General features: G+C 41.4%; 2 protein-coding genes and 9 non-coding genes across 11 annotated transcripts; 9 read left to right on the top strand and 2 right to left on the bottom strand.

Annotated features, from left to right (window-relative positions):
* Positions 1–17,116: 17,116 nt before the first annotated feature.
* trnav-aac (transfer RNA valine (anticodon AAC)) lies at positions 17,117–17,189 on the bottom strand. The gene has a single exon. It is a non-coding gene; the product is annotated as a tRNA-Val (tRNA).
* A 4,953-nt stretch (positions 17,190–22,142) lies between these two features.
* Positions 22,143–22,214, top strand: trnaw-cca (transfer RNA tryptophan (anticodon CCA)). Its single transcript has one exon. It is a non-coding gene; the product is annotated as a tRNA-Trp (tRNA).
* A 6,856-nt stretch (positions 22,215–29,070) lies between these two features.
* On the top strand, positions 29,071–29,143 carry trnav-cac (transfer RNA valine (anticodon CAC)). The gene has a single exon. It is a non-coding gene; the product is annotated as a tRNA-Val (tRNA).
* Positions 29,144–30,584: 1,441 nt separating this feature from the next.
* trnaf-gaa (transfer RNA phenylalanine (anticodon GAA)) lies at positions 30,585–30,657 on the top strand. Its single transcript has one exon. It is a non-coding gene; the product is annotated as a tRNA-Phe (tRNA).
* Positions 30,658–30,766: 109 nt separating this feature from the next.
* trnav-aac (transfer RNA valine (anticodon AAC)) lies at positions 30,767–30,839 on the top strand. The gene has a single exon. It is a non-coding gene; the product is annotated as a tRNA-Val (tRNA).
* A 2,498-nt stretch (positions 30,840–33,337) lies between these two features.
* LOC138243765 (U7 small nuclear RNA) lies at positions 33,338–33,393 on the top strand. The gene has a single exon (XR_011192383.1). It is a non-coding gene; the product is annotated as a U7 small nuclear RNA (small nuclear RNA).
* Positions 33,394–33,699: 306 nt separating this feature from the next.
* Positions 33,700–34,005, bottom strand: LOC138242849 (histone H4 type VIII-like). The gene has a single exon (XM_069198428.1). The coding sequence runs from the start codon at positions 34,003–34,005 to the stop codon at positions 33,700–33,702; it is 306 nt and encodes a 101-aa protein (XP_069054529.1).
* A 751-nt stretch (positions 34,006–34,756) lies between these two features.
* Positions 34,757–34,844, top strand: trnay-gua (transfer RNA tyrosine (anticodon GUA)). The gene is given in 2 exon segments: positions 34,757–34,793; positions 34,809–34,844. It is a non-coding gene; the product is annotated as a tRNA-Tyr (tRNA).
* Positions 34,845–37,955: 3,111 nt separating this feature from the next.
* trnal-uag (transfer RNA leucine (anticodon UAG)) lies at positions 37,956–38,037 on the top strand. The gene has a single exon. It is a non-coding gene; the product is annotated as a tRNA-Leu (tRNA).
* A 3,255-nt stretch (positions 38,038–41,292) lies between these two features.
* On the top strand, positions 41,293–41,365 carry trnak-uuu (transfer RNA lysine (anticodon UUU)). The gene has a single exon. It is a non-coding gene; the product is annotated as a tRNA-Lys (tRNA).
* A 12,329-nt stretch (positions 41,366–53,694) lies between these two features.
* LOC138242855 (zona pellucida sperm-binding protein 3-like) lies at positions 53,695–54,328 on the top strand. Its single transcript, XM_069198434.1, has 2 exons — positions 53,695–54,022; positions 54,124–54,328. The coding sequence occupies exons 1-2, from the start codon at positions 53,879–53,881 to the stop codon at positions 54,241–54,243; spliced, it is 264 nt and encodes an 87-aa protein (XP_069054535.1). The 5' UTR covers positions 53,695–53,878; the 3' UTR covers positions 54,244–54,328.
* The last annotated feature ends 6,620 nt before the right edge of the window (positions 54,329–60,948 follow it).

The following is a 60,948-nucleotide window of genomic DNA, read 5'->3' as shown; positions in this document are numbered from 1 at the left end:
CGACAGGGCTGTGTAGGGCTGTTTCGCCTGCCTGTTCACGCGAGCTGTCTTGTAGCCTACTGGTCTACGTGTGTGACTACCAACTGGCAGGTTGTGTGTTCGAATCCAGCTGGTGCTGGACTTTTCTTTTAACAAACATTTCTTTGAAAAAATAGAATAGCGATATTATGGACAATCAATTGACTTTTATATTTCAAAATATCGCAACATGATCGATTCTAAGTCATTTTTGACAACGGTCCCTGCTTCTGCTTCCTGCTGCTATTGTGTGTGTGTGTGCAACAGAGTAAATTTTTATAGAGAAATGGAGGCTGGACAGTATGCGTTACAATATAAACATTTATATTGATTTAAATCGTGTTCTGATTTAAATCGCAAACGCGTGTTTAATTATATGTGTTTTTTAATCATAATCAGGCTAATGCAACATAAATTGGTACAGTATCTTTGTCTTCTAAGTATCTTAATAAACTTTCAGCATAGCTTTCTACCCGTCAAGATTTATATTTCTTGGGATTTTGGGATCAAACGTGGAAGGATTAGATTATAATCGTTTTTATTTGTCAAATACGTGATTGTATTTATGAATGTTATGTGACACCTACAGTAGTTCACTGCTTTAAATACATCGAATTAAGAAAGTTATGTGTAGCACTTTAGATCTTTTTTCTGAACCAGGGAAAATCTGATCATGTTTCTCTATAACAATAATAAAAAACTTTATTTTACATATCGCCTTTAAAAGTGGCATCTCAAAGCAATACAGTAGATCGAAAAACAGTTAAAAGGGACCAAATTAAATACCAGACAATCGCAAACGCGTTTTCAATAAAATTATTTTATTCATTCAGCAGTTTGTGAGAGGGACATCCAGCAGAGAGAGACACACACACCGGTTTTCATTGACAAAATTGTTTTTTTTTTCAATTCCTCTTGTCTAACAGGAATGTTTTGTTTGTGGACAGACTGTTAGACTAGAGGAAAAGACCGCCTCCTCCTACGAAGCATTAATCGCGTATCTAAGGAAAATTGCAGTATACCTTTGTTCATGCACATCATTATACAGTATCTCAATTTGTATTTCGATAAAAAAATTGTTTGCCCAGCCACTACTGTTGTTATTGTTTTTATCCTGTAAAGCGTTTCCTTTTTCTGCGTTTTCCATTTCCTTTTTCTGATCACTCGCTTTCTGGATACACATCTCACCTGTCCTGTTCTTTGTTTTCCTGGTTTGCTGATTATGCCTGCTGCGGTCCACTCCTACCCTCACACCTAAAGAATACTATTTTAAATTTCTTGGCGCAGTTCATTAACCCTTGTATGTGCTGTCCGCGCCCAAAATGCAATTTAAAAAAAGTCAAAAACCGCGCTCAAAATGCAATTTAGAGCTTAATAAGATACACTCCACAGGCAAAATTAAAGACAAATTTAAAGACGATTAAAATCTGTAATCTTTCCACTTGTACTGTGAGTCATCGGAAAGTTTCTGCTTTGTGTAAGGATGGTGAGAAAGCTGTGCTCAATGTATTTAAGGGACTTAAAAGTAAAAGGAGATGCTTCATATTGCTTGACTAATTTTAAAAATTTTAAAAAAAGTTATAAATGCAGACGCTCCCTCGGTGCCGCGCCGGGTGTAAATATCAAAGTATACATTCCCAACAAGAATTGTACCCATCCGTCATGCAAAAAAAACACCTTGAATTGAATTGAATTGAGGGAGAGAGGGGGTAGCGGGACAGATACTGTAGACAGGACTCAAGGCAAATAAGATACTTATGGGTACGCAGGCATTCACGACAGCAACATACGAAACGTTTGCACGTACTGTATAGTTAAGTTATTACTTGGTTTTCAAAGTGCAATGAAATACAATATTGTTGTTGCTGCTGTTCTGGTTGTTTTTATCCCGTAAAGCGTTTTGAGAAGCCACCTTTAAAGGCGATATATACTGTAAAACCGTTGATTCTTATGGAATGTGTTCCGCAGGAGATTCAAATTTTTATTTATTTATTTTTTAATCGCGTATCTAAGGAAATCTCAGTATAACTTTGTTCATGAACAAACAGTGGCATGTTACATTATCATTAGTTTTTTTAACAAGGCTCGCCAGCTAATGTGAATCGAAACCTGTCTTGCTAGCTTTTAAAGTCGTGCATGTGTAAACTGTACTAGAGGGCATGCAAGTTACTCTGCCCCTTTCAGCTGCAGGGAGACCCTCTGCTGAAACACACAGCAGACAGAACGGGAGACTATTGCCTTTCATATCTGACACCAGTGAAGTAAAAGGGGTGTCTAAAGGGGTGATTTCAGGCCACATTTTAGTTACTTTATTTTGTTTACTTTTAACATTTCTGTAATTTACAGTAGATGTCACAATAGAAGCCTGAAGCCTATTATACTCAGTCTAGCCTTGGATCCTCTGAGTCCCATGACTCAGTCTTGTCTGCTTTCCTAGAATAAAACCAGTTAAGTCTTGTGTACTATGCAATTTATATTTTCAGATTCTATGCATTCCCTTAATGTTTAGAGTTTACTATATTCTCCAGACTCAAACACATAGCTCTGTCCCTTTAGGAGACTCTTTGCAGTACTGTGTCCCACTACCCCCATGAATTCTTTAGGTTGGGTCTAATATTTTCCAGTAATATACAGAATGGGATACAAAATGCTGTCAGGCAGGTAACAGAAAAGAGAAAAATATAAATATTTCCATTTTACAGACGTTCACACATTTATAACATTTTGGCTCAATAAAAAGCTAACCCAATAATTAAATGTGATAAAGTATAGTTTGGATGTTTATACATTCATGTTAATCGTATTCTTGATTTATTTCAATAAGTGTTCATGTTTCATTTGCTAACTTAGAGCATATTGTGCAATGAAGAATAAAATAACTGCATGACAAGTGACTTCCTTCTCTCAGTGGAAATTAAAAGGTAGCCTGATAAATTATAAGACAGTAAGAAAGGTTCCAATCAGGAGGAGACAATTCTTTCCATTTTTTTTTGTTTGATTGCTGGTAGCAAACTGATCTGAGGATCTACTCCAGCTCTTTCTCTTTTTATCATACAGTAAATTTTATTTTCTTGCTTTCTGAAACACAATATAACAAAAAATAACCTCACAAACTCAAAGAAAAAATCCTTGCTCCCCTCCTCCCAGTACTTGGCAGTACTTCCTCCCATGCTTTTAACTAAGGGCATCTAAAATACTGTCAAACAGCTACAATGGTATCTCTGTACAAGGCTTTGACTGTGTCAATCACAGCACCTACCCTTCCCTTACCAGCAACAACATGGATTCTAACACTCAGACATTAAAAAAAGTCAGGCCAAAAGAGAAAATACTGAGCTTTACAACATGCGGTACCAGTAACATTTTACCCACAGTAGACTCACCAACCAGATGTGTTTCAGTTTCTGTGATAAGCCTAGATTAATCATATCCTCTCCTCTAGTAGGAGCACCAAGTGTAAACATGTAACGTCCCTATTAAAAATAATGGCAAAACAGAAGTTCACTCTTTCTAGAACCTTCCTATGGACACTCCTAAAATGTATAAAATAGTGTCCACAGCATCTCATAATAGAGGCAAATGGGGAACTACAAACTCATTTCATACAATGCCATCCATGAGGGGTTAAATACACCCTGAGAGAAATTAATTTCTGGATAATTCAACGGCTGTGATTTCTGGAATATGTATTATCCCAAATATTTTCAAAAGAAATTGAATCATTTCAATGAATCTGTGCCATTCAAGTACCTGCTCCAGACAGTAACCACTGCTAAGGGTTTATATGAAGCTTGCATTAAAAGACTTTAAAAAAATGTCATGTTCCCATAAAAAAGTCATGCCTTGGAGTATAGACCCCCAAAGGAATGCCATAGACTCAAACTGCAAAATAAACACATACAGAAAGAAAGTATTTGTATTGTAATTGCAAATCCTGGTATGAGTAATTGGTATGACTTTCCTCATTACAAATCTCTTATTAGAATTTAAATTTCCATGAAAATGTCACTACTAAAGTTAGCTGGTACTGTTGGTATTGTAAGTGGCAAGTAGAGCTCATATTTTAGATTTTGTGTAGTTGCTAGCGTTGAACTGTGTGTTGGATGCACATGAATTGAAGGAATGGGCAAACATAGCTGATGCGGATCCACAGAGCCAGCATATTAAGATGTTTATAATTAGAGGCAATTTGTTTAAATAACTAGGTATGGATACTGATGTGCAAGAGAGGTGGAAAGGCTGTTTCCTTAAGTCAGCACCATAAAATGTTTTATTCTCAGTGAGATGTTGCCATTTCATAGTGGGTTTCTAACACTGTGTATAGTTCCATCCACACAGTGCCTTTACTTCCATCCATTTCTAATCTCTTTATCCAGTATTTTGGAGCCTATCCCAGTAAGCGACGGACACAAGGCAGAATACACCCTGGACATAGCGCCAGTCCATCACAGGACAGACAGACACAAACACACACACACCAGGGCCAGTTTAAATCTAACCTCAGAACCTTTCTTTTCAGAAGACTTAGTGTCTGTATCTGCTTCATTTTCTAATTTTGGTAGCACCTCTAACTGCTTGTCTTTCTTATATGCATTTATTTTGTAATCTGTGGTCCTTTTATCTGTTTTTACATCTACGGTATTGCTTTGAGATGCCACCTTTAATGGTGATATATCAAATAAAGTTTTTTATTATTGTTATAGGGAAACATGATCAGATTTTCCCCGGTTCAGAAAAAAAGATCTAAAGTATACTAGTTTGTCACTCTTCTCATTCCCTTTGCTAAATGACTTTTCATACTAATCTGATCAATCTAACTGCCAGTTTTCTGTGCTTTCTCTATCCTGCTAGATTTGCAATTATTCTGAAAATTTTCATCTTGAAATAACTCATGAAATAACTTCTAAATACCTTTTTCACTGTTAACATCTTGCAGCAACTCTGCGACAAAATATACACTCAGCTCAACCTGACAGTTCATCCTGCTACCAACATTAAATAAAACAAATCTTAAGATTTCTATATTTATGTCTTTATTTAGTGGTTTCATTAGTGACAAAGGCTAAACTTTCTTGGAAAAATGTATTTTATGTGTTGCGGAAAAAACTGACTTGCTTTAACAAAATATGTTTACAAATCCTTTCACCTGGCATTTTCGTAGTTAGAAATTATGGAACGCTCTGTTAAAAGCAAGGGAGTTTTTATGTCCGTTGCAGTTCTTTTGCAACATGAATATAATTATATCGTTATTAATTTCTTGAGATACGCGATTCCATATTATATTCCCTTTTAATCAAATTCTAAAAGTATGCTTATTGACTCCGGTATGGCGTTAGTTAAAGACTTCGATGCTTAAAATGTTTAGGGAGAAATGGAATACTGGTGTGTATGTTTTCTTTAAAGTACCGAGACCAGCCATATACTGTATGTTTAAGTTCCAAAATGAATATCGTTTATGGACTTCACACGCGTTGCAGTATGCTCCTATTCTTTTTATGCTCAGGCACTAAGATCTCCCTTCTGCTTTGTGTAAGGATGGTATCAAAAGCAATCTTAAGTGGTGAGAAAGCTGTGCTCAATGTATTTAAGGGACTTAAAAGTAAAAGGAGATGCTTCATATTGCTTGACTAATTTTAAAAACGAAGTTATAAATGCAGACGCTCTCTCGGTGCGCTGCTCTGGTGTGCCGGCTCTTACACAGTGCCTGTCTGCCGTAAGGTCAAAGTGTCCTGTAGGAAAAAAGTACTGTTAGGTAATTTCCCGACTGTCTTTGCAGAGGTTTGCAAAATATTAAATGTTAAATAATGTATAAATATTATATATAAACAAAATATTAAAATATTAAAAACTTTCACAACATAAAGCTCCTGAAACTGCCTGTGTGTCTGGCCCCACATTAAATGCAACTTCATGTCTGATGATGGGCCCTTTGTTTCTTGCAGTATCTGTATGCTCCATCCCAGAAAGTCTTTGTGGTCGACCCTATGGGGAGTGACAAGACAGAGACAGACTCCACTGCAGCGGCAAAAAGGTTCAGGTAAGAAATCAAGCATTGGTTTCGTGGTGAAACTCTGCATGGGCACACATACGTTTCACGTTCAAATTCAGCATGACAAATATTTCCTCATTTATCAATAACCTATTGTTTTGATTCACAGGGACTTTTTCAAGATGCGAAGGAACGTCCTAGGAAAAGAAGACTGGTTGAATATCAACTGGCAACCAAGCGTGATTGGTCACACCAGGCAAGCAGATGCCTCAAGCTGCAGGGTCTTTGTGATGCAGGTCAGCATAACCTTTCCACGCTGAAATTTAGGACTGTCCCAAAACTATTGTATGAGAGATTTTTAGGGATATAATTGTGACAAACTTTTGTCTGTTACATGGGCGCAGACATCATGAACAATTTCCAGGATATTCCAACATACATCGAGATGAACAGCAGCGCCAAAGAAATAAGAAAGTTGCGGGAAGACCTGTCAATCAGAAATCTTGAAGCCTCAGGTATTAAACCAATTGATCCTCATTGCCTACGTTTATTGGTGTATGTTTTTCTGAAGCATGTTCTGTCTGTATAACAAGTCTGAATGAAAAAAGATTATCAATTTATTTATATGTAGAACTCATTTGGGTATTCTTTTTGTACTAACACAGTGATGAAAAGTTAATTAAATCACACTTCGCACAGTTAAAATTCAATGACACTTTGGCCTTCGTTGTGGTTGACACACCAATTGTCTGAAAAAAGTGTGGGTCTTGATTGCCCATAGTGAAACAAGCTGGTTGAACACAGCTGTGTTATCATGTGCCCCCTTAAAGTAATAGCAACACACACTGACCCAAAAAAGGGTAACAGATGTTGACAGGTGTATTCTGAGACGTGACAATGTGTAGTGTAGTTCAAGAAGCACTAGAACACCAAATCAGGAAAGCGCATACGAAAAGGTTTCTATCAAACTGTCTTCAATTATGCAACAATGATCTGTAGATTACAACATTGGAAAAATCAATCTATTTGGCATGTTTATTATAGCTCCAGGACATGTGTCTGATGTGTGGAGAAACGCCGGTGCGGCAGCCAAACTGGGTAAGTGAACATCATCTCTATCTGTATGTGTAATGTACACACATACTAACAAAACATGCCAGTGAAATAATATAAGGTTTACTGTCTGTATAGATTCAGTGTGACAGTTGTGAAGACTGGTTCCATGAACTGTACATCTCAAAAGAAGAGTATGAAAGCGCAAAGAATGAAGTTACGTGGATATGTACATTTTGCCAACCCCAGTTTGGTGAGTATGCTCTGCATGCAAACTATCACTACGAAAGGGTTTTTTAAGCAGGACGTGTAGTGTTAGATTCAACAGAAACATAGGATGACATATTTCAATGAACGTTATAATTCTTTGTTATTGTTAGGAAGTTTGGATTGCATGGTTATTTTCTGGCATTAATGGTTCTATAAATTAGAGATAACTTCTCAAAAAACACACCAAAGAAGGCACACATAAAAGATTATTGATAATCTGTGCAATTTATTACATGACATAGGCATCTCGAAGATAGAATTACTGTGTGTCAGATTGATGATTAGATATGGATGCATCAAATCAATTACTAGGTTTCTTTCCAATAATATAGAAAGAGAGGCACGACCACGAACACCTTAAAGAGCTTGCCATTTAGCACAAAAACAATATAATGTCTTGCTATAAAAACACAAAGTAAGAAAAAAGGAGTTTGATTAAGAGAGATCTGGCAAATTCTGCAAATACCTAGATCTTGATTTGTGACCCCTTTACAGATGCAGCCATTAAAAGTGCGCGGTACAGACACGTACCACAGGTAATTGGCTGCGGTATCGCGTATCATGACGCAATATGACGCGGTACATGATTGGTTGACCGACAGGGGCACTCGTGGTCCTTTGGTCTGTCGTAGAAAGACTTACTGTAAACTTCTTTACTGTGCCCGTTGTAAATATTGAATTTTACCACTGAAGGGAAATCTTAGTAGCTGAGCATAAAAAGAATAGGAGCATACTGTAACGCGTGTGAAGGCCATAAACGATATTAATTTTGGAACATAAACATACAGTATATAGCTGGTCTTGGTACTTTAAAGAAAAAAATACACACCAGTATTCCATTTCTCCCTAAACATTTTAAGCTTCGAAGTCTTTAACTAACGTGATACCGGAGTCAACAAGCATACTTTTAGAATTTGATTAAAAGGGAATGTAATATGGAATCGCGTATCTAAAGAATTTAATAACGGTATGATTATATTCGTGTACTGCGACAGGGCTGTGTAGGGCTGTTTCGCCTGTCTGTTCATGCGAGCTGTCTTGTAGCCTACTGGTCTAGGTGTGTGACTACCAACTGGTAGGTTGTGTGTTTGAATCCAGCTGGTGCTGGATTTTTCTTTTAACAAACATTTCTTCGAAAAAATAGAATAGCGATATTATGGACAATCAATTGACTTTTATATTTCAAAATATCGCAACATGATCGATATTTGCGATATTTTGAACATATCTTTCCTTCTGACAGCAGTTCCTGCTTCTATTGTGTGTGTGTGTGCAACAGTAAATTTTTATAGAGAAATGGAGGCTGGACAGTATGCGTTACAATATAAACATTTATATTGATTTAAATCGTGTTCTGATTTAAATCGCAAACGCGTGTTTAATTATATGTGTTTTTTAATCATAATCAGGCTAATGCATTTCTACATTTTCTGTATGAACCAGCTTAGAGGTTCATACAGAAAGACAGCTTGTGTTTAAATTGAGTGTAAGGTAATTTATGCTTCTAAAGTCATGGTCAGCATTTATTATTGTACTGTGCTGTAAACTTTTTCTGTGCCTAGTCACATTATTTTATAGCGTTTTTATTGCGTTATTAAATCCGGTGGCGCTGTGTGTTAGTTTCCTGACTCCCATGTCACATGGTCTGTGATTGAATCCCATGGAACTATGACTTTTTAACAAACATTTCTTTGAAAAAATGAAACGTTTCCCTTGGTCAGAGATTAAATAAAACCTCACTCGCACCAAACAAATTTATATTTCTAAATATCACGACATGATCGAATTTAAGTCTTTTTAATAACAATGAATAGTCACCTATGCGTTACAAAATATACATTTATATTGATTTGAATCGCGTTTTGATTTAAATCTTAAACGCGTGTTTAAATATATGTGTTTAAAGGCGATATACTGTATAAAAGCACTGATTCCTATGGAGTGTGTCCCGCCGGGAATTCAAAAAAATTATTTTAAATAGGCTGATAAAGTTTAGACTACTGTAACTGTATTCTAGCCTGTATTACAACAGAACATTGGACAATGCAACGTAAATTGCAAAAATGCACTTGGAATCTGTCCAAGCCCTCCTACAAAAATTATTTAAACTGCGACACTGATCATTCATCTCTAAATAAACTTTATTTTATATATAGATTGCTCTCTGAAAATGTTTTTCCTTTGGTTGTCTGTTCATTACACAGCAGTATTCACAATAATATTTTAGGAAAAGTACACTGTCACCATTGCCTTGGATACTCACTATCCATGTCCGCCTTTTTTAACAAGAGAGGAACATACATTGTGACTTTGTACTTTTTTTAGATGCAACAGGGATAATCACTTGAACTGTGTAATGGTTCCAAGTCTAATTATAAAACTACGCTGTTTTGGATTACCTGCACCACACTTACCAACAATTTCCAATGGACACCAGTGTTAAAAAAGCTAATTATGGCTTCATAATTTTCAAAGTTGACCTGTAATGAAAAGAATGACAAGATTAGCACAACAGGCTGCCTCACATGGGTGATGTGCTACCTTTGAATTTTGATTTCTGACTATAAAAGTAGTTTCTTTAGAGCTTGTAGCTCTCCTTGTTTCTCTATTGATAAAACAATCATCAGTTAGTGAAAAACCATGTTTGCCCCTCACTAATGTAATCCATCGACATTTGTGTTTGATGTCCTTACCTTGGACAAACGTTGTCTAGCCATGAGCTCTCTATTCCCACTCATGATTACACCAGTTGTGTTGTTGTTCATTAGGAAAACCTTCTTCCCCAAGTCCATGGATTCTTTCACTACTTGAAAGTAACACTCAATGGTCTTATGGAAAAAGCAAACACAATTGAAGAAGGTGTGATTTCACGCACTCACACACATTTGATTACACAAAAGCTCAGAAACCTTAACAAATGCATGCAATCAAACACTTTCATCTTACCTCGCCTATGAGCCACTCATCTGGTTTCAGAGACACAAACTCCGAGTGTCTGAGAATATATGTGTCTGCACTGTGCATGGATGGCAAAACTGCAACCACTAATTCACTCGGATTGATGTTCCAAAGGGCGTGAACCAAGCCAAAAGCATACACAAGAGATCACAGGAGCTAACATAACGAAAATTGAGATTATACACCACTGTCAACAAGTATAACAAGTTAGAGAGAAATGACAAAGAACACCTACAGTAGTAGAAGATGACATTCATAAGCTCTGAAAAAGAAGTGAATGTCCACACAGAGAAATATTTGAAATTCAAATCCTACCTTCTTTCTGAAATCTGTTTTCTCTTTTATAAGTTTTGAGATGGGGCGTGCATCACAGTGTGGTGTGATCACTTCAGTCATGCCCATGGCAGCTTGCTTGGGTGACACTTTCCCTTCTTCTTTGTGCTGCCATTCTTTACATTCTGTGGTTCCTGCTTTCCCCTGCTGTACTTGCAGGCCATTGCTGTCATCTGGCGACTTTTCACTTGTTTCAATATTTCTATTGCTAACTTTTTTTTTCCTGTTTTCTCATTTTTTGGGGGATTGGAATTTTCTGTGTTGCGCTGTAGAATTTATTTTTTGTTTCTTTGCCTACACCTGGTGCTCTCTTTGCCCATTGTTCCTGTGCATGTTCATGACGTGTCTTAGTGGTAATCAATGGTGCCATCAAAACCTTTTTGGGGAGATCATTTTGGATTATATGTTCTCTGTACCACCCTAGAGGGATTTTCTCATTATCGTAATAATCTCTACTGGCCTCAGTTTCCTCCTGTGCTGAAGTATTGATTGCTTGACAATGCCAAACCAGGTCTCAACATGACAGTTAGTGGGTCTTGTTTGTGCTACCTCTGACATTGATATGTCTTTTTTGCTGTCTGAAGCATATCTTGTCAGGTAACCCAACAAAATTCCACTCCACAGTGGAAATAATGCCATGTATCTTTGCAACAGAAATCTAATTATGTCTTCACAGAAATAGGGGTTCACATTGTGTTGTGTCCCATAGTCATCATGTCCTTGAACTGATATGCTGTCTTCATAAATACCTTTGAACTCCACAGCGAAAGGAGAGCAGCCCAGGCTGCCTCTCATTTTTGGGTATAGTACCTCATCTGTGTCTTTGACTTCTGCTTCCTTTTCCATCTGGTCTGGTGTAGTTGTTTGAGAAATGTAAGCGTTAAGGAGGCAGACACTAGATTGGACTTCAGTTGTGAACCTCCTGCTTGAGAGTACAATACACATGTGTTTGAAAACATTTCTGGAGACACTCAAAGTTGTGCTGTTTTGCAGGATGGCAAAGGAAAATGTTGCAAAGTCTCGCAGTGCTTTGTCTGTTGTTTTTTTACTAATTGCTTGAGAGACAGCCTTTATGACCTGGGCAGAGCAAGGGTGCAGAACAGTGAACATCTGAAGTTCTGTGTACTTAAGTTTGCCTTGGCAGACTTTCATTGCACGATTTAAGTATGCATGGTATACTGGTGTCCCCATTGAAGGCAAAAAAACCACTATGAATCAGGGCCCAGCTGTAGTCAGTTTCTACATGCTGCACTCTCTTGGTAGTACATGATGAGATGTCAAACATGAATTTACGTAGCCAACGTTCTATACTGACAATGGTGTGGTCAGTTGTCAACATTTCAGACACTGGTAATGGAGGCTTTCTTTTCCACCTCCAGGTAACGTAAGACTGTATTACAAAATTATTTTGTTCTCCGATGGAATTTTTCTGACTACCCCTCCTGTCGCATCCAGGTAAAGGCTGACTTTCTCCTTCATCTTTAGATGGGCAATAAGAATTCACATACTCTGTTCTGTGTAAAGATAGGCAGCAAATGTGTCTAACTGCAAAATCTGTATATATCCTGAAAAATGGACAGTGTTGAAGTCGCATGCTTTCATATATTTTTGTGCCATATGTAATTCAATCACTGGATCATAGTGAATGCGTTTACTGTTCCTGAACTCTGATGAAATGACTTTCAGGACATTCTGTGTTAGTGGTTTAGATAAATTGCCTGCTGCAATTTCAGCAAGCGGAGTTCTGCTCAGGTTCCTGTAGTATACATTGCTGATTCTTTTTGTGAGGGCACTGGCAATCTTTCGACGATAAGGCTGACGTGCTTGTTGAAATTGTTTCCCTTTTACTGTGCTGTATTTGCCCTACTTTCACAACATCAATTGTGATGTCATCATTGCCCATTGGTTTGTGTCTTGTTGTCATTATGTATTTTACATTGCAGGACCTGAAGGTACAGACTGCTTTTATCATCAGAAAGTTTTTTTTTCTGCTGTTCTCTTTCCTGATGTATTGGTATTTGAAGGCTATTGGGCAGCAACGATTTATCTTCCTGAACTCGCTATATAACATCTGGGTCCATGGTCGTCTTCGTTTAGATGTACCTTTTAGAGGTGCTATTTTTCTCCATTGTTCAGCCTTTAGACATACTTTGAAAGTTTTAGGCAGAGACATAATCTTTCTTAATCCCCTTTTATCCTGAGGTGACGTCCCAGACGAGCTTGCCCCCTGGGAATATTCACTGTGCTCTTCAGGCTTTATTTCTGATTCTACACAGATTTTTTTTCTCCCTCTAACATGTCACCACTGTCTGTGCTGCCGTGTCCTGCCCATGCATCTTTTGTATCTTCTGATGAACTTCTGAGCTCTGTGTTGCCTTCCAAACTATGTCCCTCACTTTGACTTGAAATACTGACTATAGATTGTGTACTGTCATCTGGTTTGGAATCCCTACCAATACTCTCCTCTTTCTGCACCCTAAGCACTTGGGTTCTTACTTTTTTTCTATCTTCATGCCAAATCACTGATAACCATTTCTTGTTGCTGGGGCAATCCTCTCCAAGGACTCTGTTTGACAGTGTTGACCACATATTGTCATTCCAACTCATTTTTTTTTAGAGTTTAGAAAACCTCAGAAATTCGTTGATCATATTCCCTACTCCACCAGCCCTTGACCACAGGTCTGAGGGGTGCGTAGTGTGGTGCAGGTTCTTGTCCCATCCTGCTCTTGGTCCAGGTTGGAGGGTTGCACCGATTCTGAGTCTTGTTAGCTGGTATGGATTGGTTTGGGGGTGTTGATACCAGAGTGGTCCAGGAGGGGGGTGCAGGTGTCTCAAGGGCATTCTTGATTTTGTATGACTTCAGGTTGATTCTGTTGGTTCTGAGCGCCTTGGTTATATACGCTTGTGTGTATAGATGAAAAAGCTATTGAAGAGCACCTCATTCATCTCGGTGGAAGTTGCCATGTTCAAAAAATCCTAAAAAGAGAATTAAAGTTTCACAAAACAAAGCATGACTGTGAAAGGTCAGGAGGCCTGCCTTGTGTGCACAACACTTGATTACAGTAAAAAAATCATGAAGCCATGAAGAAGACCCACCTGTCCCAGTGTATTACCTGTAGTGTTATCTTCAGAAAATCATAAAAAATAAAGAAAGGGGCCACAGCCACAGCAAGGTTTTATGAGGTTCGGGGGCCTGTCTGGTGTGTAAAACACTTGGTTTCAGAAGTGTGGCTGTTGTATTTGAATTGCTATTGAGCCATGAAAAAGACCCACCTATCCCAGTGTATTACCTTTAGTGTTATCTTCGGAAAATCATAAAAAAATAAAGGGGCCACAACCCAAAACAAAGCTGGGAAAAGTCAGAGGACCTGCTTAGTGTGCAAAACACTTACATGCAACATTGTGGGTGCTGTGATTTAAATGCTATTGGTTTGTGAACAGAATACCCCTCTCCCAGTGCATTGTGCCACATTAAATAAAAGCACGAGAAAAAGAGATTCAGAACACAAAGCTGTGTCAGTGTTCTGTGTAAAAAGTCGGTATGAACATCATGGGAGCTGTTTTTAATAAGCCGCTGAGTAAAGAATATTTTAATCTTCCTGCTGTCAGTAGTATTGTCAATATAGTTGACACTTACCTGAATGAAAACAGGATATAAAGGAAGGGTTTCAGAAATCAAACAAAGCTTTATTCCTGTGCTTACAGTCTGGGTAATTGGAGACTGCGCTGTTCTGCTTCCTATGGTCATATTGACCGTATTGAACAGTATTTCTCACGTTGTGAATGTGTGCACACAGTGGTCCCCGGGTTCCAGTTCTTGTGTAATTACGCATCGATGAAAAACCGGAGGTTTAAAAAAAGATAATTAGCTCACTGATAGTTTGGTGTAGAGTGTAGCGGCAATGCTTGTTAATAAGACAGAATTAAGCGTTGGTATGCTGTCCTAAAGGAGGCCCCATCTCACCCTCCATCTCTGTGGTGCTGCCACAGAGAAAGTATTTATGCAGGCTGATTTAAGATGTTTTCTTTTGATAAGGAACAAGCTCCCAGACGGGGATGCGCTTAGCTAAGCCTGGCTATCATGATCAATGGTCATCCATTGGCGCCTATCAGTCTAGGGAGTGCCGAATGGACATCTGGACTGCATTCCTAAGTGTCAAGAGTAAGTGACTTATATCTCACCTTGACCAACCAATCAGGTACTGGCAGGGCGTGGTAATACCACGTGGGTCTCCAATGCCCGCCAAACTCTCAACCAATCAGCACACATCTGGGTCTTGATCAAAAAGGGAGCGCAAGCTCAGATCGGGACACGTGACAACTGCTGTTGTCTGCAAAAGGACTTGGACTTTGTTCTAAGCGCGAGGCCGAGGATCCCGTACGTACTCAGAATTCTACCAACGTGAATGCTCCGCTTGATCAACGGCAGCCTACAGTTGGACCCTCGTCGACAACCTGAATAGCTTATTCAGAAGCAGCGCTGGACCGGGAACGAACCAGCTTCTTCCCAGGCAAAAGAGTGACTTGTGAGGACTCGCGGTCACACTCTGTGCATAGAGACTTTATACTAGCCAGCCGGACTGCTGGTAGATCCCCTCGGAACAACAACTGCCCTGTGCGCCGCAGTCAGATTCCTCCGCCCATCCTACACCGAGCTGCACCTCGACTGGTTGGCCGGTAGCCAGGGGACGCCGACACAATGCCCATTGGACAACCGCTGGAACAGAGGCTGCAACAGAGCCTGTCAGCTGTTGGTGTTCGTGCCGGGAAATTCCAAATCCATACACAGTGGATAAGTAAACCCCATGTTCTACATTGCGTCTCGAGAATTCAATTGTACCTCAACACAGGTTGTTATCAATTTAATTCATGAGTAATGTATTTAATTCCGAGTAGAGTAACAGTGGGTAATAACACTGATTAGCGATTTGGTAACCGAACGATATATATTGACATATATTCTCTGTTGTGTATCTCTTTGTGTTTGCATCTCTTCGAGATTATATACCTTGTATATTGATAACCCTCACAGTAAGGTCTGCCGCTCGTATCCAGGCAGACTAGTATATGTTTGGTGCACAGTTTATATTAATAAATGTATTGAACCCGTGTGTGTGCGTTGTTAGTTGTTCTGACGATTGATTTTCTAAAAGCCCCAATGAGCAACCTCGTGATTACTGCTACAATTAATAATTGTCTCAGTAAACCCATCAAACCACTACAAGAGGCTGTGGAAATATCCACAAGTCGTGGTCTTTAAAATGCATTTGGTTTTAAGGCGTTCTGTGCTTCCATTGCGAAGATATGGACAAAAGAATATTTGAGTGTGGTCAAAAAAACGTCATAAAAACGAAAGAAGTGAAGGCTGAGAAAGCATTCACAATGTATTTTATACACAAAGCATGTGTTTTTGTAATTCTAAGAGATTTTGCGAAAGCCCTACAGGCGTGCCAAAATCGTTTTCTAACTTCAAGCTAACTTTACCCTGCTCACGTTTTGCACGTTCAAGTAGTTTTAATGCAGTTCCTTCATACACGGTGCTGATCTTTTGGAAAGCAGGAGGCAAAGCCGACACATTCTCATACCGGGAGTCAAACCCAGGCCGTCTGGGTGGAAACCAGGAATCCTAACCGTTAGACCATATGGGTGCGAACAACCGCACTGTTCCCGGCATCATGCAAGCAAACTACATAAATATGAGAAAACACGCAAGAGAGTTGTCACTCAGAGTGTCGAAGGGTCGATGTATACTGGGGCTCAGTTGAAATGCAACGTCAGGACTTTTCCGAATTATGTCACACGAAGAGAGCACAGCCTTTTCCGCCCTGCCACGTGTGTATCGGTAACTCGCCGTGATCGTATAGTGGTCAGTACTTTGCGTTGTGGCCGCAACAACCCTGGTTCGAATCCGGGCCACGGCAGAATAGGGGCGTCTGCTTTTACTACTCGCACGAATTAAGGCAAAAAAAAGCCACTCGATGTGAACGAACGGTGCTTTACAGAGGAGTACTGCCTGACTGGATCGTTGATGAATGACAGAGGCCACTCCGACCTCTTCTCGGTTTTCTTCAATGACTTACTAAGGATCTTCTGCACATTCGCCCATGCAGGGGAAGCCAGTTACACCAAAGCAAACGCAGGAAAGTGCATTTCAAGCAGAGACCAGGAGGGACTTGTTTACACCGAGAGTGGGCGGAGAATGGAACAATGCGCCCAGCCCTGTTGCTGGAGCCGATTCTTGATGAGATCTTGAGCTCACTAAGAGGCCCCCGCTGGATGCTAATCTTTCTGTTGTTTTTGCAGGTGATGCGCTGCTTTTGAGCCGACAGAGCTCGTCCTGGTCTGTCGGCACAGCCCAATTGCAAATGATCGGCTCCGCGTACAGAAGGAACGTGCGTTTGGTACAAGAGTGCACGAAGGCACCGGAAATACATTGGGAACAAATGACCGGTCACTCAAGACCTCTGTGAAGTATAGGAGCATGCAAAACGAGGCTGTTTCCACCCGGTCTCGAACCAGGGACCTTTCGCGTGTTAGGCGAACGTGATAGCCGCTACACTACGGAAACCTGCAGGGACTGCTGCTGGTGTCTCACTTGGGTTTCAGGCTGAGAAAGGGACGCGTCACTTTAGGCAGGGGGTGCTGGAGAGAGGAACAAAGGGCGCGATAAAACAAAATGCCGAAACCCAGGATCTTCTCCCTACTTTGCAGTGAGCAGTATTTTTTTCTTTTTCTTCCCTTGTATTTTCCTTGCTATCTTACTGTCCCTTTCCCCCCACGCAGAGATGGAAAACATGCCGAAACCCTGTTTCACCCTGTGTTTGTGCAACGTCAGTCTGTGCATGGAAAATAAATCATGCAACTGCAGTGGCGCAATCAGTCAGTGCGTGGTGCTTATACGGCAGCGCCCAGCGGAGTTATGCTGAGGTTTGAGCTTTACCTGGAGCAGTGTAGCCTGTGTCTTTAGCTACTGAAAGCAACTCTTGAGTTTAGGTGCTCTTAGGTATTTGCTGGAGATCAGGTCTAAATTAACATGAATGAAACAAGTAAAGGTTTACTCTGTACCAAACCCAAAGAAGGCTCCACTGCCCGAAACGTTGTTTAGCATGGGATAAACCTTTACTCGTTCCTTTGCAGCCCATGCATGCTGACACAGCTACTTACTTAAATTACCATCAGCTGTGGACCCTCAGCTGGCCTGTACACAGGTAGATGAGAGATATCTTCTTAGACGAGAAGAGCACGATGGAGTACCGAAAACTTGAAAAAGCTCTCGCAGTTAGATTATGTGTTTTTGTTGTTCCCCAGATATGTTTTTAATGTTCTTTTTAATTTTGTTTTGCAGTGAGCACTGTTTTTTCATTTTCTTCCCTTGTATTTTCCTTGCTATTTTACTGTCCCTTCCCCCCCAGGCAGAGACGGAAAACATGCCAAAACCGTGTTTCACCCTGTGTTTGTGCAACGTCAGCCTGCGCAGGTCTTTAGCTTTTGAAAGCAACCAGTTTAGATGCTGCTACGTATAGGTTGTCCTTAACACCTTATGTAGTGGGATTGTAGTCTTTTAGGTATTTGCTGGAGTTCCGGTCTAAATTAACATAAATGTAACAGGTAAAGGGTTTATTCCATGTCACACCCGAAGAAGGGTCCACGTCGTATTTCCTTCTCTTTTCAGCATGGAATAAACCTATACTTTTTCCTTTGCAGCCCACGCATGCTGACTCAGCTTCCTACTTAATTTCCCATCAGCTGTGGACCCCCTGCTGTATACAGATAAATGAGGTCTACTGGGACTAAGGGAGCACGATGGGGTACCGAAGACTTGAAAAAGCTCTCGCATTAGAATCTGTGTTTTTGTTGTTCCCCAGATTTGTTTGTAATGTTCTTTTTGTTTTGAAATTGTTCCGTTAAGTATTTTTTTTAAATTGTATTTTCTGTAGTAGTTAGACTACTACAGTGATTTACCTAGGTTCCCGGAAGGCTTCTCGCATTGTGGCTGTCGTGTTTTCGGGTTACATGTATTTTTTTTTCTATTGATAGGACCCCTATCATTACATTACTGTGGGACTAGTTAACTAAGTTCTTACATTGTACCTGAAATTACCACATAAACTACTACTCAATTATGTTTTTTTTTCTTTTTTTTTTAAGTCCAAGGACCTCAATGCGCTTTTTATGTTTGACATCTTCAAGGAAAATGGTGAAATCGCAGGTGGAAGAGGAAAATGATCCTTGAGTAGAGGAAAGACGACCATCTTGAGCACTAACTCATGTCAGGAGGCTAACTTCTGTGACCAGGTGATGGAGTGGTTAAGGCGATAGAGTGCTAATCTATTATACTCTGCACATGTGGGTTTGAATCCCATCGTTGTCGATTTTAAGTTTTGACAAATGTGCTTTTTTAAAGTGGGTGACCTCTCGTTTCATCTTTCACTCCTGTACTAGAGCAGTAATGTTTGTAGATCTGCATGAACTTGGTATAGTAGGCTGACAGCAGGAACACGTGGTCCACAAGCAGTGAGAGTATCAGAGGTGTCTGCAGTGTGTTGGTTTGTGAACAGCAATAAAATAACTTGCCGTGGAAGCATGTGTGCCTGCATTAATATAGATCCATCGAGCAGAAAAAGCAACACAAACACCGACTTAAAGTCAACGGTAAGTTTCCATAGCTGAAAACACAGCCATTGTGCTCCAGGTGAAGCTTGTGTTGCAGGATGTGGGTCATTGAGGCAGTCACGGGCTGGGATTGAGTGGGTTATGTTGATTAGTGTTACAGGATGTGGGTCATTGAGGCAGTAACAGGCTGGGGTTGATTAGGTTATGTTGATTTCCATAATGGTGTCAATGTTGCCTCTCACTCAAGGGAGGCGACTGCAGTTGTCCTAATGAATACCGCCTAGCAGGGACAATTAGGTATCGAGACTTGGAGGTGTGAGGAGTCGCTGAGCCAGTTTTAGCCAGACCAAGGGGTGAACTGATAAGGTCCCATGACACCTAGCTCGGCACACCCACACCCCTCAAACAACACAAGCTTCCTCCTGGAAAAATACTGGGCAAATCCGATTCTGTCAGGGACATTGGAAAACTCCCTGAAAGGGATTGGCTAAGGAGTGGGATACAAACACCTGAGACAGAACAAAGGGGGCTCCCGATTCCCACTGGACCCTGGACACGACACAGGCAGCACAAGGGAAGCTGCAGAGTGCAAGACCCCGGAGGTACTCTGCAGAGACTTCTAATACCTGGAGGCAAGGATCTACTGGTTCAGTAACTGACGACAACAAGAGACATTGGCATTGAAACAGAGGTACTGTACAGAGACATTTAACACCTGAAGGTGAGGAACAAGGAAACTGGCACAGCTAGCCGATTCAAACTGAGGGGAATGTAATACAGCCCGCAGAGGATTTCTATCATTATCTGAATGGAGACTGGGGAACAGGACTAGGCGATACCCGTCTCCTTCAAGTGGGCCATCAGAGACTACAGGTACTAAGTAGAAACGTTCGAGTAGCCTCTCTTCAGTATTTTACAGGAAAGATTGCTGCCCCTGGGAAGGACCTTTTGCTGCTGTGAATACAGTTTTCATTGTGTTTTTGGGTGACAGTGAATGTGAATGTAGTTGGAAAATAAAAAGGGCACTTATACAATACAAATGCTTGTCGCTGGTCTGTGTGAGCATTGGTGATTCTGGGAGATAAAAAGAACCTGTGGTAATGTAGAGGGGCCCTAGCACCCCGTTTGTATTGCTAGGTGGCATAGTCGGACATGAAGCAGGAACATTCCTCGCCCATAGGGTTCACCTTACTGTGACACAACCACATAGGGCTTGATTTAGTTTAATGCATGAATGCATTTCCTTTCTGCAACAACTTGTTTTTCAAAAAATTCATACAGCTTGTGAAAAATGAAATTTAATTCTTGGCTATCAGTGCAGAAGAAATCTTGCCGGTTGGCATGAAAATGCAAGCAATTGCATGTGAATGGAGAAAAGCCTCTCTCAACAGTCTCTGTGGTGCAATCAGTGAGCATGTTCAGCTGTTAACTGAAAGGTTGGTGGTTTGAACCCACCCAGGGATGATCTTGTTATTATTGTCGATGTAAACACTGTCTCTGCTAAAACCGAAACCTTAACCCTCTATATTTGCAGAAAATGCGAGTCTTTTGCTTGTGTCCAACAACAACACTTAAACAGTTGAGTGCCTGAGTCAATATCACTGGGGAAGTCCAATAGTGACCAACATCGCAACTCCCAGAAAACCATATTCACCCATGGAAAACTATCTTTGACTGGCGGGAGATATCATTTATACTCCTGTTGCGTCCTCTGCTTAAAGAGTTTAGAAATACAACGCGGAATTGTTTGAGAAGCATTGTTACGTTAGCACTGTGAAGTTGGATGTTGATATTTTGATATATTTACCTTGATTTTAACATAAATATAAACATAAATGCTGTACAATCTATGCTGTACAATCAAACACAGGTATATTTTGAGTCTTATGCTGATCGTCTTATGGATCCAAAAGAAAATTTTAAAGCTGATACATTTTGGATTGTAATTTGTATCTAGCTGCAACGTCCCTGGAAGAGAGATTTTATTAGTTGCATGCAATCAGTATCTTTCACTTTACGTATGGTAGTGGAAATAGTTTGAAAAATGTTTTCTAAAGAAGATTGTATTGCCAGGACCTGCCTTTAGCGCTCAGTAGGGATTACGCTGTTGATATAGATGGAGAAGAAATGTAAGATGAATTGATGATCTAAGATAAATTAGCCCTAACACGCCTCCTGTAACAGTGTTTGTATTCATAGCAAGTAATATTCTTTTTCAAACCCGAACGTTGCTTTTGCATTAAGTGTTATGTAACCATTAGCGGTTTCGGGAGCTTCTGAAGAGCGCACTTTTCCAAACTGAAGCCTATAAGAACATTATTCAAGATGCACCATGGCCCAGAATCGTGCATCGGGACAAGGATTAACATCAATTGAAAGTACTCCCAAATAAAAGATTTGACCGAAAAATTGAAAGAGTAGGCAAGTATTAAAACAACGCCATAACTGCTCGACTTACAGTCGCTTTCCTGGTTCAGGCTTTGTAAAATGACATGATCAGTGGAGTCATGCCGCGGTTGTGAGTTCAAGCCTCACCTGGAGCAGCCCGGTTTTCTGTCTTGACAGGTAAACAGTGTTTTGTGTTATTTGCTAAATGGAGAGAGGATTCTGTGTTAATTGTGCTCCTCCTGGGAGAGGTCAAGATGAGAAGTTAACGAGGCTGGTGGTAAATATCCTGTCCAGGAATACCGGGGCTGTAGGGGGTCAAATCTATAGATGTAGTAAATACATCAGTGGAGACGGTGTGTCTGCTCTCTGTGAGAGAGCCGGGCGGAAAGAATAATCTGTGGTCTGGGAAGAAGAGACCCTCGTTGGAAGAGTGGCGCTCCTCACAAGAGAGAATGAATACAATCGTTTTCAGGGACGCTGATTGTTCTCTTTGGGTGAATTAAAAGCCCTTGTGGCGAGTGACCTCGTGGTGCAACGGTAGGGTGTCTGACTCCAGATCAGAAGGTTGCGTGTTCAAATCACGTCGAGGTCAGCTGAGGAGTTTGCAGGTGCTGCTGGTGCCGACCCCGGAGATTACACCACGCAGTCGGGTTTTATCTGTACACCACATAGGTAATCTGAACAAAATAACAGCGCAGTACAGAACACCCAGTCAGGAGCTTATGCAGCGAATCATCTTGAACACGACAAGAGGAAAAACACACTGCATATCCGCAAAACATCACGTCTGGCTTTAGAGACAGTAACATCAGAGAATGGAAGTTTCAGACCTCTTTATTATTACAGGTTCAAGCAAACCTAAAAGTTAGGGAGTGTTTGGTCACATTTGTATGAAAAATTGTCTGAAGCCTGTAATTATAATTTGCCCTTTTTTTATTGTGGTTGAAACTCCCATGTACTAACACCTTACAGTATATTCATGTTTACTTAAATGACTAACGCTATTGGACATTAGCGTCCTTGTTTTGTAATGATTTGCTATTGCATGCAGGAAAAAAAGGAAACCAGACCCAACGTTTGCTTTCAGGTGCGGTTCATTTACATAACGGACATCTATTTCTGAGGAGCCTGATTTAAAATCACACAACACCGATAGAAGTTGAATCGACAATCTTATAAACCGAAATCAGACACGTTATCCATTAAACCATTTGCCCGTCACATAACTGAATTGCACATGGTGAGTTCAGCGCCGCTACTAGTAATACACCACCCCATCTAAAATTTCTAAGTGAGAAACGTTTTTTACATTTTTATCAGTTTTAAAAAATCTCACTTTTAAACAGAGAAAACGTTTATGTGTCGCTCTGAAATTCTGATTGATTTAGAATTCAAAGAAATTTGCGCTTCGGATTGTTTCGATGTAAACATAATCTCCGCTAAAAGCCCTCTTGAACTTTGCAGGAAATGTGCGTGTTTTAAACCATTTTCACGTGTGGAATTTTATCTTCAGCTGGCTGTAGTTAGAATGCCTTATACACCCGTTGTGTATCCTTAGCATAAATATTTTAAAATTATGACACAGAGTTGTTGGAGAGCTTGACAATCCTTGACAATCATTATTAAATGAGCACAGTACAAATGTACATTGATATTTTTGTTGTATGTCCCTTAATTTTAAAATATATAAACATAATTGTGCTGATATGGATGTTCATTTGAAGGATTTGAGGAATCTATAAAGGATCTGAGAACAACCAAAGAAACATTTGGGCATCTGCATATTTGTAAAGATTAAAGAGCACCGTAAGTGTGAAGTTTGCACACACAAGAGAAGAAATCAGTTTCAATGCACGTCATTAAACTGATGGTATGCTTATCAATCGTGCATAAAACGTGTATAGCAGAAGATGGCTTTGATCCATCGATCTTTGGGTTATGGGCCCGGCACGCTTCTGCTGTGCCACTCAGCTATGTTTAACACAACTGCTTTTGCACCTGAGATGAAAAGTTTCAACGGTAAACGCAGACGTCACTGAGCACTTGGTCTTTTGTAGTACAAATCATCACACGCTGCTCTACATGGGCGTGTCTTCAAGATCGTTGAGAACCAAAGCTTCTGCCTTCCTGGCTACTGATTCTTTCTTCGTTAATTCCCAAATCTTCAATGAGAATCAGTGAAACGAAAACCAAACACATGAACACACTCGCGTCCTAGCGTGAAAGAAAAATGATGGAAGCGTTTGAGAAATAACAAGAGTAGTCTGAACAGCTCCAGCCTATCAACTGCTCTACAAAGTGATCGCTATCTCCACACCCAGTTTATAACACTGAAAATGATTCAGGAAGCATAGCAAAGGTCTAAAACCAGTGGTTGAAAAGCATCTAGATACATAAAATGACAATTTCTCAAAAGTAAAATCTTCATCTTTTAAATATTGTCATCCATATATTTTCGTTTTTCTCTTTTTTACATAACACGCTTTCGAGAAATAAACTGTCTTGTAATGAAGGCTGCATTAGAAAATGTGTATCTAAATTAAAATCGGGTTTATTACTTCTGCGTTTTTCAGCTTTCTTAGCGCTTGGGTCTCGATTCAGATATTGCAATGAAAGCAACAGGGGAGTAAGTTTTCCTTTTCTAAATCAAAGGTGATCTGCTCACAAGGAAGTATAAAAACTTCAGCGTTTACGTTTTGAAGACCGCAAATTGTCGAAACAATATTGCTTCATAAGCTAATAAGTAACGTTTCTGAGCACGCATTGTATTACTAATGCTGTTATTAATTTAAAAAAAGCTTAAATTCACATTATGGAATTTGGACGGCTCAAAGTAGTCTATTCCTTGTACAACTTTACTTGCCCGCTGAGTAGAGTTAAAAGCAACGGCAGCAGAAGTAGCAGTAATAGCAACAACGTGGTTAGAGTGTCACAATACTATGAAAGAATTGCGGCTTCAGATCGTTTTGTTCTGTTGAAGCTGCCTACAGGCTCCGATTTGCTGACATTGGCTGTGATCTTTTTCATGAAATTCTTCACATATTTGAAATATTTAATTCGGGTTCGCCTAATGCACGGTGCAACCCGTACCTGCAGCAGAATGCTGTGGCACATGAAGCCGTTTTGTTTATCGGTTGTAAGGATTGAGGAGCGTATTACAAATCGAGCAAGCGAAAAGAAAATTAAACAGGAGTCAGGAGTTTTTGGATTGCTAATCCATTGTGCTCTGCTCATCTAGGTTCAAATTCCATTCTTGTCATGGTTAAGGCCTGAGACGTGTGTGTTTTTTCTAAACGGTGTTTGCATTTGTTTCCTCCTTTACTCCTGTAAACTCAGGTTTATTCCATGATGAAAAAAAGAAATAATAATAATAATTACATTATTTTGTATGGAATCCCATTTTCGCCAGTGAGGCTTCCATAGTACCCGGTGGGCTTTTTTAAAAAAAATATATTGAAACACCAGAAATACAAAAACGGAGACAGAATATGAAATAAGATACAGAAATAGACACTTCACATCCAGAGGAATTCACAATTATTAAATCTGAAACTTATAAAAAATAAACTCTTCTTTACCTCAGCTAGCAAGGCCTGGGTTCGAGCCAATACAGTGAGGCACGAAGCAGGGTGGGAGCGGCGAGGGCACAAGAATCCGTTACAGTAACAAAAGGACAGACAATGAAATATGGGCTATTTCAAAGTTGCAAATGTGAGATATAAAGTCAAAATTCTGAGTTTTTAGGTCGCAATTCTGAGATTCTAAGTCACAATTCTGAGATACCATAGTGCGTTTTTTTTTTTTACTCCCTGGCGGAAACACATTGTGGATGCTTTCTCAGCCTTTACTTTTTCGTTATTATGACATTTTTTTGACCAAGCACGAATATGCTTTTGTCCATATCTCCGCAATGGAAGCACAGAACGCCTTCAAACCAAAAGCATTTTAAAGACCACGACTTGTGGATATTTCCACAGCCTTTACATCAATCTATCGGTGAGCTAATTATCTTTTTTTAAACCTCCGGTTTTTCATCGATGCGTAATTACGCACGAACTGGAACCCGGGGGAACGCTGTGTGCACACGTTCACAAAGCGAGAAATACTGTTCAATACGGCTTCATGCGAAAAACCCGTATATGACCATAGGAAGCAGAACAGCGCAGTCTCCCATTACCCAGACTGTAAGCACGGGAATAAAGCTTTGTTTGATTTCTGAAACCCTTCCTTTACGCCCTGTTTTCATTCAGGTAAGGGTCAACTATATTGAAAATACTACTGACAGCAGGAAGATTAAAATATTCTTTACTCAGCAGCTTATTAAAAACAGCTCCCATGATGTTCAAACCGATTTTTTACACAGAACACTGACACAGCTTTGTGTTCTGAATCTCTTTTTCTCTTGCTTTTATTTAATGTGGCACAATGCACTGGTTCACAAACCAATAGCATTTAAACCACAGCACCCACAATGCTGCAGGTAAGTGTTTTGCACACTAAGCAGGTCATCTGACTATTTCCAGCTTTGTTTTGGGTTATGGAACCTTTATTTTTTTATGATTTTCTGAAGATAACACTACAGGTGGGATGGGTGGGTTGTCTTCATGGCTCAATAGCATTTCAAATACAGCACCCACTCTGCTGAAACCAAGTGTTTTACACACCAGACAGGCCCCCTGACCTCGTCCAACCTTGCTGTGGCTGTGGCCCCTTTCTTTAATTTTTTATGATTTTCTGAAGATTACACTACAGGTAATACACTGGGACAGGTGGGTCGTCTTCATGGCTCAATAGCATTTCAAATACAGCACCCACTCTGCTGAAACCAAGTGTTTTACACACCAGACAGGCCCCCGGACCTCGTCCAACCTTGCTGTGGCTGTGGCCCCTTTCTTTAATTTTTTAGGATTTTCTGAAGATTACACTACAGGTAATACACTGGGACAGGTGGGTCGTCTTCATGGCTCAATAGCATTTCAAATACAGCACCCACTCTGCTGAAACCAAGTGTTTTACACACCAGACAGGCCCCCGGACCTCGTACAACCTTGCTGTGGCTGTGGCCCCTTTCTTTAATTTTTTAGGATTTTCTGAAGATTACACTACAGGTAATACACTGGGACAGGTGGGTCATCTTCATGGCTCAATAGCATTTCAAATACAGCACCCACTCTGCTGAAACCAAGTGTTTTACACACCAGACAGGCCCCCGGACCTCGTCCAAACTTGCTGTGGCTGTGGCCCCTTTCTTTAATTTTTTATGAGTTTTTCAATATGGCACCATTAGACAGGCGGTACATGGGGATAGTACATCGTGCTCTTCACGAGTCAATAGCTCTTCAAGCACAACAGCCACAGTGCTGCAACCAGGTGTTTTACACACCAGACAGCTCCCCTAACCTTCGGTATGCAAAATATGAATTCCTTATGCAAGAAATTGTATATGGTCAATATAGCGATCATATCTTATCAGCAGATGGTAATCTCCAAGGAACAAGTAATAGGTTTATTCCACGCTGAAAAATGATCAAATGATTGATGAACCCAAGTGATTTGAAAGAAATGTTAAACAACTCAAAGCAAGGTTGTATAAGGTTAGGGGAAATGTCTGGTGTAAAACACCTGGTTACAGCACTGTGGCTGTTGTGCTTGAAGAGCTATTGACTCATGAATAGCACCCCCCAATCCCCATGTACCGCCTGTCTAATGGTGCCATATTGAAAAACTAAAATTCTTATTAAAAAAATAAATAAAGGGGCCACAACCACAGAAAGGTTGTATAAGGTTAGGGGACCTGTGTGGTGTGTAAAACACTTGGTTTCAGCAGTGTGGTTGTTGTATTTGAAATGCTATTGAGCCATGAAGACTACCCACCTATCGCACTGTGTTACCTGTAGTGTTATCTTCAGAAAATCATAAAAAAATAAAGAAAGGGGCCACAGCCACAGCAAGGTTGTATGAGGTTCTGGGGCCTGTTTGGTGTGTAAAACACTTGGTTTCAGCAGTGTGGGTGTTGTATTTGAAATGCTATTGAGCCATGAAGATGACCCACCTGTCCCAGTGTATTACCTGTAGTGTTATCTTCAGAAACTCATTACAAAATAAAGAAAGGGGCCACAGCCACAGCAAGGTTGTATGAGGTTCTGGGGCCTGTTTGGTGTGTAAAACACTTGGTTTCAGCAGTGTGGGTGTTGTATTTGAAATGCTATTGAGCCATGAAGATGACCCACCTGTCCCAGTGTATTACCTGTAGTGTTATCTTCAGAAACTCATTACAAAATAAAGAAAGGAGCCACAGCCACAGTAAGGTTGTACGAGGTTCTGGGGCCTGTCTGGTGTGTAAAACACTTGGTTTCAGCAGTGTGGGTGCTGTATTTGAAATGCTATTGAGCCATGAAGATGACCCACCTATCCCAGTGTATTACCTGTAGTGTTATCTTCAGAAAATCCTAAAAAATATAAAGAAAGGTTCCACAACCCAAAACAAAGCTGGGAAAAGTCAGAGGACCTGCTTAGTGTGCAAAACACTTGCTGCATTGTGGGTGCTATGGTTTAAATGCTATTGGTTTGTGAACAGAATACCCCTATCCCAGTGCATTGTGCCATATTAAATAAAAGCATGAGAAAAAGAGATTCAGAATGCAAAGCTGTGTCAGTGTTCTGTGTAAAAAATCGGTTTGAACATCATGGGAGCTGTTTTTAATAAGCTGCTGAGAAAATAATATTTTAATCTTCCTGCTGTCAGTAGTATTGTGAATATAGTTGACCCTTACCTGAATGAAAACAGGGCGTAAAGGAAGGGTTTCAGAAATCAAACAAAGCTTTATCCCCGTGTTTACAGTCTGGGTAATGGGAGACTGCGCTGTTCTGCTTCCTATGGTCATATAAGGCTTTTTCGCATGAAGCCGTATTGAACAGTATTTCTCGCGTTGTGAACGTGTGCACACAGCGGTCCCCCGGGTTCCAGTTCCTGCGTAATTACGCATCGATGAAAATCCGGAGGTTTAAAAAAAGATAATTAGCTCACTGATAGTTTGATGTAAAGGCTGTGGAAATATCCACAAGTCGTGGTCTTTAAAATGCATTTGGTTTGACGGCGTTCTGTGCTTCCATTGCGAAGATATGGACAAAAGAATATTCGTGCATGGTCAAAAAAATGTCATAAAATCGAAAAAGTAAAGGCTGAGAAAGCATCCACAATGTATTTTATACACAAAACAAGCATTCTCGCAACTCTAAGAGGTTTCGTGAAAGCGCTACAGGCGTGCCAAAATCGTTTTCGAACTTCGAGCTAACTTTACCCCGGTCTTTCCTGCTCCGTCCATGACAGGCGTGCTGGTCTCTGGAGAGAGAGCACGGTCCATCAGCGCACTCCAATAAAGGCACTGGAAGCAGCTGAATCGCATTGGCGAAGCTCAGCACTGGGCCGCTGGGCACGTCTTACCACCGTTTCCGTAGTGTAGTGGTTATCACGTTCGCCTCACACGCGAAAGGTCCCCGGTTCGAAACCGGGCGGGAACAGCCTTCTTTTGTCGCCACGCACAAAAGGGGATTGGGGATTCGCCTAGCGCTGTGATCGAACAGACCCACTCACCTCTTAGTGTGGCGGGATCTGCACAGTGCATGTCACAACGCATCCTGCTTTCACTTCAATGCGCGTCCTGACGTACCCCGGTCTCTCGCGTGACAGGTGGGCACAGGTGACAGGTCCTATACTAACGAGGAAGACATCGCTCTCTCCGACCCCCGGCATCGTGTCCCGACCCACCGTGCTGGAAGCTGACGCGTGCTGTGATTCCTTTACGGAGCAGAAATGACAACCGAGGAGCCGAGAGATCATTTCAGCATTTCGCGTCTGAACGGAAAACACAGATGACCAACTCGGAATGACTTGCCTTTGACGCTTATCAAAGCGTTCTTTGTGCATCGAACAGACCCACTCACCTCTTAGTGTGGCGGGATCTGCACAGTGCATGTCGCAGCGCTTCCTGCTTTCACATCAATGTGCTTCCTGATGTCGAGTCGTGTGCCGTGCGGAGGCTCTGAAAGCGAGAGCAATGAAAAGGTGCACGATGCTGTGAAAGAAAACAGAGAAGTGAAAGGCAGTCCTTTCTCTAAGGAGGTGAAAGAAAAGCTACTCCTTTTCAAAGCCTTCTTTGTGGATGACGACTGCGCCGCCTAGCAGATACAAATGGGTTGTACAACTTTGAACTAGCAAATGGAAGAGGGCTAAGCCCCCTCTCTTTTAGCCCAGGTTCGATCTGTCTCCCAGAATCACGAGGGCGCACGCACACACACACACCCGTGCCGTTGAAGTGCTCTGCTTCATTTCTAAGGGCAACTCAACATTCACTCCTACCCCGAGTGCAGAAAAGACAGCGTCCGCAGCAACAACAGCTCAGGTCTCTGCACTGGAGCTAAGCTGCCCTCATCTCCTCTGCTCTGCGGCTCCTGCGGAGTGGAGTCCTGCCTGGAGCCGCGTTTGCAGGCGGCAGCTCCCTGCGCCCTGTCTGTGCGTCGTGTCCAAGAGCTCCTGGGAGGAAGAGAGAGCCCTCCCACTCGGGGGCTTTTCCACGGTCTGTGTGAGGAGGGGCGGGTGTGTCCAGTAGCTTATCGAGCGGAAGCCTGGGGCGGCGGAGAGCTGTGATCGTGCAGACCTTGAGGTGTCACCTCTTTGTCTGCTTTCCCGCCCCCCCTCCGCCCAAGCTCTGCTCCAAAGTAGCCCGGCAACCCCTCATACCTGCACGTGTCACAACCTAAGGTCGTTCTGTTCTTGCTAATTGTTTCCTGCCCGTCGCAGGCAGGAGTCCATGCGAGGAAGATGCGCTGGACAGAGCTCAGAGGGCGCACCTGGGTGGCTTTCCTTCTGAGTGACGTTCCTGCAACACTCTCCCGCTACTCTTGGTGCGCTCATGCCGCATCACAGGAAGGCTGGAGCAGGTGGCTGTGGGCTTTGTGAACTGCCGAAATAGCTCAGTTGGGAGAGCGTTAGACTGAAGATCTGAAGGTCCCTGGTTCGATCCCGGGTTTCGGCATTTTGTTTCATCGCGCCCTTTGTTCCTCTCTCCAGCGCCCCCTGCCTAAAGTGACGCATCCCTTTCTCAGCCCGAAACGCAAGCGAGACACCAGCAGCGGTCCCTGCAGGTTTCCGTAGTGTAGCGGCTATCACGTTCGCCTAACACGCGAAAGTTCCCCGGTTCGAGACCGGGCGGAAACAGCCTCATTTTGCACGCTCCTGTACTTCACAGAGGTCTTGAGAGACCGGTCATTTGTTCCCAATGTATTTCCGGTGCCTTCGTGCACTCTTGTACCAAATGCACGTTCCTTCTGTACGCGGAGCCGATCATTTGCAATTGGGCTGTGCCGACAGACCAGGACGAGCTCTGTCGGCTCAAAACCAGCGCAGAACCTGCAAGAACAACAGAAAGATTAGCATCCAGCGGGGACCTCTTAGTGAGCCCAAGATCTCATCAAGAATCGGCTCCAGCAACAGGGCTGGGCGCATTGTTCCATTCTCCGACCACTGTCGGTGTAAACAAGTCCCTCCTGGTCTCTGCTTGAAATGCACTTTCCTGCATTTGCTTTGGTGTAACTGGCTTCCCCTGCATGGGTGAATGTGAAGAAGATCCTTAGTAAGTCATTGAAGAAAACCGAGAAGAGGTCGGTGTGGCCTCTGGCGTTCATCAACGATCCAGTCAGGCAGTACTCCTCTGCAAAGCGCCGTTCGTTCACATCGATTGGCTTTTTTTTGCCTTCATTCGTGCAAGTAGTAAAAGCAGACGCCCCTCTAGGGAGCCTGTCAGCACCCAGAGTTTTCCCCTTCTGTAAGCTCTCCATAGCCTCTCAGCTCTTCTACTGTCAAATCCTCCTCAAGTACTTCCCTATCTTCTTCACTCAAAATGTTTTCTAGCTTTGAGGTAAAAAAAATGAATTTCTTCATCCTTTACCTCTGTAGAGCTGTACAGTCTTGTGTAGAAGTGTCACGCCCTATGCAGCCAGAGGGCGGTCCTTCTCTGTCCTGTCCCTTGTTTCTGGTCTGCTGTCCTTCCTGTCCCTCTCTTTCCCTTTGGCTAAATATTTCCGGGTCTTGCACTCTGTCCTCGCTCAGCACTGACGTTTGGATGTCCTGAGACCCACCTAGCACCAGGGCGCCCCACGTCCGCTCCCTGAGGGCACAGGTTTCTATACGGCATTCCTGAACTCTTTGCACTAATGAGCCCGGGCCTTTTTCCCGTCTCGCCGCTACGCATATGGGTCTTTTTCCGCCCTCCTGAAACTCAACTGCATCGTCTACTGCAAGCTCTGTCGGGCGCTGCGGGAGCCCATCGGCCACAAGTACCAGTACTTTGTCAGGCTGTGGCTCTCCGTCCCAATGAGGCACTTGGTCCAGTGGTCAAACACTGGGCCCAAGGCAGAGATGCGACCGGAGTTCTACACCCACGCTGTCAAGTGGAGCAGGAGGTACGAGGCCACGAGACAGCCAGAGCTCTGCACCAACCACAGAGCCCTGTACAAAGAGGTGAGGGGGCATTTGGTCGCTGACGAAAGGCTGCAGGTTCCCAGGGAAAGGACACAGCCCAAAGAACTTAACAACCAACTGAAGGACCTCAACTGGATGGCTGTACACAAGAGACTGGCTACCAGAAAGGTCCTCTACAGACACTCCATCTCCGTGAATCCGCATTGCCCCCGGTACACGTGTTTTGTCGTGGAGACTCAGGAACACGTGTTCTGGAGCTGCCCCTTTGCCAAGGCGGTGTGGGGCAGAATGGACAACATTATGCAACTCCTGGGAACGGGTGCGGTGCTCAGTTACCAGTACATTCTGCTGGGGGCTGGCACCCACCGGACTGGACAAGGGGACACAGGACCTGCGGGGGCTGCTGTTGTCCCTCACAAAACAAGGACTGTGGAAGGCGAGGGACACTCTCATCCGGGACAACATAAAGTGGGGGGCGAGGGAGATGCAGGAGAGGATCCTGGTGGACCTCAGGAGGAGGATGAAGCGCCACGTCGCCAAATGGGGTTTCCCCACGGCGAGGGAGCACTGGAAAGGACTTTGGGCCCTATACAGGGATTAAAGGACAATAGCGAGTGGTAGGTTTGGAGGGACTCTCTTAATTGCACAAATCCGCCCCCACTTGCAATGATTGTTAACGGACAATCAATCTCCGTTCCGCCGTTGTTTTTTATTACATGGAGTGTTAATATGTGTGAGATGTTCCTTTTGAGATGTTTTTTTTGCAGAATAAAGTATATTTTGTAGAACAAAAAAAATCTTATGACAAGGTTTACAAGTTATCTGTTGAACTACATTCTCATAGGTGTGGTCACATTCCAGGTCATTTGTTTACGTTTTTTGTTTCTGGAGCAACTGTTAGATGAAATGTGCTAATATGTAACCTAACTCCAGTGTGAATAACTAGAAGAGGAGAGCAGCTCCATTCCAGACCAAGGGAGCTTTGAGATTGGCTGGGCCAGATCTCTCATTTGCATATCTGATTTGGAAATATAACACTAAACCCCTTCTTGCATGGATTTAACTTGCACCCAAGAGTCCCCTACTGTGTATTGCTACTTATTTTTTTATGATAAGTGGTGATTACCAGTTGACAGGTTTTATTTGTTGAATTATAAATGGTTTTGTATTATCATCCTGAATGGCCTGTACTCAAGGTTTGGTAGGGTATGTGCTTTCATTTCATTTACCAAATTGAATTTTTGCTCTTTTAGTATTTGTCTAGAAGGCTTTCTGAAGTCAGGAAGCCCATTTATTTGGTGAAAAAAGATTCTGTATTAATATTAATATTTATCATACAACATAAATAGAGTCTTTTATGAATAAAAAGATCTTGCACTTGGAAATCTTGATAAAGTTGTGTGCTTCCATGCACTCGAGCTGTTTTGATTCCTAATATTTGACTTTAGGTGTGGGAACGGGTCTTTTTTGCCATTTGATTTCCAATTGATCAGCACAGTATAGAAAATAGACCCATAAAGCAACCTCAGCAGTGACAAATGTCACTGGGTCACTTGGGTTTATATGTCGGGGTCCGGTAGTAAAGCTCCGCTCCTGTTTAGCCTCCGAAGCCGTACAGGGTACGCTGGCGCTTCAGCGCGTACACCAGGTCCATGGCGTCCATGACGGTCTTCCTCTTGGCGTGCTTGGCGTGCCCGGTGCAGGTGATGTTCTCCAGGAACACCTTCAGCACCCCGCGGGTCTCCTCGTAGTTCAGCCCGGAGATCCGCTTCACTCCCCCACGGCGAGCCAGGTGGCGGATGGCAGGCTTGGTGATTCCCTGGATGTTGTCGCGGAGAACCTTACGGTGACGCTTAGCGCCTCCTTTCCCGAGTCCCTTTCCGCCTTTGCCTCTTCCAGACATCTTCTAGTTATCAGCTGTGAACACGACACACACTGCTCATCTTTGATGTATAATAGACATCTTTCTTTGATGTCTATTATACATCAAAGAAAGATTTTTATAGGTGTAGAAACTAGTAAATAAAGCCAATGATTTGTTTTAGAAATGTATTCTTAAAATATACAATTATTCACACCTGAACAATATGTAGTTCAAATTATACATTATATACTGTACAATATTGTATTCAAATGTCTAATCATCATAAAAAACACAACTAGTAAACTTCAGTTACAAATTCTGGTAACATGGCAATATATATAGTAATGACAAACACAAACTAATTACATGAACACGCTAATATTTAACTCAAAACCACATTTCGATTCAAATAAAAATTTTTAAAATTTACAACTTCTTTATTTCCACGAAAATATTATTAATGTAACACAAACGCTACTTTCTAATAAAGACAGAAAGAAACTGTTTTGTGTCTACTGGTGATCCTCATCTCGATACTAATGAAACGTTTAATATGCTCCCTCGAGAAAAAAAAGGAATCAATTTCCGCCTGGAATGATTGATGACCCATCAAACATTTTGTAATATCCCTGGAAGTTTATACAGTAGAATCCTGGTTCGTGGCTTAAATTCAAGGTAAACAAGACTAAGGAAACGAGTTGGAAACTTGATGTCGAAGTGGGATTTAAATCACCCATTTCACATTTTACTTCATTGGGCAGTATGTGCCAGAGAGCAATACTGACGCATACCTTCGATAGCTCAGTTGGTAGAGCGGAGGACTGTAGTGGAGTCAGCAGGGAATCCTTAGGTCGCTGGTTTGATTCTAGCTCGAAGGAAGGTGCTTTTCGTGTACTTTAATCAAAGAGTCAAAAAAGCAAATCTGTTTTATTCAGACATTGATCAAAAGCTCAATAATCGAGGAAGCAAAGGCTCCTGTTCCGAATTCAGCCCACGTCTGATTGTCTTGTTTTGGCCAAGATCTGATCTTTGAATTAAGGGACTACACTATCTGCTTTGTAATTCAAAAATACATACAAATGTCAAGTTTTTTGTAGATATAAAGGTGTTCTCTGTTTTCAAAGGATAGTTACTTAATTGGCATAATGATTTGGTATTGATTTTGTATCGTTGTATTATAAAGTTTGTGCTTTCTGTGTTTTTATCGTATTGTGAACTTATTTTTTAAACAAATGCTTACAAAGGCAAACACGGCACACATCTGTTTATACCAGTGGTAAATTGTACATTTTTATTAAGTACAAGCTACTGTGCACTTCTGGGAGTATAACAGGTTCGATATAAAGTGGCAAAAATATAAAAGGGGAAAATACCCCAGACTGCATGTAAAGCCCTCGTTGTGACTGTTTTAGATAAAATGGCGTACTATGCACGAAATGTTGCAGAAACACAATCTGATATTTTGATACAGGTAGGCCAGTGCTTCCAAAGCATGCAGGTGTAGAACAGGACTTAATGCATTTTTATACAAAAATTTGTATTCTATATTCTGGTTGCTTGCAGATTAGAATGGCATATGTTTAGCAATAATATTATTTATGGTACCTGAAAGTTTCAGGTTGTTGCACAAAGCTAAGGTATACGTATACGCGATCTGACAACTGGAATCAATTTCCTGTCGTTAAACTCTGTTTATTTTTAAGTTGAGGCCCAAGATCCAAATCTTCAGTTCTGATTTTTTTAAGTGATATCTTTCCTTCCTGTCGTGGAAGTCACACGATGTGAGCAATTGTTTTTTTTACGTTGCGATCCAAAGAGCCTCAGACGCACAGTCTAACAATAACCAAACCAGAATGGATTCTGCTGGGAGCCGGGCTGAGCTCATTCTCACTCCCTGTGCTGAAAACAGAATTATTTCTTCCCCGAACATCGTCTACAGATCACTTGTGCGCTTTTAACCTTCTCACAGCTACGGGCGAGACTGACGCTCATGATATGAAGGCACCCGCTGGAACACATTCTCTAACTCTCACAATCGCGACAGACTTCGCTTTTTTTAAAAAAAGTAGATATAGCACTGAAAAAAGCATTAGCTTTATCAGTTTTTACATTAATCTATTTTGAATCAAAGTTTGATTTTTTTTATTGCATTTTACATTATAATTATAATAATCATTATTGCTTACACTTATATAGCGCTGTTCTGGATACTCCACTCAATGCCCTTTACAGGTAATGGGGACTCCCCTCCACCACCACCATTCTCCTGAATGATCACAGAGAGTCAGGACCTCGGTTTTACGTCTCAGCCGAAGGACGGCACCTGTTTACAGTTTAGTGTCCCCGTCATTGTACTGGGGTATTAGGACCCACATGGACCGCAGGGTGTGCGCCCAGCGACAAAAACCAGATGTGTGTCGGGCTCGGCTGCGAGCAGGACAATGACGTCACGGGGACAAAGTAGAGGAAATCAAAACGGTTCTATAAAAGACCTGTGTCAGCTGTTGGTTTTCACTCTGGACTCTAAATCCTCCGATCTGATTTTAAATCTCTCTAATACCTGAGCTGCAGCTTCTTCCGAGTATTTATTCGTATACTTATTGTAAGTGTATAGATGAAACCTTTCATATATTGTTCAGTTTAAATCAAAATGCTTTACTAATACAAGAGGGAAGTATAGTATGAAGGATGTGACAAATGTATGATTTCTTGGAACAAAACGGTTTTTATTTGCGTTCGAAATGAAGCGGACTTTTTGCGCGACACACAAACCCTTTGTCTTTTTAAGAGAGTGATTTTTAAACAGACAAAAATGTAGAAAACGTGTTTTTTTAGCCCTGCAATAGCAGGGTCAGTGACGTAATGAATAACGCGTCAGGCCTCGTGTCAGAAAATTATAGGTTCGACTGCCGTCTGGCTTGTTGAGTTTATACCACTTACATTCTTTTATATAAATGAACTGCACCTGAAAGCTATAGAAAACACTTTGGGTAAGTTGTCTGCAGCCTCATGCGAATTTCGACAACTTACCCAAAACACAGCTCCAGCTCTGAACTCAATTGCAATGAAAAACCATGCGTAACAAAACTGGAGAACAGCTGAACTTGTGCTCAGTTCGGTGATGAGGGTTCAGAACTGTCCTTGTTGTAATTAGCACGAACTGCACAGGCTCTGAATCAGACCATGTCAATTAGTCTGATCAGTGTAGGCACGTTAATGTAGAATTATTAATAGGTTTATTAGTTAGTTAGTTCAGGTTTACCCACCTGAACTAATGTAGAATTATTACTTGGTCTGTCTCTTGTTTGTATATAAATGAATGTCTCTGACAACTTAATGTTAGTTTTACGATGTAGGTCAGGCGTTGACATATGCACGAGTATACGAAATGTCTCACTCCTGATTCAACTCATGTTCTATAGGAGATTGGCGATTCCTCCTGTTTCTCGTACAACCATATCAGAACAGAAGACCGTGTCACCCAGCTGTGATTCAAGATCGACTCGCATCTTTATCCCTTTTTTGTTCGTGATCATTATTTTCTTTAGTTATGATCAATATTGAACTTTTTCGAAATGAAATGACAATAATCAAACATGCAGGCAGATTTTTGAAAAGTATTCGGAATTGACAGGGTGCCCCTTTGGAACAGTCGTCAAAATCTATGTTCAAATGAAGGATTTAAAGAAACTATGAAAAAAGCAACAGTAATAGCAGAGGATTTTGATTTTTGCTCTTCAAGTCAGTAGATCGACATAGAGTTGCGACATAGAGTTGCGCCCCTACAAACAGCACAAAGGATGAAACCCACCTCTTTTGTTATTGCTATGTTTGTGCCGGTGAAAGTAGCATTTGTGCTATTGAAAGCATCTCGGAAGATGAAGGTGCAGTCACTTCCACATGTCATGATATCATTAGATCCGACGACAAGAGCTGAAGCCCCCGGCATTTTCCAAGCCAGGAATGTGAGGAAGATGGACATGGAGGACGGTAGCGTGGCCGAGCGGTCTAAGGCGCTGGATTTAGGCTCCAGTCTCTCTGGGGGTGTGGGTTCAAATCCCACTGCTGCCAAATGTTAGTGTTTTAAGACCTGCAATACGATCAGTAAAAGCGCTTTTTGTTAGGCTGCGGGAGGTGTTTAGAGATAGACTTTCTAAAAGACAGGCTTAACATCAAGGCAGAAAAAATATTTTGTTTCCTCAACAGAAATTCTCTTTGGCACGTTCAGCTTTATGTAGGGAACAACATCTGCCGAGATCACTTTTGAGGCAGTGCACATGATAGTGTACCGGCAAGTAAATTTAATATTGGCTGTGGTGGTGAGCTGCTTTTGTCTGTGAAACTTTTAATTCTTCACGCCGAATCGTTGGCAGGGTTAATAGCTTATCTTTGAACAGAGCGCTCCATCAGAAATACTTTGTTCATGCTCAAAAGAGATCAGAGGATTAACTTCATGAATTCACATAGCATACCTTACAGGAAAAAAAAGGGGAATTAATTGTGCTTCCTGATGTTGTTCCTGTGGTTTCTTTGGATACAGAGGTGAATGTTCTTTGAAGTTCTGCTAGAGTATCCACTGGGTGGGCTTTATCAATCAGCTCGGAAAGGTCATCAGTGCTCTGTCTCCGGAAAATAATCAGCACTGTCGTTTTTTCCTGTGCTGTCTTTTAAAACATATAAGATCACGAGTTTACAGATTTCTCCAAATAACAATTATACATTTTAACCCAGCGGTTAGCATTCCTTCAATCCAATAGTTTTACTCCTGGTAAAAAGCAGCGAAATATATAGAGAGATGATATTCAAATATTTCAACATTCTTATTGGATTACCTGTATGGATATATCGCTCAGAATTCCTAATATGATTTTGAGTTCAGTTTTGCTTTACTACTTTCAGAGTATTTTATTGACCTTGCTGAAGCAGAGAAGTGACATAATCACAAATGCGACCTACCTGTGCTAATGTTTTTGGTTAATAATGATTAAAAAAAACAGCTCCTTGCATTAAGAGCAAGAGCAACCAACACGCTCGCTTGTTGTGTTTGGTATTTTCCGGGGTGCTCTTCCTCAGCTGCAAAGTTATTTGGTGAGCAAAGACCTCTGAGAAGGAGTCTGAATCCGTCAACAACACAGGAATTCTAAGATCGCACTGCCGTCTTGTGTACAGAGATCTGCCTTTTCCTTATAGAGTTTTTTGGTATATAAGAACACGTATCCTACCTTGAATGCTAGTTTCAAAAGATATGTTACCGGATCACAGATTTTCTTGAAAAGATTTGGGGATGCACCTACCAGGATTCAAACCCGGCTCAATTATTTAGAAGGCATCTATACCACCAACGCACTTCTGAGAAACACCGGCACATTTCCGCAATCCTCCCTCTCACCTACAAAGTTATGAAGAGACAGACGTCCAATGAAAACTAATTTGATTCACTCAAGGCTCCGCTCTTTTGTTGTGATGTCATTTTAATTAATGTTAGCTGTGATAAGGTGTTGTTTCTGTCTCTTAAAGTTTAAGTCTGCTCCTTTCTTCCTGGTTTAGAAATAACATGTTTAATGATTGTTTACAAACACCACTATCAATTATTTGTCCAGCTCTAACGCCTGTGTGCGTTGACAAGGTATCTCCAAAGGACATATTAAATAACATGATCCTTCCTGTTACCATTCCTGTGGTTGGAGCGTTGTTTCGCCCTTTTTCGCCCTTTTTATCACTCGAGTTGTACAAAACAAGTCGGTCCATGAAAATCATCTGTACTGCTGTTGTTCTATGCGTAGTTTAATCAAGGTAGTCGAGTGAGGAGGTAAAAAAGCACTCCCCGTCGATAAATCAATCATCGTCGCCCGTGTGACTGGATATAAAAATAACGGATTCATTTTAACCAATCTCTGGAAGCTTCGATGCAGTTATTTTTCCTTCCTTATTTCTTCATTCCTATCAATTTACTCTGTAGTAGAGGAAACACAAAAGTGGGAAACTGCAGGCATCCTTCGTTAGTGGTGGATTGTGTTCAGAGAGCATCAGCACATCTCAGTTCTGTTAATAAGTCTGTTGGGGATATACCCCAGTGGTAGAGCGCATGCTTCGCATGTATGAGGTCCCGGCATCTCCAGGTGCTTTATATTTCTGTGCTCACATTGCAATCTTCTGTTGAATGTGAACTCTTTGCTCATGTTCATAGAGAGCCAAGTTCACACAATTAAACTCGGGCACACTCGAAGTGCTACGGTGTTGCTCTGCTGTTTTAAATGTACCTCTAAAGCATTTAGTTCTGTTAACTACCAAATGATTTGAACTAATTTTATGTCATATTCAGGAAATCCAGAGGTCTTCAAACGTGTCGTGGCTGTTGAAGAAGACACCTTTTGAATCTCAACCGGGATTTCTTGAGAGATCATTCAGCGAGCGAGTCCTCCCTCTGGACTCCACACTGAGCTGAAAACTGCGCGAATTCCATTGTACAACCGAGAAAAAAACTGATGGACCAAACAACGACATCTGATGATTGCAAGAAATTCAAGAAACACAACAGTCCGAACACAGGTTTGAATCCCGAACGCTTAATTTAAAAGACAAAGCGAAGGATACGACCTGTAAACTCTCTTCATGTCTTACAGTTTATGATATAAAAAAAACCTTACTTTCATAATAATTTCTTGCTGCTGATAGACTATTTATTGAATTTTAACAAATTCACAATTACAAACATTTTGGGTTAAACAGTTACTGACATACTTTAACGAAGAGAAACGTTAGTGCCTTCCGGTGGGTTAGCCAATTTCTCAAAACAATATTTGTTAGTCTCTCGGGAGGCTGCGCAAGGTGTTTAGAGATATAATTTCTGAAAGGCAGGCTCCCTGAGCTTAACATCAAAGCAGAAAAAATGTTTTTTTCTCTACAGAAATGCTCTTTAAATTTCAGCATAGTTACAACTCCCTTTATAAAGGGTGTGCACACTTATAGAACCAAGGCATTGAAACGTTTTTTTTTAATTGTTGTTCCAAAAAATGTTCCATTTGTTTTCGTTCTTAATGTTGTTGATTTTAAGATCTTATTAAATGCGAAAAAATCTGACAGTGAAAAAAGGTCAAAATGCTATTGAAAAAATCAGTAATGTGAGGAAAGATGAATTGTGGGAGCCCCTTACCTCCCCATGTCATGCTGTATTTCTCACTCATTCTACTGGGAGTGGTGCCGTCGCTTCTGGATAAAGTCTGTCAGTTGACCTTCCAGACGGGTCAGGTACTGTATGACTGCGCTTCGGCACAAAAAGAGACATGTGACTTGCGAGGATCACAACAGTGTCATTCACCGTGTAGAGCCCGGGTAGCTCAGCCTGTAGAACATCAGACATTTAATCTGAGGGTCCAGGGTTCAAGTCCCTGTTCGGGCGTTTGTGTTTTCCTTAAGTGTATTGTGAATTTAATTATAAATCGTATTTTATCTTCCACTCTTCTAGCTGTACTGTCGATATTTTAAAAGTTAATCACTTGTATTTTCTTTAGTGTTTCCTTTCACAAACTGAAAATGTTCAAGACTATTTTGTCACAACACTCCATGTAGATAATCACAGGAAAAGAAAAGGAAACGCAGTGAGGAGCTCACACAGTGAGTACTCTTGAACACAACAAGGGGAAAGGCACACTGTGGAACATCACGTCCAAGTTTACAGTGACAGCTTCTATTTCCATTGATGAATGAGACAGATTCATAAGGAGATCCTCAGCACAATTAAGCGAACACATCGCTATTTTGGTCTGATGTAGACGCTCCATGTGTGTCAGCAGTACTATAAATTTTAAGTCTTATACACTTTCAGGGGCTGCATCTGTAGGGCTTCATCTAAGGAGACTGTTTTACTTTACCACACGGTTACATTCACCCACCCAATTTATTCTCAGAATACCCAATGGCTCAATAACCCTGTTTTCCCCTGGGAACCACCAGTGTACAGTCCCATTCCATTCAAAAATATAACAAATATATTAAATTAATATATTCAATGAATAAATATATTCAATGAACTGTGTAACAGAGCGCTGGAACTGTTTTTAGGGATGGCTGAGTGGTTAAGGTGTTGGACTTAAGCTCAATAAGCAAATGTCTATGTGGGTTCAATCCCTGCTCCTGTAATTTGCTTTTGAAGTGACAGAACACTTTGAAGATTTACACTCTATTAAAATATGTATTTACTAAATTTCAGTTCTCCTCACACCCTGGGATAACTGAACTCACACTATCACGTACTTAAGGCTTTACATGCATTAGCTGTGATACAGCTCCTAATAAAGACAGAATGAAACTGTATCAATAATAAATGATATGTTTTAAACAAACGTGTATTGATAAACTTCATTATTAATAAAAGTGGTGTGCCGGAAAGCAAATTAAATATTACAATGATATTCCAAGCAACTGATGTGTGCCGGAACCAAATGTCATCCACTGTGGGCTTTGTAAATTGTTTAAAAATTGTAAGTGAATTTGAGATAATTAACAATTTGTTGAATCCTGCAGTTACAGATTAAAATGTGAGAAGAATTTCTCTGGGTTTATCTCTGTCCGAGTGCCTGATGTGAATATGCTGAACGCAGTGTCTTTGATTTATGTACTCAAACAACCAAAGAATCCCATTCTTGTCATCCTATGGTTTGTCAAACGTGATTTTTTCAAAGTGGGTGCGATTTCGTTTAGTCTTTCGCTCTTGTACTAGAGCAGTAATGTTTCTAGACGTCCATGAGCATGGTATAGCAGGCTGACAGCAGGAACACGTGGCCCACAAGCAGTGACAGTATCAGAGGTGCCTGCAGTATGTTGGTTTGTGAGCAGCGATAAAATAAAATGCCGAGGAAGCAGGTGTGCCTGCATTAATAAAGCTCCATCGAGCGGAAAAAGTAACAGAAGAACCAACCTAAATCCAACAGAAAGTTTCTGCAGCTGAAATCACAGGCAAAACCACTGCAGGCTTGAACTCACAACCTCAGCATGACTTGACCATGTACTGCGATATAAGTACAATGCACTGACCAACTGTGCCACTGGAGCTGCACAATGGGCTTGTTACATGTCTTAGATGTATTTATTGGAAGGTTGCAGAAATCATAAATCACTGATTTCATTATCTGCATGTTTAATATCCAGGAGAGAGAACTCCTTCAGGTTCTACAGCTCATAAGTGCACTTTAAGAAATCTGCTTTTGTGAGATGGATCTCCGAGGTGCAGCTTTCTTCTTATTACTAAAGATACCTCTACATTGTAAACTATTTGAAGACCTAGAAAAAGGAACATGGTATTAGTTGAAATAAGCACTGAATGGGTTAAAACCCACGCTCTTTGAATTGCTAAAGCGATGCCTTGAGGAGAATAAATCAACATACTGTATTCACACAGGTCACTCGGCCACGGACAAGAACGATCAGCTACCACCACTATTATTATTATTATTATTCAACCATTTGGGGAACAATACAGTTGAACAATCCCACTGTTCTTATGGCAAGAAAAATAACATGAGACCACTGTAAGAGGACGAGTGTTGTAATTGTTTGAACAATTGATTTCTATTTTTCCCTTTTATGGGCGACCCTGTGGTATTTCTTTTTCTCTTCATTGTTGTGAAAGGGCTAGTTCTGCAGCGATATTTGCCGCAGAAATTTCTGCGCAACTCCGTATTAAATCTGTTCTCAACTGCAATGGACAGAAGACGACTCCAGTAGATAGCTGTGTAGTTCTGTAGGACCACACATGACACAGTGATAGTGCGGCTCTTAATGGACTGGTACACAGACCACATGAGAGGCAAGCAAAACGCTTTTAAAATTCCAAAGGCTCACCAAGTCAGAGGAACAGCAATGAACTGAAAAAAACTGTTACAGACGTCTATGTCAACCTCTTTAGAGCTATAAATGCCATTTGTTTAATTTATCTGTAGATTAACACTCCCAAGTAACAGCACTTTACAGTATATTAATGTTAATTCCGCTGGTGGACATTAGCTGGTGTTTTTTGTAACAATTTGTTTGCTCTGCTGTAAGGAATAATAATAATAACATCACTTTATTAACCCTTTACAATTTATTGCATTAGGAATGATCTTTTTGCATACCCCAGCTTGCTCTCCATGAGACAAACAGATAAGGAGAGAGCCTGGGGTCAGAGTACAGGATCTGCCATTGTATGGTGCCCTGGAGCAGTTGGGGTTAAGGGCCTTGCTCAGGAGCCCAGTGGAGTAGGATTCCTCTGCTGGCAAAGGGATTTGAACGAGCAACCTTCCAACCACAGGTGCAGATCCTTAGCCACAGAGCCACTGCTCCACCCCGAGTATGTAAAGTAAAGTATAGTAAAGAATATACAGTATATAAAGCACGCAAACTTAAATGTTCAAAGTTTTCAGGCTCTTTAGCATTTTCCTTCACATATGGAAAAAGTTCGATGTGTTCTTGTCACATTTCTCCAAGTAGATAATCTACACAAGAGCGCATGTAACAGTACAGGACATACAGTGAGGAATTCGCGCAGCTTTCAGCTCAGTGCAGAGTCCAGAGGGAGGAATCGGTCGCTGAATGATTTCTCAGGAAATCTCGGTTGAGATTCAACAGGTGCTTCTTCAACAGCTATGACAAGTTGGAAGACTCATTGAAGTCTGAAGAGATCAGCCTCTGTGACAGAGTGTCCAGTGACACTAACTAACTGTCCTACTGTTCTCTGCTAATGTAGAGGGTGAATGTTGATTTAGGTGAATGTAAAGTTTCTTTCTTGTAAAATATTTGCGAGCGTATTTTTGCTGCTGAAAATTAATCTTGTGTATTTGAATGAATTCTGATATTGTCACCTAATTCTATACATTGTTTCATCAGACTAGAACATTTAGAGGAGCTCAATTGCATTAATTAATTGCATAGTGATATTATTTCTTGCCGTTTAAATACTTCAGTCAAGACTGTAGAGAAGTTGCTCCTGTTTTCACCATTATAAGAACTGTGATGCACCAGTATTATTTACTCTCATAAAAGTATTGTAATTGTATTGTTCTGTTCCGTTACAGCCTTGAGTGACACAAATCTTCTCCTTTACTGCACTACACTTCTCCAGAGGCCAGTTCAGCACACAAGGATCCTCAGTCAAACAAACACTGCAATCATTTGATAAATGCCATTTCTCATCCTTTCTCTTAGTGTTGGTGCTACTATTGTATGCAAAGGAGGCGACTTGACAATGAAAGGTGTAATCATCTTAAAGAGAGTCTTCATGAAGGTGTGTGTCGGCAAGCTCTCCTCTGGCAATTGACTGGGCTTGTGAAGAAACCAATCTCATTCAACATCCATACAAATTGCACAGCTTAAGGCACATGAAGCACAATTCGTGGGCTAATTGACACAAAACAATGTCACTTCACATTATCCACAAAGCTGTTTTGCTTGTTGACCACCTCTTCCTACATTACAGTGAGCACATACTGTATATTTCAGTATCTTTTATTTACCTTACTATTTTACTGTCCCTTTCACCCATGTGGAGATGTATCCACAGCCAAAACCCAGTGTTTTACCCTACGTTTGTGCCAGTTTTACAATCGGTGTAGGAGCCTGCCTTACAGAGGTCCAGTGGCACAGTTGGTCAGTGTGTGGTATGCATGTAGCTGTGCACAGTGGAGTTATAATGAGGTTGTGTGTTCAAACCTTCCCTGGAACATTAAGCATTTTGAACGTTTTCCACCCATAAAACGTTCATTCGCCGTAGTAGTTTCACTGTGACTTTGCAGGTAAAATATTCTTAATGAGAATAATATTTCATATGCGATAAATAACTGAACTAGAAAATATTGGAGAGAAATGGCTAGTCACACTATTTGCAGCAGGCACTCAGATAGAGAAATGTCCTGTCATTAAAGAAAATTCATGAAGAAGAGGAGTGACATCATTGCAAAGGCGATATTTTCTGATGTCTGTCTTGGTTAATAATCATTTGCGTGGGAATGACTTCTGTCATTATTACTAATACTGATAAAAACAGAGAACTCACAGCTCTCTGGAAGGTGGCCTGGACTCTAGAAAGTGTTTTTATTTGCAAGCGGCTCTGGAACTCAACACCTGTTGATTGGTCACTTCTGTCAGACACATCAGTGGAACCCAAGCCCACCTACACACACATTCACACACACTGACAGATATACGGTACACCTACACTCTGTAGGAAAACCGGCTCAGGGACGCCAAATATGTAATCATAGTGGCTCTCTGAAGGCACCAGTTCTGTAGGGTTTGGGCATTTACTGAGACAATTATTAATTGTAGCAGTAAATCACAAAGTTGATTCTTTTGATGGCTTTAGAATCCAACCATGCGACATAACTCAAACAACGCACACACACAGGTACTAATACACGAGGATACATTTATTAATACATAGAATATGCATGTAAACCTAACTGATCTTATCAAGAGGGTTATCAGAATACAAAAGGTATATATTCAATCAGTTACAAAGAGTTACACATATCAAGAGGACATACGTTCAGTATAACATTCATTAAGATCGTTTCATAAATGAACTTGGTTATAACTTCTACATTAGATACTCAAAACAAGCACATAACTCTTAGGAATTAAATTGATATCAACTGGTTGGGATAACAATTGAATTCTTGAGCTGTAATGCAGTGAAGTTGAATACTCATCCAATCTTTGGGGATTCAGATCTCCTGCGGGCACAAAGAAATAGTTGCAGGCTGTTGCTGTCCAATCCGCGCTCTCTGGCTGCGTGCCAGGCTGTGCAGTGCGGCTTGCGATGGTGCGCTGCTGATGCTCACTGTTGGCTTTAACTAGCAAAGTTTGTGCACAGGAGAAAAGATGACTGTGGGTCCCAGCAAGTCAGGAAGAGGACCGGTTTGTTCCTGATGAAGAGCTAGTTCTGAATAGTGATTCAGCTGTCCACAGTTCCGACCTGTTCACGAGGCCTGCTGCTGGTTACTCTCTGGCAACCTCCACTCTAGACTCTTAGAACAAAGAAAAGTTCTGGCACTCGGACACACTGGCCGTTCCGTGGTTGTCCGGGCTGAGTCTCAGGATGGTCAGGAGGTGCGCTGCGAGAATGTCCTGCCCTTGGGAGGCTTCTGCTCCTGGGCCGTCCTGCCCTGGAATTCTCTTTTGAATTCCCTTTAGAACAGTCCACAGAATCCTCTCCAGAATCTTACTGAATCTTACTGAATCTGAATCTCACAGGCTTTCTGTGTTGCCTGTTTTTACCTGGAGGAACTTCAGCTCATTGATTGGCTGAAAGTTCCATGGGCATCAGAGTCCCACATGGGTTACTCGGCCCTACCAGTCCCTGATTGGTTGATCAAGGTGAGATATGAGTCACTTACTCCTGACACTTAGGAATGCAGTCCAGATGTCCAACTGGCACTCCCTAGACAGATAGGCACCAATGGATGACCATTGATCATGATAGCCAGGCTTAGCTAAGTGCATCCCCCTTTGTGAGCTGTCCTAAGAAACCTTAAATCAGCCTGCATGAATAGTTTCTCTGTGGCTGCAACACAGAGATGAACAGAGAAATGGGGCCTCATTTAGGAAGCTCAGAAACACTTAATTCTGCCTCATTAATAAGCCTCGCCGGTACAACTCTCACACACATTTACACTCACAGACACATCACACATTTATACACACAATCAGACACTCACACACTCACATATATACACTCACAGACTCACAGATACACAAATAGACACTATATACGCACATAGACACCTACATACACTCTTAGGTACAGACACACTATAACTAACACTAATGCAGATACTGCTAATATTACAACAGTAACACAATCACCAAAACTTCTTACACTATCATTGTTACTAACACTGACAAAAACTACTACTAGACTAATAATACTTATAATAACAGTAATATTCTCATGAAAACTAACATGATGATGATGAGTGTTAATACTCTGACACTAACACTATAAGTATCACTAATATTACATAAATACTAGCATTAAAACTAAAACTATCAGTAATGCTATCAGCTTTAATACTCACATAGACACTACACACACCGACAGACATGCCCACACATACACTTACAAATATAAAACTACACACTGACAGACACCACACACTCACGGACACAAACCATACACACACATTCTCAGGCATGCATTCACAGAAACAAATAGACACTATGCATACTCATAGACACACACTTATAGACACCAAACACTCAGAGACCCCACACACTCACACACTAACAGACACAACAAGCTCACAGACACATACCTACACACTCACAGACACACAGCCCACACACACAGAAACCACACACTTCCAGAAACGCACCCACACATGCACAGATACCACAAACTCACTTACCTACAGATACACTATAACACAAATATAAATACTACTAATACTACAACAGTAACACTATAATTATAATTAATATTAACATGAATATGAACATTAAAACTAAAACAATCAGTAGTGCCACTGTCATTAATACTCACATGAACACTAGCATTAAAACTTCCAGTTGTAATCTCACTAATATTAACATGAAGACACTGATATTAGTATTAGTTGCTGCTCGTGACGTCACACCGCTCTCTGTGACAAATGCGAGACACTTAGACGCGTGCAGTGACGAGGCGCCTGTCACCGTGGTTACCATTCTTATGATTTATAAACACTGGAAAAATGCATTTAAACTGTTACTTACATACATTTATGAACTTGAAATATCATTTTCTAGCTCTAGGATACAGTTACCTAAATAATAATATGAATAATCATTGTGTAATTTCGGATTGAATATTATTAACCCTAAACGCACTATGGTAATTGGTCGATACAGTCTTTATTAACTGTTTTCTAGATACTTAAACAGGGTCAAGAAAAGAATCAGTACTCACCAATCGGTGAAGTTAATCGATCTTTCTACGGTTCTTCAGTTGAAATAATTGGTTGTCGATAGATAAGTGATCAATAACTCTTCTCCGTGCGCTCCGTGCGCCTCACGCGCTCTTTCTCTCTCTGATCCCGGTGCTCTGGCTGGTGTCTGTGACATCACAGCGCTTATTCTGACAGAGCAGAGCGCGTCTCTGCTGCTTTTGTGTGTCTTTTTCATGAATGCCAGAGGTACTCGAAATGTTGCAAAAAGAAAAGCGTTTTTTTTGTTTTGTAAAAAAGTGAGTGCTGATTTTTATTTTATACAGGAAACGCATGCATGTTGAAACACTATTTAAATTCTATAAATAACTGAGAAATAATAAAGCAAGGAAAACATGATATATGTAAAAATACAATTTGATCACATAATTTACTTCATTACCTCTGGTGGTTATATGTTTTTTTCTGTTGTGTTTTTTTCTCTTGTACATGTTTCTTAATCTTCTGGTTGTAGTTAAATTTGTAAATTCTATACGTTTAATAAAAAAAGTTTTAAAAAATAACGCATCTCTGCTGGAGGAGACTCCTGGTTTTCATACAAATATAACATCTCCAAAAAACTAAACCAGACTGTGAAGAGAGGCGATTTATAACAGTTGGAGAAGGAGAGCGACAAACCGAGGAATGAAAATCATTAAACAGAAAAAAAATAGTTTACTTCACAGATTAATGCGTTACAAAGCGTACCCGTGTGGAGCAGTAGAGAACGAGCATGAGTCCCTGAAATAAGCACTTTTAAGGGTTTTACACGAATCTTCAGAGTAAAAGAGCCAGCAGGATCAGACTCCTGATCCTGGAGGTGTATACTGGTTTTATTTCCACCAAGCTCTCACTTCTATAGGTAGTCTGATGATTTCACTTAACTTTTTAACTGTAACAAGACTTCATCTAATTGTACATTTATAAGACTGTCTGTGAGACACTTGTGAGAGCAGCTGAATCCCAGGGCTGGTGTGGAATCACACACAGACAGATCTTCTTCTGTGTTATAAAACACTTAAAAAACATGTTTGGATGCTGATATACATAAAAGAAAGTAATACTGAAGGGCTGGAAGTCCTGGAAAGGGTTTATTGAAGTTTCTTGCTTCTGCCCTGGAACAGAGCCCACAGCTGCCAGATCAGTGACCCCTGAGCCCAGTTCACAGAGAGGAGAACCAGGAGCTCTTTTATTTCTCTAAGAGGGCTGGGAGAAAGGAGAAAAGGGGGAAATGTGACTTGAGTCCTGGCTGTTCTGTCTGATATTGTTCATGTAGCAGTACTGATTGTCTGAATATTTTCTGGTTCTGAATTGTGAGGATAGAGAGCAGTACAGCATTGAGCTTCTGTCTGAGTGTGAGTCTGAGCTGTGAATCTGACTGAGAAGAGAATAATGTTTTTTTATTCTGCCTCTGAGAATTTTTCTTCTTTGCCAAGTGGTGTTACATCCCCTTCAGATACTCTGCACAGACTGCCAGAGAGAAGAGGAGAGAGAGATGGACAGATAAGAGAACACACAGCGAGAGAGACATACGTCTTGATTTACTTTGAAGCAAGTTTCAATGGTAAACGCAGACGTCACTTTGAGCACTTGGTCTTTTATAGTACAAATAACACACTGTGCTCTACATGGGCGTGTCTTCAAGATCGTTGTGAACCTAACCTTCTGCTTTCCGAGGCAACTAAATTCCTTCGTTGTTAATTCCCAAATCTTCAATGAGAATCAGTGAAACGAAAACCAAGCACATGTACACACTCGCGTCCTAGCGTGAAAAAAATGATGGAAGCATTTGAGAAATAAGAAGAGTAGTCTGAACAGCTCCGGTCTATGAACTGCTCTACAAAGTGATCGCTACCTCCACACCCAGTTTATAACACTGACAATGATGCAGGAAGCACAGCAAAGTTCTAAAACCAGCGGTTTTCTCAAAAGTAAAATCTTCATCTTTTAAATATTGTCATCCATATATTTTCGTTTTTCTCTTTTTCACATTACACGCTTTCGAGAAATAGACTGTCTTGTAATGAAGGCTGCATTAGAAAATGTGTATCTAAATTAAAATCGGGTTTATGACTTTTGCGTTATTCAGCTTTCTTAGCGCTTGGGTCTCGATTCAACTATTGCAATGAAAGCAACAGGGGAGTAAGTTTTCCTTTTCTAAATCAAAGGTGATCTGCTCACAAGGAAGTATAAAAACTTCAGCGTTTACGTTTTGAAGACCGCAAATTGTCGAAACAATATTGCTTCATAAGCTAATAAGTAACGTTTCTGAGCACGCATTGTATTACTAATGCTGTTATTAATAAAAAAAGCTTAAATTCACGTAATGGAATTTGGACGGCTCAAAGTAGTCTATTCCTTGTACAACTTTACTTGCCCGCTGAGTAGAGTTTTAACCAACGGCAGCAGAAGTAGCAGTAATAGCAACAACGTGGTTAGAGTGTCACAATACACTCTATGAAAGAATTGCGGCTTCAGATCGTTTTGTTCTGTTGAAGCTGCCTACAGGCTCTGAATTGCTGACATTGGCTGTGATCTTTTTTCAGGTTTCATGAAATTCTTCACATATTTGAAATATTTAATTCGGGTTCGCCTAATACATGGTGCAAACCGTACCTGCAGCAGAATGCTGTGGCACATGAAGCCGTTTTGTTTATCGGTTGTAAGGATTGAGGAGCGTATTACAAATCGAGCAAGCGAAAAGAAAATTAAACAGGAGTCACTTTTTGGATTGCTAATCCATTGTGCTCTGCTCGTCTAGGTTCAGATCCCATCCTTGTCATGGTTAAGGCCTGAGAAGTGTATGTTTTTTTCTAAACGGTGTTTGCATTTGATTCCTCTTTTACTCCTGTAAACTCAGGATTTTTTTCCTTGGTGGCAACGATACGCTTCTGCAATACAGTAAATGGTAGACTCTGCTTTCAAATTAGCTGCACCAGGCATTCGGATACAGAAAAACACAGGGATTTAAAATTCAGGAATATAAATGGCCAATTGCTTACAGCTAGGGTTTTTACGTTTTCTTATTTAGCGATTTGTGTATCAATCTTATAACAATTCATTAAAATGTTAACAATATGTAAAATCAAAACAACAGCACCGTTAAATGCTGGGGAGACAGGTAGTTGTTTTTTCAATCAGATGCCAATCTCTAATGCTGTGTGTGAGAGCTTACGTACCTTTCCTTTTCTCACATTTTCTGACAACTATTCCAAAGGGGCACCCTGTCACCTCCTAATACTTTTTAAAAGTCTGCCTGCATGTTTGATTATTGTCGTTTTATTTAGAAAAAGTTCAATATTGATCATAACTAAAGAAAATTAGGATCACGAATAAAAAAAGGGCTGAAGATGCGAGTCGCTCTTGAATCAGAGCTGGGTGACACGGGCTTCTGTTCTGATATGGTTGTACGAGAAGCAGGAGGAATCGCTTCACTCCTATGGAGCTGAATTAGGAATGAGACATTTCGTATGGTCGTGCATATGTTAACGCATGACTTACATTGTAAAACTAAATTAAAAACTAACATTAAGTTGTCAAAGACATTCATTTATATACAAACAAGAGACAGACATAGTAACGATTCTACATTAACTTGTCCTACATAGTAATGTATCGCAGAATTCCGACTAAGTAACTCAGAATTGCGACTTAGTAACTCGCAACTCCGACTTTATATCTCACATTTGCAACTTCGAAATAGCCCATATTTCATTGTCTGTCCTTTTGTTATTGTAACGGATTCGGGTTCTAGCTAGCAAGACCTGGGTTCGAGCCAATACAGTGAGGCACGAACTAGGGTGGGAGCGGCGAAGGCACAAGCCCTAGAACCCGAATCCGTTACAATAACAAAAGGACAGACAATGAAATATGGGCTATTTCGAAGTCGCAAATGTGAGAGATAAAGTCAAATGTCTGAGTTTTTAGGTCGCAATTCTATGATTCTAAGTCACAATTCAGAGATACCATCGTGCGTTTTTTTTTTACTCCCTGGCGGAAACGGGCTTCCATTGGTTCTCAGTGCTGCGAAGCAAAAGCAATCTCTGGAAAATCAGACAAATTATTATCAGATCATGTCAAAAGCTGATCAGTATTTCTTTACTGGGAAGCAAAGAAATGCTTGTATTACACATTTTAATATGACATGCAATTACACATGAAAAATAGTAAAATTATTTTCATTGCGGTACATGTTGATAGAACAGCCCCCTCGATAAAAGAAAGTGTGGACGGACGTGTCGCATGTTCCGAACTCTGTCTGACAGCGAGTTTAACACACTGTCCTCGGAAATTAGAAACTAATTGAACAATAAATTAATCTGAGCAAATTTTACACGTGTGGGTGATTTAATTCTGTCGAAATTGCGTGGAACTCCTCCGCTAAGCTCAGATACACACGGGAAAGTGTTCAGGCGGCTTCACGGAGTCCCGCCTCAGACTGGAAGCAGGTTCTAATGAGACGCTGAGAACAATCCGGGTCTCTGTGTGTAATTGATTGTGTTGATTGAGCGGTAGTGTGACCAGGTGTGCGGTAGCAGGTCCTGCCAGTATAAAAACCTAGTCACCGTATTCACACGCTATGCTCTCTTGCTTCAACACAGTTTGGTGGTTTACTTATTTTACTCTTGTAGCAATTTAGCGGGACGTTAATTTGGCGATGCGCTCGTTTCTCTTTATGCTGTGCCTGTGCGCTGGGGCCGGGCTCCCCGCACTGATCTCCGCCGGGCCGGCTGGCTGGGACTCTCGGGAATTAGCGCTCCAGGCCGACTTCCCTGCTCTCGAAGACGCAGCCCAGTCGGAGGATTTGAACCTGGCAGATTCGCCCTCTGAAGACCTGTCTGCAAGCGAGAACGACTCGCGGTCCTTGGCTCCCGACTTCCGCCGCCTTCCCGTGTCCAGAGACGCGTACTCGCCCTACTTCGACAAGGAAAAGATGAAGCACCCGAGGAGTGGCTGTGTGGTGCGACTCCAGCAGTATGTACGTGAGGGTCAGTCGGCTCCTGTTCGGCTTCAGCTGTCGGCCATCGGAGGTGACCTTGGGCAACTGCAGCGTCAGCCGAACCACACGCAGTTACTTCTACTTCATCTACGGGCTTCACGAGTGCGGCACTGAGCGATCGGTAAGTGGGTCTTCATCTACAGGCAGTGTATCGATGTGAGCTGTAGAGCTAGTGTCGGGGTTGCCTTGCCTGGGAATATCGCTTCCTCTGTGACCCTGCAGGTTGTCCAGGGCCGCCTGGTGTACTCCAACACTCTCCACTATGCCCCGCCCTCCTCCAGTGCACCTGTGCATCGCTTCATTCCCTTCTCTGTGCCGGTCAAGTGGTCCTACAACAGGTAGGCAGGGCTCTGCTGCTGCGGAGAAGCTGCTGGGGAAAGTGTCCAGATGCCCCTCAACCCCTCTGTCCTGCAGGTTCCACTACTCCTACAAGGTTGGCTATGTCCCCACGTGGGCCAGGAGAAGGACCTTCTTCTCTCTCTCTCTCTCTCTCTCTCTCTCTCTCTCTCTCTCTCTCTCTCTCTCTCTCTCTTTCTCTTTCTCTTTCTCTTTCTCTTTCTCTTTCTCTTTCTCTTTCTCTTTCTCTTTCTCTTTCTCTTTCTCTTTCTCTTTCTCTTTCTCTTTCTCTTTCTCTTTCTCTTTCGGATGAGTACTTCATGGGTCTGCCCATGTACTTCCAGGCCACTGCCTACTTTGCCACAGTGGAGCAGAGGCTGTACATCCACTCGTGTTATGTATCGGAGAAACCGGACCAGCACTCCCAGCCCCATTTCCCTGTGATCGACAACTTGGGGTACGGCCCCTTCAGGGCAGAGAGGTGGGCAGGAGCCCCGAGAGCCTGCAGGGATTCATCCTTGTCCTTGTCCCCATTTGCATGGTGGACAGCAAAGCAGATGGCTGCCTGTCCAGGTTTGTCCCCTCCAAGCAGAAGGATGTGCTCCACTTCACAATTGATGCCTTCCACTTCCAGAAGAAGCTGTCCAGGAAGGTACTGCTCTCAAAGGCTGCTCAGCCTTCTTGCTCTACTGATCCATTGTCTGCTTTTCCATCCATGATCTAGATGTGAACCAGACTGTGGCAGCTGTAGTGCCTAGAGCACTGGCAGAAGGTCCTTCTCTTTCCCTCTATTGGCCTTGATCCCTTAATGCTGTGACCTTCCCTCTTGTAGCATGAAGTGACTGAGCTGTACATGCACTGTCATGGCTGTGGCTCCTGCTAAAGCAACACCAGGGACCAAGTCCTGCACCTACAACAGGGAGGCAAAGAGGTACTTCTGCAAGGAGCCTGCCGAGGGTGCTCTGGGACATGCCAGGTGGAGGCCTCACCTGTCCTCCTCTCCTCCAGGTGGGAGGAGCTGTATGGTGACCATGAGGTCTGTGCCTGCTGTGAGTCCAGGTGTGCTGGCAGCTGGAATGAAGGTGGGTCTGGTTCTCTATCCCTTGTGGATGCATCTCTGTCCAAGAGACAACCATGCTTGGACAACTTTGGAATGATCCCATGCTGGACAAAGGGACTGTGTAGATGAGTAGACTGTGGGTCTCTGGGTGTAGCAGATCACTCAATCCTGGGTGTTGCTTGTCCACAGGTACCAGGAGCCTGGTGACCAGCAGTCGGGTGGCTGTGGCACCAGTAGAAGCTCTTCTGGATGTGGGAGCTGACTGGACTGAGGATGAGGAAGGAGACCCTCAGATCTCCAGTGAAGATGCTGAGAGCACCAGTGAGGATGTGGAGGGAGCAGAGGACTTTGGAGATGTTGGCCAGTGGACAGGTAGGGTCTGGCAGGAGGAGCTCCTGTAGGGGTGGGTGTCCTGCAGTTCAGCTGGATTGTTCTCCTTCTTCCTCCCCAGGTGCCTGAATGAAGGCTCCAGCCTGGCCCTTGTAACTCTCCTGCCTCCAGTCGCCTTGTAATGGCAACATCTCAAAGCTGTGAAAGACCCTTCTGCCTGCCCTTGTTTCTTTATGGTTTATAGGCTTGAATGGGGTGGAGGAATTCAAGGGAAGTGAGACCCATTAATCAATGGACGTATTTGTGGAGGTTCCCCCTTTCAAGAATGCTTCCTGTATTGCTGCCAATGAGGACTGAAAATGGCTGGAGTTATAAAGCATTGTTCTGGGGGAAGATGGCCGCACTATTCCTTGGGCAGGGCAGTGTGACTTTTTTTTTTTTTTTACTGGGGGAGAGACAGTGGTGTTCAATATACTGGAAATCCTCCCGTTTCCAAGAGGGGTGGTACTTATGGAGTGTGAGTTGCTACTGTAGTGACCAGTAAGGGTGAGATCTGGTGTCCTATTCTAGGCTGCACAAACTCACTAAAAGAAACACAAGGAAGGAATTGTCAACAGGGGCTTGGTGTAAAGTAGGCCTTCCCTTCCTTAGCAGAGGAACAATACTGGTGCACAATCATCAGTGAATAATGATGCAGTTAGAATCTCAGAGGTCTTGTCTTATGGGCGTTGGTTTCACAGTAGGGGTTTTGGACAGTCATGAGGAGTATTAGGATTGAGACTGGAGATCCCAGCATGACTGGGAAGACAGGTGTTCACAACCACCTCTACCAGCAGCACAGACTGTGTAGAGTGAGACTGAACGCTTACTACACAAAGCCTCTCCCCTGTTTCAGTGTCCCATGTCATGAATTTCAAGTGAATTCTAGTCTTCCTTTGTAACTACCTATAATTTGCACAAATCCTGCTGGCCCACTAACACTGTCAATTTTTAGCCCCACTGCACTGCCCTATTAAAGCTTCAAGGATTTAGGATAAACTATTCTATATAATGTTCCAAAGGTGGCTTCTCAAAGCACTTGCCATAATTACAATTAGAATACACAGGATAAAACAGTTCCAATAGACAGAGGAGACCATGGATGGTGGTACTAAGAAAAGTAGAAGCAGAGTGGTAAAGAATGGAACCAGTTCAGTAAAGGCTCTTCTCCAGAACAAGGTGTTGAGTCTGAATTTGAAGGAGTTTAGGAAAGGTGACTCTGCTATCCTTGGGCAGAGAGTTCCAGAGCTTGGGGGCATAACAGGAGAAGGCCCTGTCACCCATACAGTGTAGACGGGCTTCGGGGACAGTTAGGAGACCAGAATTAGAAGAGCGAAGGTTATGAAGTGGGGAGTAGGGTGATAATAGATTAAACTGCAACTGAAATGTGAAGGCACGTTCTACAGTTTATGCAAGAAAGGGTAATGTTAGGCTTTTATGGGACGGGGGTAATGGCAGCACTTTTGAGGACCAATGGTACAACAGCAGTGCTCAAGGATTCATTTCTAATATTGAGGTCAATGGGTTATATACCCATCGTTCTTACCAAAGGCTCAGAGACCTTTTGCTATATAAAAAGACTCCTTTCCACCACTAATTTATTCAGGTTTGGTTCATTTGGGTTTTATCAGTTAAACATTTAATATTGTATGTCAGTTTGTTGATGCCTGTATATCACAGTGATCTGCACACACACCTTTGACTGAATATGGGCTATCAAACCTCTCCACCAAACTTATGTATCACGGTAGGTACACAAGAAGTTTATTTGTAATAACAGGGTTGTTGGTGCCAGTAGTCAGATTGGGTCAATTGCAAGGTAAGAACAGCATCACATTAACTGGAGATGATCCAGAGATTAGCATGCAGCTCTGTACGCCAGATTAATACCGATTTGCAAAGCGCTCATCTGCTGACTTCAGTTCCCTGCTCAGTAATCACAATGTTCCCAATTGCAATGAGCCCAAGGAAACAGCTGCTGCTCTATAGAGGACACTACAGGACAGGACTAAGTACAATTCCTGTAATAGACTAAACAGTTTAGTGCCAAACTAATGGAACACTGAATCCTATGGGACAGTTCCAAATGTAGTAACAGCTTAATACTGAAATAATATCGTAAACACCTCGTGATCTTAAGAATCTGTCGCTGTTAAAACGTATTATAATAATAACCTAAAATTGTACTGCAGCCACAACACAGTTGACTTGCAGCTCCTGTCCTGATCATACAGAAAGATGTCATCACTATAACACCTGTTAACAAACATAGCGCCTGCAGTCTGTGAAAGAGAGCTCTGAGGTAAATATTCCTTGCAGGGAAGTGAACTGAAAAACAGGCAAATACATCACTCAGATGAAGAGCAACGACTGTCGCTAAAGAAAGTGAGCGAGGGTACACCTATAGTAGTTCATCCACAGAAATTCAAACATAAATTTGTGACGCACCAGAGTACCACAAAGCTAGAAGCGTGCCTTCAACTGGAGTATTGTAGCACGACTGTTTATAAGTAATATTAACTTATTCCAGTCGTTCATCTGGTTTAAGAATACGAATCGATGCCTTCGAATAGACCTTTAACAGTCCTTTGATGTAGAATTAAGAAAATGGGGAATTATTTGATCCCATTCTCAATCCAGTAGTTTATGGACAGGCGCTCTCAGCGGACTGTGTGCAGGAGTGATGGGTGATGTGGAATTCTATGGGCTCAGTGGGACTCTGGGAGTCAACTCAGGGCTCTGCTGTAGATTCCTGTAGAACCGGTGTGAAATGATAATGTATCGTTGGCTGGTATTGTTAATGTAAAGTTTACTGGTACGTTTCGGCCAAAACATATTTTCTTTCTTCTTTTTTTCAGCATGGAATAAACCTATTACTTGTTCCTTTGCAGCCTACGCATGCTGACGCAGCTACCCACCTGAACTACAAATTGTATGTTGGCCGTTCCGTTACACTATATTAATGAATCGTACAAGATCATAGGATCTATAAGCCTGAAGACTTGTCTTGTACAGTGACCTGATAAAAATCAAATTAATTACACTAATTTTTATGGAATCCCATTTCCGGTAGTGAGGCTTCCATAGTACACAGATGGAATAGTGGACGGTGGGCTTTTAATTTTTTTTTTTTATTTAAACACCAGAAATACAAAAACGAAGACAGAATATGAAATAAAATACAGAAATAGACACTTCACATCCAGAAGAATTCACAATTATAAAAGCTGAAACTTATACTTTTTAAATATTTCCATTGTATGTCCTTTTTTACTTAAAAAAGAAACTCTTCTTTAGCTCAGCTGGCAAGGCCTGGGTTCGAGCCAATGCAGTGAGGCACAAACTAGGGTGGGAGCGGTGAGGGCACAAGCCCTGGAACCCGAATCCATTACAATAACAAAAGGACAGACAATGAAAAATAAGTCCCAAATGTAAGATATAAAGTCGGAATTCTGAGTTTTTAAGTCGCAATTCTCAGTTACTAAGTCGGAATTCTAAGATACCATAGCGCGTTTTTATTTTTACTCCCTGGCGGAAACGGGCTTCCATAGAAATGATCAGATTCAGAGCCATTGCAGTTCGTGCTAATTAGAACAACGCCAGTACTGAACCCTCAGCACCGTACTGACTACTGAGCACAACTTCAGCTACTCGCCAGCTTTGTTACGCACAGTTTTGCATTGCTATTGAGCTCAGAGCAGGAGCTGATCTTCAGACAGTACCGTTTTAAAAAAGCAACATGAGCCAGGCAGGAGTCAAACATACAATCTTCTGATCCGAAGTCAGATGCGTTATACATTACATCACTGGCCCTAATCTTACGGTGCTCAACTGTACCATAGTGACCTCAGCGCCACTACTAGTAATACATCGCCCCCGGCCAAAATTGCTTAGTAAAAAAAACGTTTTCTATATTTGTCTGTTTAAAAATATTATATCTTTAAAAAAGGCAAAGGGTTTGTGTGTCGCGCTAAAGTTTTGATTCATTTCGAATGCAAAGAAAAAACATTTTCTTCCAAGAAATCATAAATTTGTCTCATCCTCCATACTATTATTCTCTCTTGTAGTAGTAAAGCATTTTGAGTCAAACCGAACAATATATTAAAGGAACAAGTAATAGGTTTATTCCATGCTGAAAAGAGAAGAGAGAAAAAACAACGTTTCAGCTGTGAAACCTTCTTCAGGTTTGTTTTCTCTCTTCTCTTTTCAGCATGGAATAAACCTACAATATTACTTGTTCCTTTGCAGATACACATGCTGACATAGCTACCCACCTGAATATATTAAACGTTTCATCTATATGATTAACATAATGTTCTCCTGAATAACTACAGTAAATGACAAAGCCTTAGAGCCACAGAGAAAAACAAATTGCATTTAAAGTAATTTTAAAGGCTCGAGATAACATTGCACTATAAACGCAAATGTTTGTCTTCTTTGTGGCGCTTACTTTTTGTTGCTTTAGCAAATTTCATGCAGTTTATTTCTGACACAAGACATAACAAGCTTGTGTATTTATAACAAAAAAGCAGGGCAACAATTTATATCGGCTCACAATTTATAAAGTGAGTTAAATGCACATATAGTAAATATATTTTCTCATATAATGGTGTGTTTTTTGGTCTAAAAATCCTTCATGAATGGTTTAACAGACACTTTGCATAATAAAAAAATATATGTACGAATTTTAACTTTTTATACAGTAAAGTTTTGTTGTGAACATGAGCCCTGTTTATCGATATCACCAACACAGTTCTGGATTTTATTCTGCCTTCCTATGGACATATGAATTTTCTTTCACACAACAGCTTGCATGTGTGGTAGCTTATTAGCGCCAGGGAGAAAAAGAATATTGTTGGCTTTTAAATGAGAAACCATTTGCGTTTATACAAAATCACAATGCGTTGTCCCAGACATTGGAACATCCTCTGTTTAAACACCTGTCGTTCTCTCTAATATTGGCTCCTGTGTTTCGGTCCATTTGAGAGAGAAGACTCTGAAAAAGTCGAGTGAAAGTGGATTTTGCACCTGCGCCAGTGCTGTAGTGGTATCATACAGACACCCATACAAATCCATCACACGTTGGAAGGCAACATAAAATATTGCTCTGTCCGTTGGTGGATTAGGTATGCTTGCTACATTTCAATGTAAAATGCAATGTAAAAAGACCAAATTTGATTCAAAATCGATTAATGTAAAAACCGATAAAGCTCATATTTTTTATCTAGTTTTATCTATATCTATATCTAGTTTTTCAAAGGTCTTAAAAGAATGTTTATCGC

This window comes from Lepisosteus oculatus, chromosome 14 (assembly GCF_040954835.1).
Source record: "Lepisosteus oculatus isolate fLepOcu1 chromosome 14, fLepOcu1.hap2, whole genome shotgun sequence".
Lineage (NCBI taxonomy): Eukaryota > Metazoa > Chordata > Actinopteri > Semionotiformes > Lepisosteidae > Lepisosteus > Lepisosteus oculatus.
This window is presented reverse-complemented; position numbering and strand designations above follow the sequence as displayed.

Excerpts from the sequence above, each read along its gene's own strand:
- LOC138242855 (XM_069198434.1), top strand. The coding sequence starts at position 53,879 with ATGTACGTGAGGGTCAGTCGGCTCCTGTTCGGCTTCAGCTGTCGGCCA. Across the intron at positions 54,023-54,123 it reads AGTGCGGCACTGAGCGATCG|GTTGTCCAGGGCCGCCTGGT; the intron begins GTAAGTGGGTCT and ends GTGACCCTGCAG.
- LOC138242849 (XM_069198428.1), bottom strand. The coding sequence starts at position 34,005 with ATGTCTGGAAGAGGCAAAGGCGGAAAGGGACTCGGGAAAGGAGGCGCT.